The sequence below is a fragment of the Pieris brassicae genome, chromosome 3, assembly GCF_905147105.1.
Source record: "Pieris brassicae chromosome 3, ilPieBrab1.1, whole genome shotgun sequence".
NCBI classification, from domain to species: Eukaryota; Metazoa; Arthropoda; class Insecta; order Lepidoptera; family Pieridae; genus Pieris; species Pieris brassicae.
Window position 1 is genome coordinate 16531987 of NC_059667.1, and position 72089 is coordinate 16604075.

Sequence of the window (72089 nt, forward strand, 5' to 3'; positions counted from 1 at the left end):
CGCTTGTATAATTACAGTGGAGCCACAGCTTCAGTAGCTTGTAAAATTAAATTCACTCACGACTAAGATAATTAAGTCACGAGTTAATGCAATTAAGACAAGTAAATAGCTAATGCGAGCTGCATTGAGCTGTCGATTGCAGGAATACTTGATATCTTATTTAATTATATTGATAATATACGAACATTGGATTTATACCTTATATTGAATATAGTAGTTTTACATACTAATTACTTATGTTCCTCCGCCATTACTCTGAACTTCCGATAACGATTCTGAGATCGATTTTTGTTATGAATTCTCACCGTTAGCCTTATAGCTGATAGCTCGGACTAATTTGGCGTCGCTCTGCCGGAAATTTCCCTTCAACACAAGGGCGTCCTCCGAGACATGTACCTTGACTTGGGCCTTCGCGGGCTGCTTTTAATTTGTTATAAGCTATCAATATCCGGAGCGCTTTTTTCGCAACCTTGGATTCGGAACAAAAGCTCATTATCGGAATCGGGATCGCTGTCGGGAAGGCTATTGGAAGTTACTGAGTAAGGACACTGATCTGCATTGGCCTAGAAGTTAATTTATCGTGAAAACCTTGGTGTCTTAACACCAAATTTGCCACGTAGAAAACGACGTGAGTGTTACGAGACAAATGTACTTTCTATAGAAATATATATAATTTGTAGTAATTATTTATAAGTTTCAAAACTTAGGCGTCGCTGTAATATATAAATTTTAAGTATGTGGTATTCTGCGCAACGCTACACCTACTCTGTGATAACTTTTGACAGCTAGAGGCGGGAAATAGAAGACACCATGTAGAAGCAGAGAGCTCTAGTTGTACTCATATAGATTTGGGTTCAAAGATACCTTTTAAGAGAAATGTCAGTTTTATATACAAATAAGTATGTGTCGTAGAAGGTAATTTTCTTAATAATATATAATTTTCTTTTACAGACTTGACAGTCTCAATTAAACATAATTTTCTCACTATACGTATATATTACATTCTTAATAATAACAGAAGGTAATAATTAAATTTTAATAACTTGGACCACTTACGGAAGTACATAAGCCCAAGAATTTCCACTCAGTTCGATAAAAAATTCATTAAAATATAACATTCTCATAAATAATTTAAAATGTCGCTACCGAATTACGAGATGGAAAATGAATTTGAATAAATGAAAGGATACCGGGTTTTAATATTAAAGCCCTTTTTTAATTTTGACGAAAAAATAAATAGGTAAAATGACGAACTCGCTTTGATGAAAATTTTAAATGAAATGGCGAATATAATTTAGTTAAATTAATGTTTTTCACCATTTAATATTTCGTAACCATACAATGAGATATACTTTTTGTGTTTGCAAAAGCGAAATAACTGCAATGTTAATTTGTACGGATAACTGCTAATTAGCGCGATAGTCTTATTAAACACCTTTAATTTATAGGAGAACAAGAGAACTATATTTGGATTTGGTTCCCATGGAGAAGTGACTCTTGGGCCGTAGGGTTCAAGTGCACAGACGCTAATTAAAGATTTAAGTTGGCGCCTGGTATATAGTACCGGTGGCCCTAGAGGTTCTTTATACTCGAGGAATAAGTATAATCGAGCAATACGGAGAGGCAACGTTGCCAGCGTTGGAAGTGTATGCCACAGGGACCACAGTTTTTAAATTTTCTATTTATCTAGTATTTTTTAACTAGTATATTTACTATGTAGATTAAGAATAGTGTTAGTACTGTATACTTTATAAAATTGATTACAAAAATAGAATAAAATAAATAAGACACAAAAGGACACAAACTTTTTTTATAACATTTGAGAAATGTACTTTTAAACACCTTTAACATATTCAAAACCTATGAAGAATGATTTTATAATAACAATGCATTCTAAAACTATACGTTATCACCCTTATATCCTTAATTATTCGGCCCGTGCTTATTCTACAATTTAATAAATAAATCATTAAAGAATATAGATGATGTTAATCTTTTATCAAACTATTTATAACAAACAATATATACTAAAGATATAACCAAAGATGGTATGCATAATTAATACAAAAAGGTTCAAATATTTACGAAATATTAAATAAATTTAACTAAGTAATACCTAATTCGGTTGTCTTGTGTTATGGTGAAATTAATGGTATGTACGTGTAGGTGGGGTGTGCTCATGATGCAGGTGATTTAGTGCTATGGATATTCTTACGTACTTTTTAGCATATTCCGCGGTAGTTTAAACAAGTCGAGGCGTAGGGTTGATGTGAGGAACGTGAAACTATGAAAAAACTGTAATTATTATGATGGTGTTAGCAATGGTAAACTTTTGGTTACATTAAAGGATTATGGGACCCATAATCAGATCAACGTAACTAAAACAATATGCCTTCGAAACCCTTACAAGTGTTTCTTATGTAATTTAAGCTTATTGTACTATTTTGCTAAAGAGCCTTACAATGTATAAGTTATATACAATATTGTTACGAAGACGGGTCGACTGCAATGTTTCTAGATTTTTCCACTAGTTAGAGAACTTTTCAGCAGGCTGTAATATGATTTCTGACCGTTTCAGGAGAGGGTTAATCACATATTAGAAAATTGTAATTTCCATAATGTTACAATAGTTTTCAGGAAGCTGAAACCTTTTTTCAGTCGGTTTCAGAACATGTGTAGCAGAGTAGTGCAGTTTTCAGGAGACCTGTTTTCAGGAGTTTTTAGGCCTAGGTATACCCCTTTGATGAAGGAATATTCTAGACCAAACTTTCTAGGTGTGAGACAAGGACGAAATGATACGAGAGAGAGAGAGAAGATTAGAACTTTCTCGAAACTAGACTGAGCACTCTAGAACACCGTACGACAAGGACGGAGCAACGTGCGAAAGAGACAAAGATTGCGGACGTTCTAGAATTGCGCAATCGCTACTCAATAGCAAGCGCCTGGAGTGTTCTCGAATATTGTTTAGAATTATTCCCAGGGATGTATAAGCGAGCCGAAACGCGACTAGTCACCTTTAGTTTTGAATGCGATAACAAGAGCGAAACACCGAAGCGATAAAGTGCGAATAAAGTGAATACAAGTGATAAAGTACAGTGTGAAGTGTGCATAAGTGAAGTAATTAGTGACTGTTTTTGTGTGTGTAATTAGTGCATCTCTGCAATTAATTTGTGCCCATAAATTCTTCATTGATTTATCAAGAAATAAACCTTTGAAGAAATCTACGGTATTTTCTATCCGATCCCCTAGCTCGTAACAATATGTAAAAAAGTATTGGTTTTGAACGGTTTTGAACTTACGAAAATGTTGTTATTTCATAAATAAGAAAAATACGGAGGTAAGCAATGTAATTAGTATGAATAATGCATAATGGTTTTCCTTGCGCAAGGCATTCGGTGCAGACTTAAAATGCAATTTATGTAATGATATACCATTTATATACCTAACTACTTATTAGATAGCTATGGTGAAGTATTGCCAACATTAATAATAAATATGATATGGTTTTTTCACGTGTACGTGAATTTATCAGGGCTTTTTACACTTCAATTTGCCTGTTATGCTATTTGGAAATTCTTTTACTCCTCAATACAATATTTTATCGTTATTTTAAACATTAAGTTACATAGCTTAAAGCTTTTCAAAAATTACAACTTTCGTAATTAATTGCAGACGGAAGATTTGTTTTAAAGAAAAACAAATATGTATTAGATTAGCTTTACTTTTGCCGGAAAATAATTAATCATTTTACTATCAAATAAGCTTTATCTACAAATTTTTGGCCTTCTGAAATGAAGCGTGATAATGTTTCTCTTGTATTATTATTAAATTATACAATTTTGATGAACAGTATGTTTCGTGTGTGGTTAATTTGATGATGGTTCTAGATTCGCTCGTCCTCGTCCAAATAAACTTATTAATAAATCATGTTTCTATGAAATAAAAACCAATATGTTTATTATGGAATATAAGATAACACTTATTCTACGTCAATAAATTTGTATCTGAGAATGAGCCTATGAGATAATTTGCAAGCAAGCCTTCTCTGCCTACCAATTATTATTTCGCCGAGAATCGAAACCAAGAAGTCTGGGATACATGCTTGGAGCATTAACGTGGTTGTTCAAACCTTTTAAGCCATATAATAATGTGAAAATAAGCAATAATTTTCTAAAAAACACTTCTTTTTAGATAACATAACTTATTCAGAAACTCAAGCGCAATCAATTGAAAAGAAAACTAATTTGATCTGATAAAATGCAGATCCAATTGGAATCTACGTTAATGTTAAGGCGTCAATACCATAAATTTGTTTCTACTACAGGTAGGTCCCTCACCATATTAAAATGTAAATCACACGGTCGATTTAATTTCAAGCTTGGAGTAGCTTAATGTTAGGCACGCCGGAGGTGAGAGCGACATTTTGGGATATTTTTGATGATATTATAAATGTGAAATTCTTATGTTCATCGAACTGGACTATAAGTAGCGATTTTTTTCCGCTTGTATGTAATTTAAATTAGATGATGTGTATGCTTTTTTTACCTCTTAAGGAAACCGGCATGATCCAATAATCAAAGACGCTTGTCAGGTCCAGAAAAAGGAATGCAATAAAGTACATACAACATATTTCGAAAACGTATAGAACTTTATTTTTAATTATTTGTTCAATAATATAAAGGATTTTGCCTAAATCCGTCTTTAAGGCCATACAAGGAAAATAAATAACGCTAGATCCCGTATCTTAAACCTTTCACTGTGTCCTTGTTGACATCTAGCCTGCGGCACTGTGTTTCTGGACAAATTGAACTAAACTCACCTCTACATCGCATCTCATCTCATATACACTTACAAATATAATATAAAGAAAATGCCGCGAGCAAAGCCAAAATTTATACATAGAATTTTTATTTATTTAGAAAACCCAAACTTCGACAAACTTAATAGCTGTTTTAATAAACATAGGCATATATTTGTGTCCTTTAACTGTTATATATACTTCCACAAATTCCCTAAAGAACTTTCTTCCAAACCGAGTAGTGGCCGACTGGAATAGGCTTCCGGAAAGTGTAAATAGTGCACCCTCTTCGAACTCTTTTAAAAATAGGTTGGATAGTTTCTCCAAATCTCCAAATACGCCCGCATCCGCTTATTAAGCTGATAGTGTGTTTATGTACATTATAATAATACTTAATGAGAATGCAGAAAACAAAGGTGATTCAAATAAATAACGATATTTTGTACATATTTACTATTACTTATAATTGCTTAGATATCTGTTAAAATATTAGTAAATAGTTTTTATATATTTTCATTATTTATAAGCTAAGAATAAAACTGTCAGACCACTGGCCCTTTTTGTCCGTCGAAATTGGTCATTTCAACTTGAGAGGAATCCAATATTGAAACTTTCAGTTTGACATTCTGAACTTTTTGGATACTCTTATAAAAATACTTTCGAAGCTTTGTTCACTTCGGATACTTTCGTCGCTTTATTTACTTCCTAAGATTCTAAGATTAATGATTTAACTTCACTGATGCCCAAATAATTTCATTTGTGAATATATCATACAGGTCTAATGATAAAATAAACATGGTGAACCGTCCCTTATTATTTTTTATAAATCTTGAAATGTAATATGAGGAAAAACAGATTGCGCACCAAGGTCTTTTCAAAGAAATTATGAAAATTATTTTAGTATTCTTTCACACTTAAATAAATTGGACTTTCGAAACGGTAATATTTATCAATAAAATTATTTTTTAATAAGTTATTCTTTAACAAATTTCTTTTTTGATGTTGAGTCCTGGTCTATACGTTAATAACGGATAAGGAGAAAAATGGTACAACGTCGAAGTCACCTCGACGTCCAAGGCTCCACAACTGAGTGTTTTTAAGGCAGTTTTTACCGCGCACCACCGCTATGTATTTCCGAACCAATTCGACGTAGGGTCCTTCAAGAAAAGAGCGTACTAATTCCTGAAACGCACTTGCGAGTCTTCTAGCAATGTGACTTACCATGGGCGGCGTTATCACTTAACATCAGATGAGCCTCCAGACCGTTTTCTTCCTATTAGATTTTTTTTTTAAATTTGAACTCACGATTTAGGGTTGGGGGTTGCTCGCCTATTTTTAATGCGCGTTGCTGCTCAATTTTGTACACGTTCCGCGACAAAAACAGCAAAATTATAAAAGTATTAATATTTCATAGTAAAATCGAATATGGTTTGGATAACGATGATATGAAGTTTTAGAGTGGATTCCTTTATCCACTGTAAAATCCTTCAATATCTTAATGAACAGTAAATAGGTTTTGAACCAAAACTATTTATCTCCATAACATATCATCGTCCCATAGGAATTTCTATAAAGTAGAAATGTAATATTTTGAGACATCTGTTTGAAAGTTTAGCTCCCTCGGGCTATATACTTTCCATTTTACGGTAAAAGCAAGCGACATAGTTGACTCGTATACTTGTATAAATCAAATTTTGTTTTGTTCTTCTTATTTTGGAGCAGTATAGTAACGTCAGCATGCGACTTTCATCCATGAGGTCGTACGTTCAAACCCCGGCTGTGCACCAATAGAATTTATGTCTCTGTGAGCATTTATTTCGCTCGTACGTAAGGAAAACATCGTGAGGAAACCGGCAAGCCTTGCACTCACTCAAATCGTCGGCCTGCGTCAGTCACAGAAGGATCATCGATCCGCCTATTAGAGAAATGACAAAACAGATACACAAATCTGACGCCCAGACCTAAAAACTTGTATCACCACTGGTTATTTTTGCCTTAATTTTAACATTCTTAACATACTGATTCTGTATCTATCGATACGTGTTCAATATGACGGTTATGGGTCCTGTCATTTCACAAGGAGTAATAATAATAGTATATTGGTAACGATTGTTAAGTTACAATTCCTCTTATAGACTAAAGGACTGGCTCATGAACATAACCTACGCAGAGTTGGAGCTTCTTCTGAGGCGTAATATGTAGTACAGACTTTATTCATTCACTCACTGACTCACTCACTCACTCAGACACTCACTTATGCACTCAAGCGTGTTGATAACAGTTAAAAATCAATAACAAAAAAAAATTAATAGAAGATGTAACTAAATTATATATAAATTAAATATTTTAAGGAATGTATAACTAAGTTTGTTATGAAAGAGCTGGAAACCCTGACACAGGTATATTTTTTACTTAAAAGGGTTCCCAAATCTTACACATTGTAATGAAATTGAACTTAAAATGAATAAACATATTTTATTAATTAATATTATTATTAACTAAAATTATTTACATTTCTATATAGCAAATGCTATACATAAATAAAGTACAAAAATGATTTGTGAGAATAAGGAACTTTATAGGTAGTATTCGTAATAGGTAAAAAAATATTCTTTGAAGTTTTAAATTACTTAGGAAATTGAGTCTACTTTGCTTTTACTGGTTTTGTATTTTTGTTACCTTCTAAAAATTACAAAGAGTCTTGAAAAATTGAATGGAAACAATTGACACAGGCCCCCATAACTTGTGGTTGGAATTGAGAACACCTGCCGTCAAAGTTTCAGCTTTCGAATTTGAATCAGAATAGAGCTTGATTAGACTCAGCTGACTTCATTGAAACGTTCATGAAGTGAGCTTTATAACTGCTTATAAAGTTTTCTTAGTCTGGACTCTTGACTTAGCTGACGACACTGTACTAACAAAGTGAAAATGCGAAATTACGACCTATATATATAGGCCATATTAAGGGTGAGCATTTACAACTGCAATATTTTCTTTTTTATTTAAACTAGTCTGGCCATAAATACTGTTACATGAAACGTTTTCTTTTTTTAACTTTTAATTTATTTTGAATTTGGAACACGTAGGTATATTATTTTAAAAACTTTTTTTGATTTTGAGCCATTTCACATATTTTCTCGTGTTCTTAGCAAATAAGAATATGGAATGGGATGTTAATGAAAACAGGATTGCAGTGATCGCATTTCACAAAGTAGATATAGAGTCGTGGGTCATATTCCAGACACTTCAAAAGCTTGGTATCAGTATCGTATGTTTGTATATCGTACTATCAACATATACAACTAACTTCGTCTGTCGGAGACCAGATATGAGCGGGACGGCCGCGTGCTGTTAGAACTACAAAGGCTGTTAATGCTGGTAAAGCCACCCACGTAGTCCTGGAATGCGAGGCTGTGGCTAATCAACGTACAAAAATCCTCGGAACAGTGAGGTCGCTCCGCGAAGCCTGTGAAGTGCCCGGGAGACTTCTGTGCTTCTGAAAGGAGTTAGGCTGGCTAAATTAGCGAGGGCTTTTACGCACAACGGATCGACTACGCGTCTAAGTGCGGAAATTGAGTCCACCCTACCTTACCTTACCTTACCCTTGCTGTTAGAGCCAGAATTCGTCTAGGTACGGGAATCTTACTCTAATTCTGTCGCGCAGGTGAAAAGCACAGAAATATCCAGCACAGAGGAACTCTACAATAAACAAATGACAGATTAAAGGCCTGTGTAAAATCTAGATCTGCGATTGATTGATGATGTGATCTATGAGACTAATAAATATGTAGGTATACATTTTAAAAATATTACATTACTTCATTAGAAATGCATCATCATCATTTGTAACAGAACTTATGGCTGGACTAGGTATAAAGATTAATATTTATATAATACACCAAAAAGTAATAAAGTTTATAGTCTAGTATTACAAAATATTATTTGGAAGGAAACGAAATTAATAAACGAATAGATGTATCTATTAATCACACACATCACAGAAATGAGAGGTTCAAATATTTTTTTTTTTATTATCTGAACGGAAACATGAATGACCGATGATTCAGTTTTATACACTAGTAACTCACTTAGCGTTTTTGGTTTAGGTGTTTCAGTCATGGGACATTTCACGTGAAGTGGACAGCAAAAAACTGACTTTCTGGAATTTGTTCATGAATCGTCGTTATTGAATTCTTTTATTTTGAAAATAGATTTTAACGTAACTTTAATTTTATATTTAAGCCGCTTTAACGTTTTAAAATAAAGTTTTTTAATTCGAAATACGAATTTCAATAACGACGAACCTTTAGAAGGCAACCTTTACTAGACAAATAAACGTAGAAAAAAGTGTGATCACATTCATATCGACTAGAAGTACAATTAAGCGAAATATGAACAAGGTTCAGAACTTTTTTTTCCCTATCCACTTCCAATGTCCACTGATGTAATTGGACACAATCGTCTAACACCACAAAAAATTCGAGCGAAGTCACATATATTGTTGCGAATTCACTCGTAGTAAAACTATATTTATTAATCGTTTGCGACTGTATATTAAAATAGAATCCCTTGTTTTGTTTAATGAACAATAATGTGTAACTGTTTTCCAATTTTAACATTGACTCTTAATTTTAGCATTGATAGTTAAGTATCTCATAAGCGTTATTCACTTTAAATGCGTATTCCAATAACGTATTATATAATAGGGTTTGTTCACGCCTCACTTAACCTCTATAATTATGTCTTAATTCGGTGTTGAAAAATTCCAACTTATTAAGTTGTGCCGCAATCTGGCAATCTATAAAACGCCTCTGAAATCGTTGAAAAGAAAAATCCCTCCTTCAATTTGTGAGATTTTAAAAGCTTTACAATTGCGCGGGTGAAATTTTCTCACCATTAGTACCCCATTCAAGTTGAGTGACATTGGAATCCAACGGGCGGTTCAACGGGAATTTGAAAATTTAATAACTTACGTGTGTTTCATTTTCTGTGTATTACGCATTTTTAATACTTTGGTATATATTGTGTTATACTTTATCTTGTTTATGTTGTTAAAGAGTTTTCCAGGTATTAAAGTAGTTTATGTAACTGTTTGATAATTATTAATAATGGTTATTAAAACACGAGCATGACTCGATTGTACAAATAACTAATTAGTTTCTTACACTACTTATGATAAAGTAATAATAATATCTAATATTAAATAAGAACAGCGATACGATAAAATATGAATGGCGCCAAGCTAAAGCAGCCACAGATTAGCCAAGCATTGCAAAGTGTCATAGAGTATAGAAATAGCGCGAAAGCGAATAGGTACCTACGATAAAAGATTAAGTATGTTATTTTATTTTTGTTATATAATACTTTTAAAACATACAAACTATTCTGCAACAAGTTTAATAATATCTAATTAAAACAAAAGCTCAAAAAAGAAGTTTCACCTGATTGCAGAACTTACGTGCACTCCAGAAAATCAAATTACTTCAACTCAGCGATTCACTTGAAACTTTGTGACTTTTACTTACTGCTTGTTATCTCTTCTAAAAAGCACCTTCAACTATTCACCAAAAGAAAGACTAAAATTGTATAGAACTCATAAATGTCAATGACAGCTGAACCTGCACAGCATGAGATTAACAGACGGCGCCGGGGAACGTGAATGTAAGGATCTGTTATGTTTACAATAGTTTACTCTTGAATAAATACTTCAATCATAAAAAAATAAACACAATTTGTACAATGAATCTTAAATATATATGCACAATACAAAATATTGTGTTGACTCAGTTTCCGCTGTATACATAGTATTATAATAATAAAAATATACCTACCTTACAAATTATGACTGTTTTCTGGCCATGAACAAGTATACTTAGAGCATTCTTTGAAAATATTAAAAATTATTAAAACGTCCTATTCTAAGATAACTGCTCCTGAAAGCAGAAAAACAAGATGAAATTAATGTGCCGCCATCAAAACACTTCAGCGGCTCTTAATTAAGATCCCATTTAAAGCTTTGTTTGCTATGCCTCTCTGTGAAAACGTCTTTTACAGAAAGTGTGAATATTTCAGTGTAATTATAGTACCGATCATATAATAACGGTCTCACGTCTGCTTTTGTTTTTAATGTTTTAAGCGAGTTAAGTTCTATGGCGGTTGTTGGAGGTATGTTCAAATAAATGAAACTCTTTGTTTGAAGCTAAGTGTCAACTGTCATTAATCTAAAACAAGGGCTTGTAACATAAAACCAGAGATAGTAAGGTGGCGACGCTGGACTAACAAAAAATGTAACTGAAATTATTTATTCTTTTCTAAAACCAAATGACATATCTCGACGGTCCCTACGTGGACCGATCTAAGAAATAATGGACTCAGTGTTATACCACTGTAGAATCCTTATTAAATGCGCTAACTTTTAAAGCTACTTGCCAAACTGGAGTAATACATTTTTTTTTCAGGACGATCAGTTGAAGTAGTGCGAAAATTAATTTTGAAAACTTGGTACGGTATAACATGACATTTTCCTAAAAGTTGGAGTGATCAGCACAGAGTTTAGGATTATAGGTTACATAAAACACTATTCGGGATGACGTAAGAGAAAAAAAATTGGCAAAAAGTAAATATTTGTAACAACAGGAATGAAAAAACTGTCACATGGTGTGCATTTTCTGGAATAACAAAAAAATATCCATAACTTCAAAAAGACATGACTTATTTTTTTTTTTCATTTTTTTTGATAACTGGTGTGGCATTACCTATGAGAAAATTTCGACTTGACGTCGACTTTTGGGACACCCTGTATAAGTAACAAAAGTCATTTTTTTTAAATTTAATCTTTGGCTTTACCTTGTCTATATATATGTGTATGTAATTTTTTTTTTAATATTTTGTGCTTTACTAGATAAACTTATCGTATAACAGAACAAACTGTAGATTGTTTACAAAGAATTGATGTCGTACATACGAACAACTATACTATATACTATAAATATACCTTTGTACTACGATTTTAAAAGCGCGCCAATCGACGACTACGAGTAAAACGCATACATTTGAATATTATATACAGTTATGTGGTGTGTTTTGTAGTTATTTTGCATGAATTATATACACAATAATACTGTGAAACATGGGTAACAATAGATCAAAGTTATTAGATATTGCTAACTCTAAAAATACTACTTTACTTTACTTCGTTTCTGAATCGTTTCACATCGTACAAAACTAGCGTTATTTGTAAAATTACTCATGTTGTGTATATTTGAAGCCGATTCGTCAATATGATTACGTTGGCAAACAAAAGTATCTTGCGGTAAGATGAACGCATGAAGCGCTAACAATGCTCGATATTGTATAATAATGATGACGTTTAGAAACGTGAATGAATACCAAATGAATGTAAGCGAAAGTCAATTTTTTTTAAAACATACTTCACTGAATTTGATATTGTATATATGAAATTGTAGTTACAACAGATAGTTATAATTGCACCTTAATAAATCTTAAAAACCTATTCAAAAGCAGTAAATTCTAGGTTTCTAAGCCATATATATGTGTGTGTGTGTGTATATATATATAAAAAATAGTGTATATATATATACACTATTTTCACTCGTGATCTTCTGAATTTTGTCTTGTAACGTGAAAGGCAAGCGTGAAATGATTTGACAGTTCACTAGTAGTAGTATTTTTAAATGTTTTTATTAAATGATCTTTAATACTTTACTAAATTAATTATATACTTAACTAATCCAGGAATTTTGAGATATCTAATGATATGATGGCAGTACAGGAAAATTACCACATAGGTATTATAAATACAAACTTGTACTTCTTATAATATAAGATTACTTTTCGAGAGGAAGTCCGCCAAGCCGACCCCGACCTTTCAATGTGGTAAAATCAGTGGTGGAAACAATAATTGTGCAATTAGAAATGTGCTACTATACCAAAAATATTGTGTTTTACATGCGGCCATACCGTTATGACTCAGCCATGTCAAAATTGTGGCATGCTGAGTTTCTTTATTAAATTTTAAAACCCGCAGGTGAAACACATCCGTAAGTCGTAACCCGTAAGGCAAAACAACGACAAAATCATTCCAAAGAGTTTTTTTCGAAATCGACAAAATTTCTTACGTAGAGGTTGCCTGCAATTTGTGTGATAACTCCATGAGTCAATTGAAACAGACCTTTAAGATTTTAAAACCCGCAATATAAATACCCGACCAATTAATAACTGCTTTAAAATACCAAATTTCAAAAAGATTTCTTCGTTCAGAAAAACTATATGTCGAGGTATAATAAAAACTAAACTACTATTTTGAGTATGCAGATTTTGTAACTATTTAAATTAATGTCATGTAAATTTCAAAACTCGATCCATCGATAAACGGCGATTTTGGTTTTGTATGGTGGCCATAATATGTTTTTGTCCATTTTGAGCCTTTTTCATGCCAGCTTTTAATTGCCTAGGGTCTATGTCAAAACTTGGTCCAATACGGGGTCGAATACTTTCCCAAAGTAAGAACTAAACACAGTGGATTTAGACGTTAAATCAATTGTGTTTAATTCTTACGATAAATTTAGACGTTATTTTGAAATTATTTCGCAAGACAAACGAAAAGCCTCACCTCTGGAACAAATCTGTCTGTTCACTGGTCATTAGTTATGTCGTCGAAAATCTCAAAAATTAATATAACATGGAAAATAATGAGTTCACAACAAAATGTATTCACAATTGCAATCTGCTCTTCAACTAAATAAATCGTAAATCCTCTACAGTAAGGGTACTTAACATCAACTAAGGTACAATACCATAATAATACAATGTTTTTTTTGTAAAGATATATTATAGATATCGGGGGTAAATATTTTTTAGAGTTGGTTACACTTATATGTTTACAAGTTTTTTTTTTAAATATTATGGCAATAGTTTTAACTTGAAATGCCAGTTTCAAGTAAAAAGTTTGTTTACAATTCGTGTTCGAATAAGGCATATTTATTAATTTAATGCATATTGTATTGTGCTATTTGATAATTAAACTTATATATATATATATAAACTTTGAAAATTGATAACGTTGTAGTTATATAAAAAGAACAAAATTTTCAAACACTTAACTAAATATAAAACTAAGTTTATATCTCAAAATATGCCAAAACTGTACAAGAAAGATGCAAGCCCACCAGCTAGAACGGTTATGATTGTTTCCTATATATTGGGAGTTTCTTACGAACCTCAAGAATTGAATCCATTATTACGAGAACAAGACACTCCGGAAATGTTCAAGGTACTGTATTCTGTATTTATTGAATAGGTACTCTACCCACTAATTAAAACTTAATTCAAAGAGTAATAAAACAGTTTTAACTGGTTTCTCTCCTTTTCTTTCTGGTATCCCCAAGAACCACAACACATCAAACTTCAAATATATCAAGCAAGCCCTTAGTATCTGAAGCTTATCATAATATTTTATTATAATGCTTTTCAGAAAAACCCTATGAAGACTATACCTTTGTGGGAAGAAGATAATTTCTGCTTAGCTGATAGGTGAATTCTATTATTTTAATATTAACCTTGCTTGCTTTAGAATATAAAAGTATTTGATAATTTATCGAAAAAAAATATGGTTGTTCATCATTGTGTAAACTTCTAAATAATATATGAATGTTTTATATTTCCAGTCATGCTATAATTCTCTACCTGTTTGATAAATACGCTAAGCCAGAGCATGAATATTTATATCCTAGAGACAAAAGAATAAGAGCAACTATTAATCACAGGTTATTCTTTGATTGTGGCATTTTATTTCCAAGATTAAGATCTATAATGGTATGTACACATTTTCAACAAATGTAGGTAAAAAATATCTTCCATAAGAATACAAATTATTGTTTTCTTCAAGGCTAGCTGGGGAAACTGTTACCCAGTAACTCATTAATTGAATGTTATTGTAAAACTGACCTTTGAAGAAAAATAAATGTTAAAACTTGTAGCATTTGTAGGATTAAAAAAACATGTTTGAATGGTTTATAAATTGTAATGTAAATAAATGTATTTCATGGTTTGACAATATTATTAAAGGGGCCAACATATACTGGTAAATTGACAAAGTTATCAAAATCAATAATAAGGAATTTGGACAGTGCCTATGAAACTCTAGAGAAATACCTTGAAAACACCATATACTTAGCTGACAATGTTATGACACTGGCTGACATAAGCATATTTACAACTATGTCTACTCTTAATGGTTTACATCCTATCAATAATAATAGGTGGGTATTTTTTAGTGTTTTGTATAAGTCCAATCATTCCAAAGTAGGTATTACCTGTTAAGTCTAATCCCATCAATAATTAAAAATAACATGTACAATAATAAATTAAACTAAACACATTATATGGAAATTTTGACTGTCTCCATACAAACTTATAACTTTATGTATATTACAAATTTAAAATACATCTAGAAATGAGAACTAATATTATATTTCTTATAAATAACTTTTTTTGATTTGATTAAAAAGCTACAATATTGATAAATCATTTGAAAAATCATTTCAGATATCCAAAACTAAAAAGGTGGTTTAATGTCATGTGTGCTGAAAACTTTAATCAAGAAATTAATGAGCCAGGTGCCAAAGAACATGTAGAGGGACTTTTAGCTTTTATGAAAAACAATTTGAATAAATCAAAACTTTAGTATTAGTAAGTTTTAACTAATAATAATTGTTATCCACACATTGTGGTTATTGAACATCTATATATGAATGGTGCTTAATAATATGTAAAATATAAGGTTACAACTGAAGTTTTATTTTTGGGATCAGAACCACAGCCCTGGTGTAAGAAATATTTTCCCTTATTAATTAAAATTAAGACAGCCTGATTACAAAATTTCTCTTTCAAGTCTTTCTGTAAAATTGCGTTGCTAATATAAAAAGAGAAGAGTACTTTAGTGAAAATGGGAAAATTGGACTGATTTTTTTATTGAATGATTTACTATGGCGGTCAGTATAATGCAAGAACTAAATTCTATTGACTCTTAGGTTTAAAAATTAATGAATACATTTTTGTGCACTGTGAAAGAAATTTACTACCAATTCCATAAAAGGCTCCAAAATTAGTGCCATCGCTTTGCTAGCATTCAAATTTATGCAACCACAAATTTTATTAGTATAGTATATTTTTCATAAGTCCAAGCTTACTAGTACAAATTAATAACAGTTCTTCTTGTTACTATATTGAAAACTCAGTTACTATATAATATTATAATACATTGCAAGCTTGTGTTTGTTTCGTTTAATTTGCACTTTGAAGTTCTATCCACATCAATAATTTAAGTACAACACGCCTTTTTCTGATCGATCTCGTCGAAAAAAAAAGGAAAGCATGTAAACAGCATTTTCTCCAACAGGTATAAAAGGGAAATAAATTGTTCTTTCTGTGTACTAGTGCAATGTCAATAATAATTAATCTTGAGGCAGATTAATTAAAATAAAACAAAAGTACGAATCACAGTTTTTTTATTCCGTAACTAAAAAGAAATGCAAAGAACTTTTCAACTTTACACTCCGTTAACATCTAGAATCTACACGTATGGATAACTTTACGAGAGAAAATTAATGATTACAAAAAACGTTACACATTACATTTTCTATAAGTCTTATAAGTCTTTTGCACTCGATAGCACTTACACATAGATACGGGTTTCATTCAGTCAGTCATGCCCAACACAATACAAACTGCGCTCAAAACGTAATGGAATCGATTATTTCACTTCTCTCATTCAGTGCTAGTTTACACATTAGTCTTAGTTTAACGCGACGATTAGCCGTCCTCCTTGGGCGGTGTGAACCATCCTGTAAAGAAAACTTTTTAATACTAAAGAATCTAATATCAATGGAGACAAGTATGAACTCACATGTCAACATGCAATGATCACGTGATACCATTCCCAGACAGGTTGTTTTTTTTTTAAATGTAATATGAGGCAAACGGGCAGGAGGCTCACCTGGTGTTAGTAATACAGCCGCCCATGGACACTTACATTGCCAGAAGGCTCGCAAGTAGGTTGCCGTCCTTTCAATAAATAGTACGCTCTTTTCTTGAAGGACCCTAAGTCGATTTGGTTCAGATATACATCTGTGGGCAGCTGGTTCCACATAGTGGTTATGCGTGCCTAAAACTGCCTTAATAAACGCTCAATTGTTGTACGACGGACGTCGAGGTGATACGAATAGTATTTTGTGTTCTGCCTTGACGTCCGATAGTGAAACTTACTAAACTTAACGTAACTGCTAAGTAAATTGATGTTATAAAGATTTAAAAATTCACTATAGATCACATCTGAACCTATAGTTCTTAGACTGCCCTTAACTCTCAGCATTATATTAACTATTTATACAAAATTTTATTAACTATTTGAGGTAAAAAGATCAACAAAAGCAAGTCTAAGTAAGTCTTATAAGCAACATATTGTATGTGTAGAATAAATATTCATCTTATTATATATGTGCCAAAACCCTTGTAATATATGCTTACTCTTACATGCAGACAGCAATGAACAGTGTAGATTTAAATGAATAAATGAGCCCTAATGTTTTCGAATTTTTTCTTTATAATACAGAATTGAAAACTGTATAAAAATACAAACCATTCTTCTCGTGTATTTGCACGAGGCACTTGAAGCTCTGTTGCGCACGCGCAAGGCTATATTGCGACTGCGACACGACTTTTGTCGCGCCAAATTGTATCCGCGCTTTACCCTTGACTAGGGTTGCCGCGATTTGCATAATAACCGCTTCTACCGTGTAAGCGGATGACCAGCCTTGTTTCGTGAGTAGTTCCATACATATTGCACCACCCACTAGGACGTAGCCTCCTGGAAGCAGAAAATGAGAAATCTTATTATATATAAATGTAAGATATACCTGGAAAAGTTTAGTATGTGTCATGTTAAATTGAAGAATTATGGTAATACATTTTCCCATCAACAACAAATGCACTTTTACCTGTACTTTTGAAGATTCTATTCATAAATTAAAAAATATATATTTCTAATTTATGATTACGAGTACTGTAAAGCATGAAATGTTGAGTTATGTAAGTAATTAATGAAATAGAGTTTTAATGTTTAATGAGTTTAATTTAAAAACTTACCAGAAATTATAGGATAGACCACCCTAACAAAGGGCGGCTCAAATGGATATGTTTCTTTAAACATGATATTGAGGAGTATGGAGTCCTTGCCTTCTTTTTCTTTTAATACTAGCAGATCATTGTGTAGCGGACTGTCAGGATCAACAGACCGCAGTCTTATATTCCATTCATATAGGGAATCATTTACCAGTTCTGGAAGTAAACAAATTCAATATAAATACAATAGCTGGGAACACCATCACTCTAATGTCTATCATACAGAATGTTTCATAGAAATCAAGTTTAGACAAGAGGTAATTACTATTGTCACTTTTATTTTATTTTCTGTATGGCAATATGGCGAAATAATATTTTAAAGAAAAACTGTGCTTGTGTTGCTCTATTGATGTGTTTACACATGATTTTACCATAATCCTAAGCAAAACAACAAACCCCAATTTAATACAGATAGAAAGATAATTAACTATCAAACAAATTTTAAACTTTATCACTAGACAATTAAAGTAGTTATAAATATTGATGATTGATGTCAGTTGCTCTAACACAAATATTTACCAAAAAATTAGAAATGTTTAGAAAACGATATGGCTTCAAAAATCGTTCCCTAATGTGAAACAAGATTTATTGCATTATCCAAACAATGATGTAGGATATTGCATTTGGTCCTTACATACCTACACTAGTCAATATAAACTTTCATAAAATGGGAATACTATTATCATAATATTATATTACTTTTAGATCTTGAGTCAAAATAACAATAGTATTGGTAAATAAATTGATACATATTATTGGAATTTCGAGGAATACTTGACTGGATTAATTTATTTCAGTCTTATTAGCTATATTAAAAATACGTATATTAATACATTAGGGTAATAATAATAACGTATAAAGAAGCTTCACTAAACAAAAATATGTCGAAACTATAAAATTTTTGCGTATAAAGCGCTGGATGCATTTAGATACATTTTTAAGGGACCGAACCGTCGCCGCATTTAGTAGTCCGTCGTATTTATCATGTCATTCCCATAGAATAGAAACCACATGGAACAGATTACAGTGTTTGTAGTTCAATGTTTTATGTCAAAAAAGTTGCTTTGTTTGTAAAAGTGTGTTTCTTTACGAAAAATAAAGAAAATTTATCAATTGATTTAGACAAAGAAGTTAATGTTGAGTTTTTATTTATCGATTTTAAATAAAAATAACGCTTGCGTGTATGGGACACCATGTCCTCCTAACATTGTTACTCCGTAATCGGCAAAGTATTTTAATAGTTATGTGAAACATAAATATCGATTAAAAATCATAGTTTACTAAGCTTTCTTGTATGTAGCGCAGCTAAATAATCAATTTTCATACAAATGCAGTAACAGATAATATATTTTAATTAGTAAATTATTATATTGATTAACATTATTAATTAGCTCTATAGATCACATCCGCACGATAACGATAATTTGGTTGTTTGCTACATTAGTTTAATTAAGAATAAATCAATTTATTAAAAATAAATAAATAAATAATGTCAGTACAAAATAATATTTCAAACCACTGCATGCCTCGACTTACACTTGCCTTCCCTTTTCCCTTCAAACATTTTAACTATAAATTTCAGGACAGCACCATCTAGTAGTTAGTAGATGCTATTGCTTATGACTAAACACTACAAACGCTGATTTGTTTGAATAAGTATACGTATTTACAGAATTCATGATTCATTCGAAATGTAATTTTTACACAATATTGTTTATGTTAAATTAAATATGTAAAATAAGCTTTATCAAAGCTTTGCAATAAGGGGCCGTTCAAGTATTACGTAAGCACTATAGGGGGAGGGGAGTCTTTGATTGATTTGATGGGGTCTTAAATCTGCTTATGTAATAATTGAACTGTCCCTGATTGAACCTTGACCTTTCCGTAAATTAAATGATATCAAGGAATTGTTATCAGTGGCAGACTATAGCCAGCATTTTCAGAATATTTAATTTTTAGGAACATAGCTGGTCTATCACTTGTCTTTGGTATTAGCTATCCCATACTATTGTTAGTCTAACGCACCTATAGAATACATATTGCTCTTGAATGAGTGTGAGCGGTATATATCTCGTAGCTCTTTCATAAGTCTATCTGTAGCCTGCAGGCTGCCTGATACACTGCCTGACAGGTAATCTTGTCGTTGATTTTGTCTCAGCCGTTCTAGTGTTGCTAGGTGTTCTGTTTCCATATCATCCTAAAAAGTTTACGTATTAATGAATAAGCAATATCTTTCTTCTAATTTATCCTGATTAGATTTGTCAAGTAAAACTTAGAGCTAAAACAATATTAGAAATAATAAAAAGATAGCTAATTGTACAGACACTAGTCATCATTTAGTTAGCTTACATTTAACAAATATTATTAACCATTGTCATTTTACACAGACAACAATGCATAGTTCAAGCAAGTAAACATACCATGAGCATGAAAAGGAGATGTTCACAATTTAAAAAGTAACGCCGGGGTTTGTGTTATAATATAAATTTACCTTGTTGCTTCTAGCAGCATCCTCAACCATCTCTAGTGGCAAGTCATCCTCTCCTTCTGAATCATCTTCTTCAGCAGCCATATCTTCATCTTCCTCTGTTCCAGATTCAGCACCGTTAGACGTTACACTTGGTACTCTGAAATTGTTTTAATAACCATGTAGAACCAAAAACTTTTGTTTTTTGTAATTTTTACAAATTTCTTTTCTCATCTACATCTTTCATTTAAGAATGTAAGCAGTGAATGTGAATATAGAAGCATTCTAAAATTTACCTTATGTTATCAATATGAATATGTTATATTTATAATTCAAGCCAACACATTATTCTGATAAAATAGGGAATTAGGCAACAAATAATAAAATAAATAATAACAAAATTATTGTTGATAATTTAAAATGTACTAACCACATTAAAATTATTAGACAAAAAACTGTGAAATAATTACTTAGCTCTTATTAACTCTTAATGTATACAAACTACTTCATATGAAAACAATTAAGAACCATCTAGTGTTATCAAATGTTGACGAAATGTAATCTTTATTTACAAAATGGCTGTAGTTTAGCGTCATTCAAAACATACCATAAATTATTAAGAACTAATTAAATCTGTCTGTTGCCCTAGCTGTTAATTTTTCCCCTTTTTTCCTAAAGGATCTTCAGAATATGATACCAAACATAAAAATATGTTTCATTTTTTAACTTATTAACTAAAAATCATAATTTTTAAATGTTTTTTTGTTGGGCAATATTCTTTCACTTAAAAAAAGTAATCAATTCATTTCAAACCTATGTTGTGGTGCCGGATATATGGGCAGTGAGAGTGAATCCAAGTCTGGAGGCTCGGGGATACCATGTAACTTGCATAGTTCTCTCAACAATATACCAACCTAGAAACATATTATTTATTTTATACCAACAGCCATGGATACTGAGTTAAAATAAAAGAAGAAATAGCAAAATATTTTTAGATTTTTATATCAAATTTATATAAAATAATTAAGCACAGTTTGTTTGCTGTTTCTATTCACAATGGCTAAACAATTTATGGCTAATATTATCATTTAACCAACTTAATACTGGCAAAGCCTTTACTGACCATGTACAACCCATAAGATATCTTGTACAAGTTAAAAAGTATAGTACAAAAAATATGTAACATTATATAGAGTAGTCACAATTACTTCAATCTTTGAACACTGGTTTTTATTTTATGAGAAATTAAGCTAAATATGATATTTGTTAGTACCTGATTTATAACATGATTGTCTCTTCCTTGTGTGTTAGTTAAAATTTGAACCGCATTGGTCACTATGGGATCCTCACTTTCTGCAAACCAAACTGGTGGTGTGGTAGGGTATGTTTCCTTAAAAATAGCAAAGTAGAATAAGTTAAAAATTGTAAGTTAATGTAAAGATTCAATATCCATAGACAACAATACTGGTAGTATTACTTTATTGTACATTATATTGATGATTTAATAGATAAATGAAAAGGGTTTCAAACATACAGTTTCACTTTTAACTGTATAAACATTTAAACATTAAACAAAAAACAGATTTTTTCTTCTTAATTGTGTTTAAAAAATCATCTGTTATTAGAAGACTAATAAAAAAATTATAAATTAAATATAAATTCATGAGATTAGTTTATTATACCCCAAAAACATGACAATATAATGCTTACAGATATTGAATGATTTTACTTTAAACATTGATAGTTGTAGCAACATCAATTGTCTAATACAACAGACAAATAGTTTTAATCATAAAGCATATAACCAACCAAGATTCAATAGACTTATCATAAACTTAAATAAAAATCAGGTACAAAACATGACTAAGAGGCTTTGTCCTAAAATTCGCATTTTTACCGTTATTCAAACAAAACACTGCTTCCTGTATAAACGTAGCCGAAACTACTTAAAAACACTATGAAATGCGCACTGAAGTTTAACTGATCAATACAATGATTCGTCATGGACCCGAGAAACAGTTTCGGGTTAAGTATGAGTGTGGCGATCGAAAGTTGCGCGCATTGCACCAGTTTTGCATCATAAGTCTACTGTAAACATAAAGCCTACAAGATTTAATTAAATACCATCATATGAACAGATGGAATGGTACCTATGTCTAGAAAATAATCACTTCCGTAAATCTTTTGTTGACAGCCCTGCCCTCATAAACAACGACCCTTTGTCATAAAGATAATCAATAAACGCATTCATTAATAACAAAATATTACTGCCGTGTATCTTAGTTAATTTCAAAAATATGTATATTTTGTGTACTCACTGTGATATTTGCGTGTATTTCATATTTTTTTCCATTTTTGCCAACGAATCTGCAGGTCAGTTCGTCGACACTAGCTGACATTATCTGAAATCGCTCATGATTTTTGGGAAACACTTGTTCTAACGTTTTAATTTCTAACTTAAGTGTATTTAAGCAAGCCATTAGTGTGTAGAAACACTAAGTTTTTAATATAAATAACTAGTCACCACTTTTGAATACATGGGAGCTGTTTTACGTTCACTCCATCGAGCAAAATGGCGGCTGCAATGTCGGAGTAAAACTCAAAATCAAAATATCGACGTTAGAGGGCAGTAATGCTATGATCTGTTCAAAGTATAAACTTAGTCTGTTTTATGGCCATTTTTAAGTTACACTCTGTGAGGATATTTTTTTTGGCGCAGGCTATTTTATTTCGCCAAGTGACAGCAGGGAGTTGCGGTTCTGTATCATATGTGTTGATAATATTTTTGTATTAATTTATTCTTGATTATGGATACAACGTCTACTAGGTACGACGTTTACATACTTCCTTCCAAATTTGCCATATAATTTATTAATCCTAGAATTGCGTTTCTGTAGATAGAAAATAGTACGGATGTGACGTGGAGGGGACAAAATCGATTAATCGATTATTTCTTTCTTTAAAATAATCGAACCATCGCAAAAATCAACTAATTAAAAAATAAACAACTTATTTTAAATATTAAAATTGTCAACTAGTAACTGTCATTCCTTATTAACATTTAGTGGCCACGTGTTTTTTTTTATTTTTGCATAGATGCGCTGTTTGCAATATTCGAATAAAATGTGTCGTCAGGAGCCACCATTACTTTAATCCGACAGCGCATATTTTATCATTTTTTTTCTTAAAAAAAGAGTTAAACTAATATAAACGATTTATTAATAATTGATAATTTTTTTCTAGGATTATTTCTTCCCAGGAAAATCATAAGACTAAGAAAGTGAGGCACGCAGGACTACACATAATTTTATATCCATTTGTCGCATTTATTTCTTAATTTTTGGTTTTCACCTCACTAGTGATGACGATTCTACCCGAAAAATATCGATTTTAAATCGATTAAAATCGTAAGCTGATTAATCGATTTATAAATAATCGTGGTCTAAGGGGCTGTCCATTAATCACGTGATGGTTTAAAAAAAATTAACAAAACCCCCCCCCCCATCGTGATACGTGGTGAGGTTTAAGAAATCGCGTGTATTTTTAGTACCTACAAAGAATCTTAAAAGTTTTATAATATTTTTTTAGGTACCGTTATAAAGTATATTCTAATCCTATTCTAGAAAATTTGTGTTATCATGCGAAAAACATTCATTCTACTTCGTTCCTTCCCTGGCAACGGCGAGTCCTGGTTACACTACAAGCCGCGTTTCGGTTTAGAAATCACGTGTTTGACGAAAAAATAGTTACACGTGATATCTTACTTTACTTATTCCCTAGCGAGGAGAAAAGCGATATATGAATTTTGTCATAAGCCTTTTATCATAAATAAAGTTTTATGATATAAGGTTTATGACCCAATATCAATTAACAGAAAAACATACAAAAATTCATAGACAGTCATACAATCGTAACAAGTTTTTATTAAATGGAGGCAAAGAAATTAAGTAACCGGTAAGACTATAATACTACGGGTACATTCAACTAATTGTATAGTTTTTACCAAAACAAAAAGATCGAAAGCAATTTTCTAGGGTCATCATCGATTCATGGTAAAGATTCTGCACTACAAATCGATTTCAAAAATCGATCTATTGGTCTTGGAAAATCGATTATTTAATTAATCTATCTCAGATCGCCATACCCAACCGTCACCGCATCGCACCGCTGAAATAACAATAAGCACAGAAACCCTGTAAATTTTTAAAGCAAAATCGAAACATGTTGACAGAGTTGGTGTTAAGCTCGCGAAATTACTCGTTCGTTCTTAAGACTTCTGCTTCTGAGTTGACTCCGGTGCTTACACGGCTCTTTCGACTATCGTACTCCTCGGGCGCAGTTCCAAGCTCATGGAAGACTGCTCATGTTGACCACATTCCCAAAAAAAGGCGACCGCTCGGAACCATCCAGCTACAGACCTACCGCAATCACTTCCTTACTTTCCAAGCTAATGGGGTCTATCATCAATACCAACCAGCTAATTAGTGATGGTCAGTATGACTTTCGCCGAGGTCGCTCGGCTGGTGATCTTCTTGCCTATCTGACTCATAGGTGGGCCGCAGCTGTCGAAAGTAAGGGAGAGGCATTGGCCTCTAGCTTCGATATAGCTAAGGCCTTCGATAGGGTTTGGCATAGGGCGTCAAAACTACCGTCATACGGTTTGTCGCATAGTTTATGCCGATGCTTGGCAAATTTTCTTGTAGGATGTAGCATAAAAGTCCTAGTTGACGGAGCGTGCTCCAATCCTAGACCCATCAATGCAGATGTTCCGCAAGGCTGTGTCCTGTCGCTGACTCTGTTCGTCCTGATTATCAATGACCTGTTGAATATCGACAACATCCATTGCTATGCAGACGACATTACCATCGACAAATTATATTCCGGCCATCCGAACAACTTTCGATCTGAAGTCGATGAGAACCGTAACAAACTTGTTTTTCAAATGGAATCTATACTGGAGAAAATTTCTGTGTGGGGTAGTAGCAGCCTTGTTAAGTTTAACCCTTCAAAGACTCAGGTTCGTTTTCTGACAAGAAAGATCCTTTTGTCGTTTTTCCTCAATTTGAAGGCCGAAAAAAAAACTACTGCTTTCGTGTACATTAACGATAAATATTATTTTATATCTTGCGCATTCGGATGTTGGTAGAAAATAAAAGACCTTTGTTATCTATTTAAGAACAGTTTCTATGGAATGGTATCGTTTTTATTAAAAGATTTAGAGGCAAGCAAAATTACATACTTTTTATATATATACAATTTTAATCGGGTAATACATAGTAGTAGTTTTTATTCATCTGTGATTACAGATTAGGGAAACTATGACCTACGTAATGCTTAATGAATTAGTATATTAAATATCTGAGATATTATGTCGTTACTAGTATGATGCACTATGATGACTTAAAGGTCTATGTTACCAGGTCATAAAATTAAAAAAAAATGCACTATGCGGTGATCTGTGTAATGTTTACCAAATATTTTTTTTAAATATGTAAAAATAAAAAATTAACAAATTACTAGAAATACTTGATAATAAGATAATTAATTGCATTTTTTTTCAAGATTGTTTGTTGACTTACTTATAAATTTGTTTATCTAACTAGAAAATTAATAGTATTATAAAATATTCACAAAATCTATGTAAAAAAACAGACAATGAACTGCAAATTAGGTGACTCAAGATCTAAACGTAGAAGATCAGAATCATGTGAAAGGAAAGCCCTTGAATATAGTAAAAGAAGAAGGTCGCCTAGAAATAGTCCAACAAGAGTTTCTCTTAGTGACCCAGAATATTTTAGCTTTTTAAACTATAAACGAAACTTGAATAAAATAATTCTATACAATAATGATACAAACACAGTTGCAAATAGTATTGATGATTTTTGGGTGTTTGTCAAAAAATATGAAGCCACTCTAAGAAAAGGTAACAAACCAATTCTATCTTATGAATCTGAAGAAAAAAGAGTAAATAATTTGGGAATATCAGAAACTTTTTCAAAAGGTGATTGCATTAATTTTACATCAAAAATTAAATTTATGGAATCTGTTTATGATGAAGGAGCTAAGAACAGACTTAATGAGAAAAAGTTTAAAGTCTTTCTCAACATAATTTCAATTTACATTGATTTTAAAAATAAGGAGAAGTTTGAAAAACTAAAAAAGCTGAGGAAAGCTCAGAGGGACTTACCAGTTGCTAAGTTTAGGTATGATACAATAGCTAAATATTGTTATAAATATAGAAAATGCCTATATCAATATATAACACTTTTCCTTGCCTTAAAGTATATTTTAATTTCCTTTAATAAAATAAAATCTTTAATAAAGACTAGTAAAACTTAATATAATATTGTGTACCAAGTTTTGCCTAACACTATTATTTACATTACACAGCACATGTTTTAAGAACAAGTATTTTTATTACAGAAGTGATATAGTAAACGCGGTGCAGAATGAAAAAGTTGTTGTTGTTGCTGGAGACACTGGTTGTGGTAAATCAACCCAAGTTCCGCAATATCTACATGAAGCTGGTTTTCAAAATATTGGTATGTAAAATTTTAAAAATTCAATACTTTTTATATAATTTATTTAATTTTTATGTTACATAATTTTTTAAAAATTCTTTCAAATTTAAGAATCTATCTGACGTTCAATAGAATTTACTAAGCATACATTTATTAACATTCAAACTGGGAGTTTCACTAAATATATAAATATAAATTGGTAAAACATGATAAACTTGACAATATTTATAAGATGTCTTGTCTTATTTCAGCATGCACACAACCCAGAAGAATTGCATGTATCTCTTTATCAAAAAGAGTGGCGTATGAAATGCTTGCTCAATATGAAACAAAAGTTGGTTATCAAATTAGATTTGAAAAGAGCAAGACTGCTGATACTAGCGTTTGTTTTATCACTGAGGGACTTTTATTGCGACAGGTATATTTAAAAACCAGTGTTTAGAGGTAACAATGACTAGGAGCAAAGCTACCCTAATTTTATTAGAAAATTTAAAACTATTCTAGTATTACGATAATCCGATAGATGTCAATGTAATAATCCGATAAATTAGATTCTATAAACGAAATATTTAATGTTATGAAGTTCTTACTTTACCTAATAGATGGCGTTGTTTTCAATGTTAATGTTCACTATTTCTTCAGAAGGTGGAGTTTGTTGAGTTCCTCTAATTTTAAAACGCGCTATCGTTGTATTTCAGCGTTCGGATATAACCTTTAGGAAACGTAAAGAAATCATACTTACCTGGCGTAGGGGATACCGTGATCATTAAGGCGGTTCCCCCAGAGCGAGACTCATCCATTGCACTGCGGATGGGTTGACCTCTGCGATTATCCCTAATGTGGATAACTCGGACGCGTAATTTTTGGTAGTGGGGACTGCGTACGCGCCGTCCCCCTCAATTAATATTGTTGTCAGTCTAGTGTTTAATGTATCAGTAAGATTAAAGGGTGCATCTGAGTCTTGTAAAAGATAGGTGAATATAATGTACCAACTAACTGAAGTATCTAATGTGATCTCGAAGTTAAAAAGAAAATTATGTTTGAAAAAATGCAAGATAGTTAAAAATTAAGATGATATTTTGTATTTTAGCATGCATTGCTTTTTATGTCTGTACATTTATCGCGCATTTTATAATTTCTTTAAATATCAAGGAAATGATGTCAGTATTTAGTATTTTTCGGTTATCGCTTTTAGCTGATAAAATATTATTTCATGTGTTAAAAAATGTGAATAATAGGAGTATCATTCATCTAATAAAAAGATCACCCAAGTACATTCGGGGTTTAAAGTCTTTGAGGCCAAGGAAAGCATGCCAATTCCTTTTGTAGCTGCACACGTCCACATTGTGTTTTTGGGTACTGGAATCTAGACATAACATTAAACTGTTATTTTAAAATTAAGGACTACGCTTGAAGTTGTTGAACTCCTAAAATACTAAAAACGTTTTCGACTTTCTGCGATACAGTAGTGTATGTGGAAAGTTGAAAACAAAATTTCTATGAAAATTTGTCGACACGAACTGTAGTTTTCATTCACTCTGACAGTTCTTACTTTGGCCTGTAAATATGTATAGCATAACGCCTTTCTTTAATGTTGATTTTATAGATTTTACTTTATCTATACATTTTGTGTGATTCTATGTAACACCATTTCCCCTTCTCACCAATCTGGAAGTTTTGAGTTTTAATGAACAAAAATGAAAAAAAAAGAGTTTTGCTTTAATAATTTTGTCTATTGACAACAATAACAACCATACGTTTAATGACAACTATATACATTATCGCTTAAAAACATTTGATACAATTTAGTAAAAACAGCGTTGCTTATTTAGTCTGTAACGGTAGCAAAAATCAAGGCATATGAGCTACAAGCATACAAAAATGTCTTGTAAGTGAAAAAAAATCTATTCAATAGCTTCTAGCAATTATAAAACTGGTTGTAAGAGCAGTGTTGGTTTAGTGGCTTCAGCGTGCGACTTTCATCCCTGACGATTCCCGGCTGTGCGCCAATGGACTTTCTTTCTATGTGCGCATTGAACATTCGCTCGAACGGTGGGAAATCGGGTTGCCTTAGTCCTAAAAAGTCGACGACGCGTCAGGCACGCGTCATGAATCAAATACAGACATCTTAAGAGTAGACCCACTGATTTATTTGTAATTGATTATAGATGTCGTCGGAGAACTTGCCGAACTACGATGTCATAATCCTAGATGAAATACACGAACGACACTTAATGGGCGACTTTCTGTTGGGCGTGCTCAAATGCCTCATACATACTCGTACTGATATCAAACTTGTTCTTATGTCAGCTACAATCAATATAAAACTATTTGAAGAATATTTTAGTGCTGAATCTGCTGTTGTTATTCAAGTAAGTAATTTTTCAAATGTGTGTGATAAGCCCCTTAATTAGATCTGGGTGTGGTCTAAATAATACTACAGACTTTTGTCTATTGGCTAGTGTATCGGCGTTATTAAATTTTGCGTCACGCTTAAATCGAATAAATACGAAATACTTAATTCGAATCGTCAACGACTAGTCACTTTCCGAGCGGCTTGATCTCTTGGCGTAGCGAAAGGTGAGGTATCTCTGCGTCTCCTACCGCTTTTATCATGGAGTGTATTCAGAGGAGTTGTTCGGATTATCTGCAGGTAGCAGATGAGTTTCATCAGGCAGAATACGAAATTCCACCCGTATCACCTCGATGTCCGTCGTTCCCCAACTGAATTGTTTTAAAGGCAGTTTTTGCCGTTCCGCTACTCTGGAACTAGCTGCCCACAACTATTTCCGAACCAATTCGACTTAAGGTCCTGCAAGAAAAGAGTTATAAAAAAATCTTTACACAGCCACATACCACGGTACTCTGATGACGTATTCTGACTTTACATTACGTACATAGTAAAGTATTTGCAAATAAGTCGTATTGTATTGTCTTTGGTTAATATAGCTTTTACACATTAAATGAAAAAAAATGTTTTAACCGGATTAAAGCTATTTGTATTATTATAAACTTATAATTATTTTACATAATTTTAAATTTAAAATTTTCCGACGTTTCGCGTGCTTTACAGCGTGCGTGGTCACGGTGACCACGTAAAAATTATAATCATGTAAAATAATAATAATACAAATAGCTGAAAATTGTTTTCTTTCAAAAAGTCGTATTATAGAAATTAATATGTATTGTGTATTATAGGTGCCAGGCCGATTATTCCCAATTGAACTGCACTATAAGCCGATATTAATCGAAGATAAACCCACAAGAGATGACCGGCTTGATCCACAGCCGTACGTCCAGATTATGCATATGATAGACAACAAATTTCCAAGTACGTTATTTTTTTAATACCTTGTGAACTAACTATGGACAAACAATATAGGGATGATAAAGAAAGGAATGTTATTGGTCGCGTTAAACTTATCTAGGCCTGTTGGCCTAGTATCTTCGGCTTCTTTATAATTGAGGTTATAGGTTCGATCCCCGGCTGTGCACCAATGTACTGAAAATATCTCGAGAAAACCGTCTTGCCTAAGACCCAAAAAGTCGATGGCGTGTGTCAGGAGACTGATCACCTACTTGCCTATTAAATTGATAAATGATTATGAAACATACCTGAGGCCCAAACTTAATTTTTTTTGTAGCGCCACTGGTCGTTTCTTTTTTTATAGAACAGCGGGCAAACGGGCAGGAGGCTCACCTGATCTTAAGTGATACCACCGCCCATGGACACTATCAATGCCAGAGGGATCGCGAGTGCATTGTCTCATCATCATTCATCATTCTGTCCCTGTGGAATAAATTGTTTGTTTGTAAAACAATAGCATGTCGTGTGTGTATGTAATTTGCAACAGCATATAATTTAGATAAAATCGGTAAAAAAAATATATACAACATTAGTGTTGTTATATCGCCTAACAATATATTTAGTTAATACCATTTCAATTGTAATCTTATCTTCTGTGGACTTTCTCTATTATTATCTTAGTATACAAATTGATTTAATAAGAAGTTCCTAAATTTATATTTTCGCCACCGAACCGAACAGCTGCTATAACCGTTTAAGGTCGGGGCCTCAGATTTCTTTATCTGTTTCGTGTTCAATTGTTTTTTATTAGTCAGATAGGTGATCAGCCTGCTGTATCTGACACGCCGTTGACTTTTTCTAAAAGGATTTTCTCACTATGATTTGCTTCAGTGTTAAATGCGTACATAGAAAATCCATAGTTCCTCAGGAATGAGAGTAACTTTGTCATAAATTACTGAATCAGTTTTGGGAGAGTTCTATTACGTCACGCAATTTTTGGAGATTCTAGATCCCCCTCCCCCCATGAAACGCGACGTAACGTTTCTGTATTAAATAGTAAAACGTTTCGTGACCACCCCCAGTGACTCTTTATACCTAAAAATTAAGATTATGTGGTGTAAAGTACTGGAAAGTGGAAAGTAATATTAACAATAACGCGTAATTCAATCCCCGCCACGCATCGTAACGTTTTACAAGAGTACAAAAATTCGTTACGTAATACTTGAACGCTCCCATTGCCATAACACTACTATTTTTATAATCCCGATAAATGTTGCGTGATAGGTGATGAAAGAGGCGACCTTTTAATATTCATGTCCGGAGTGCAAGAAATTACATCTATTTATGACGCGGCACAACAGTATGCGGAAAAGAACAAAAATTGGATAGTTCTGCCTTTACATAGTGGACTGTCGTTGATTGAACAAGATAAGGTAATTAGTAGTATTTTTTAAAAATTCTTAATGTGAGATGGATATGTCGCAGTAAAGTAGTTAAATCAGATAGTTAATTGAACCTCTAGACAGTTAATTAACTATCTGTCTGACCGAAAGCCAGCATGTTGATTAACAATGTAAAACAAGACTTCGCCAAGATTATATCATTTGTTATTTCAGTGTGATCGTGAAGAATTTAGAGCTTGGAAATTCCGTGTTTTGTTTTATTGTAAATGTTTAGGTTAGGTTAGGCTAGTCTTGTTGCGTAGAAACGTTTAGGGAACTCATTAAACGTTTCGTTCACTCACTTCTCTGACGGAACTTTAGCGACTTGATTGAATATCGATCTTTAATTAACTGTCTAGGGATTCAATTTACTCTCTGATTTAATTACTTTACTGCGACAGATACAAGCCCATTGACCATTCTTTCGACCATACAGTGTTATTATACTAAATATGTAAGCGTGCCAAAAAAAACCAAAAACATTAAAATACGGGCAAGATAAAAATATTAAAGATTGCGCTCTAATCAGTTATTACTTTTTTACCATTTCCAAAAAAGGGTATGTATAATGGTTAACTCTTGTGAAACCTGTCATTGGTCTTTAACCGCTGACCATATTAACAGAGTGCATCAAAAAGGATACTTATTGAATTAGGTGAAATAAATAACTTTATATTATATAAAAAAAATAAACGAAGAAGAATAAGAACTAAAATTATTAAGTCATGATTCTCACAGCCTGAAATTCAATATTAATGTATTTTTCTTAGAATGTCAAAAGTGGTAACGTATACAATAAATTTAAAAATAAATTTCTTTAGTGTACTTCCTTAGTGGTGTAAAATATAGCACGTACTACCAATATCAAATGTACTTAAGATTATACAAACTAGATGGCGCTTCTCACCTTATAAATCGCGATATCGTTAGAACTCACTACATGTGGACAAGTTTCTGTCGAAGTTAATTAGCAATACCCCTCCTATATTCACCTTCTACAGGTGCTCCAGTCGCGATTCATGAGAATCGCGACCGGTGCGCCCTTCTATGTGAGAAACGTCGATCTCCACCACGACCTGGAGCTCCCTACCATAGCCCAATGGATGAAGTTGGCGTCCACACGCCACTTTGACAAGGCTAAACACCATCCCAATCCGCTGGTGCGTAATAGCATCAACTATTACCCCTTCCCGACAAAAAAGCCCGTAGGAGGCCCCGACACATACTAACGGATCCGGATGATCAAATTACTGTAGCAAACGATAAATTAAAAGCCGCCCGCCCGGCCAAAAATAATAAAAATAGCCAATCACAGATTAGGGTAAAAAACCGCCTTCACCGGGGAAGGCGAGCTTCGCTCACTCCAGTGAGCTTCCGTCCTGCCCTTCAGGCGATTGACCGCCCCGCGACGGCCCAAGCCGAGGTTCGAGTCTCACAGGAGACGCCCTTGCGCTAGCCGCGGGACAAAACGCCATTCTGGCCGAGCTACGCTCGCCAAAACAGCCCGAGCTGAGCTGTAAAGGCCCTTAAGGCCAACAGCGAGATTCCTTCTCAAAAAAAAAAAAAATTAAAAATAATTAGCAATATATTATTTTAAGCATACTTCTCCTTCTCCATATGATTCAATAACAGTAGCTAACGATAAAATAAAAGCCGCCGTTCTAGATAATATCGCTTTAGCCTTTTGCGCGGCAAACAAAGTAAACTAAGACTAGGGTAAAAATTAGAAAACTATCCTCACTGGCATAGGCGGGAGTCTTTTACCGCGTTCTTCGCTTACTCCAGTGAGGTTCCATTATGCCCTTCAGGCGATTGTCAACCCCGTGACGGCCCAAGCCGAGGTCCAAGTCTCGTTGGAGACGCACTTGCGCTAGTCGCGGAAAAAGGCCATTCCGACCACTCGCCAAAACAGCTCGAGCTGTCGAGGCCCTTTAAGTCGAGGACTCTAACCACTTCATAAAATAATGAGCTCACGTTCAATGCTATATGTATATGTGTACATGTAATATCCAACCTATTGAATTTTTATAGCATAGTTTATTGTCTAATGAAATTAACTAAAATTAATCTTCAATATTATTATTAAAGACGCTAACCAAACAGCTTAATATACTATAAATATATTATAGTGATTGATCTTTTAAGGAGGTTATAGTTTTCGTTTATCAAATTGTAGTTCGCTTTAAGCTTTTAATCTTTGAAGGTATTTGACTACCCACCAGAAGGAGTGCGGAAGTGCATAATATCTACGAACATAGCTGAAACATCAGTCACCATAGATGGTATACGTTTTGTTGTTGATTCTGGAAAGGTAAGTAAAAACTTTTTGATGTTTTTTTGTTCTAAAAGCGATATAGCTTTCATGTTGGTCATAAAATTCTGTTTGACCTTACTTAAAAATAAACACAAAATATTAGTCCGTGTTTTTTATGCAATTTAGGATTACGATTATTCACCACGAGAGTGATAAAGACAAAACATTATATAGCTCTTCAAGATTTATGGTAATTCTATTTCTCATTTATCTGTAACATTTTTCAGGTAAAAGAAATGAGTTATGATTCGTCAACTAAAATGCAGAGATTAAAAGAATTTTGGATCTCGCAAGCAAGTGCTGATCAGAGAAAAGGAAGGGCTGGAAGAACAGGTGATTTTTTGAAGTGAAACTTCTTTATCAGCGTTTAAAAAAATATACCGTCACTTTTTTCGTTTACGCGTTACATTTTTCCGTTACGCGTAACATTTTTCCGTTACGCGCCATCTTTTTCTTGTCGTTTGATTCGGAGAGATTCGAAGCCATTAATAACAAAAATATATAATAACAATAACACTGATAGTAATAATTATATATCTTCTCTAATCATTTAACGAATAATAAGGTCATAAAGATGTTTCACTTCTTACGTGTGTACACTAGTATACGCACACATTTTTTTTGAAGTTTTACATTCATTTTTTATAGTAGTGCCAAATAAACTAAAATGTTATTTTTCAACGCAATGTCCAAATGGTAAACAAGAATATTCGTAATTAACTTCATATTTTGCTTGATAAACAATTGTACTATAGACATTTTTTGTTGTGTCGTAAAGAGATTAATATGACACCACCATACAAATTCAATTAAAATACGTCACAGTGTCCAATTATAATTAAAATAATTTATTATATTTAGATGACACAGATCCATTTTAGAAGTGATATTAATTTATAGGACTGCCACACATGTACAATTTTTTTTAGGAGCGTCTCATATCGTCACGGAAATTTTGAATTCTTTTGCGTAGAACGTTCGGCGTTGCGTCTACGTTCGTTTTGGTTTTCGTCAGTCGTTTTATGGCTTTTCAAAATTCAAAATCATTTGTTCATAAAGGTAACACAATTTACTCTTATGAACGTCAAAAGAGAAATACATATTAAATGCTTCTAATTTTACATTTCTGCCAGTCTCGAATCAAGGGCGTAGAACGGAAGAGAAGTACTGGAACTCTCCGCCACTCTCTTTAATCGCCAAGTTTTTTGTTTTACACATTTTTGTAAGGAGCTGCAACCAAGTTGGTGTAAACCAAGTTCCACATGACCTCTTAAGTAATTAATAGTTAATTAATAATAAAATATAAATAAAAAACAAAGATTTGTCTTGGATTGTCAAAGATCCTCTATCAGCAGGAGGCATGGTGAAATAGGAGCAAGCACTTACATTCTTGTGGGAACAACATGTTTCATGTATAAATAAATATATTATATATACGTGCATCAAAAAAAAAATTAGGTCCCGGTGTCTGCTACCGTATATACGCCGAGCAGCAGTACACAGATATGGATGCCTTCAGTACTCCTGAAGTGTCCCGAGTTCCTCTGGCGTCGCTACTGCTTCTCATGAGCTCCTTGGGGGTTAACGATGTTAGGCGGTTTCCATTTATAGACACACCTCCAGAAGACGCTATCGAAAATGCTTTATTGGAGTTGAAGCAGCATGTAAGTGATATTTAAGTTATACGTGCTTTTTAACTTAATTAATAACTAAGCCAATTTGAATTGTTTTACTAAAAATAAATAAATTTGATTTTAGAGGAATTTTCAATATATTAGTTTGTTTTAAGCTGTAATAGTGAGGGTAGTCTCGTAAGTAATTTCTCGTATATATTAAGGCAATGCTCAGGTGGATACTTTTTAATACAAGGTAGAAATACATTTGCCTCCGAAGGTTGCAGGGTATGTGGTGCCCCATCATAATCTCTGCTATTCAAAAACTGGGTGAGCAGTACTCACTAAAACCACCTCGCGTAGTTCCTATAAGGCGTTAGAAGGATTCCGAGTCTCTGTCGCGTTCTACGAGCGCGAGGTCTCAACGGCACACTTATTACACTCAAAACCTACACAGCAGTCGCACTACATAGGTGATAGATGGTCATATAACCCCTCCTATTTACTCCGCGATTCTGTACCTAACCGAAACATTGCTTCGCTGAAAATGAAACCAATGACTGAGTTACATTTTTATGCGCTTATCAAATCCTTGGTTCAATCTATTGGCTAACTATATTTTTTTTAGGGGGCCCTAACGTCAAATGAAAAACTAACACCACTAGGCAAAGCTTTAGCGAACTTACCAGTGGAGGTGTCTTTGGCTAAAGCTTTAGTCATAGGAAGTGCCACCTTACCGCCCAATAAGTTGGACTCTGCGCTTGCGTTGACTGCTGCATTGGGTATACGCTCCATTTTTACGACGCGTGCGCATCGTGACTTTGAGTGCGAGGTTAGTTTTTTTTTTTATAAAACAGGGGGCAAACGGGCAGGAGGCTCACCTGATGTTAAGTGATACCGCCACCTATGGACACTCTCAATGCAGGAGGGCTCGCGTTGCGTTGCCGGCCTTTTAATGATGGTCCGTATGTATGAGTGTATGAATGATTTAATTATTTCAAATTACCGTAGAAATTAGTTTGATATAGACAACACAGTCCCAATAAAACAATGTTTTTTTTTTCTAGCACAATTTAAAATTGATTCAAGGTACTTGAGTATAAATTATTCGATAAATATTTTAAATCACATATTCGGAATAACATTATATATGTACTTGATATTATGTATTTAAATTTCCAAAGGTCTGAACCAGTTTTCCCATAAATGGTATATTTCTCACATTAAGAAAACACTTTTCAAACGGATTGAAGCTATATATTATTGTTATAAACTTATAATTATTTACATAATTTTAAATTTTCCGACGTTTCGCGTGCTTTATAGCGTGCGTGGTCACGTGTTTTTAAAAAGTGTTTTCTTAATGTGTAAAAGCTATGTTGGCAAAAGACAAGAAGAAAACACTTTCAAACGGATTGAAGCTACATATTATTATTATAAACTTATAATTATTTACATAATTTTAAATTTTCCGACGTTTCGCGTGTTTTACAGCGTGCGTGGTCACGTGTTTTCTTAATGTGTAAAAGCTATGTTAGCAAAAGACAAGAAGAAAACACTTTCAAACGGATTGAAGCTACATATTATTATTATAAACTTATAATTATTTACATAATTTTAAATTTTCCGACGCTTCGCGTGCTTTACAGCGTGCGTGGTCGTGGTTTTTTAAAAAAAAGTGTTTTCTTAATGTGTAAAAGCTATGTTAGTAAGAGACAATACTAGTATATTTTTCTTTATCATCAAATATTCATAAAAACACTATATAGAAATATAACAAAAATATAAGTGGAGGCAAACGGGCAGACACTCACATTGCTAAAGGGCTCGCAAGTTCCTTGCCGGCCTTTTATGAATTGGTACGCTCTTTTCTTGAAAGAATTAATTTGGTAGATTAAAAAAAAACCTTTTGAAATCTTCCCTTATTTAGCAAAACTATTTATGGGAAAAAAAAACAGAATTCCAGAAAACCAGACGAATCGGACCACGGTGATCCAATAACGCTAGTATCGTTATACTGTGCGTGGTTGAAGGAGAAATGTAAGGGTGGAGGGCGAGCCTGGTGCAGACGTCGGGGCATAGAGGAGCAAAGATTGTACGAGCTGACTAAACTAGCTGCTCAGCTTAAGGCGTTGTTACAGGTGCGTGTTTGCTCTGTTGGAACTGTCTGGAACTATTGATTTCACTTAAAATATTTAGTAGATATACTGATGCAATTACGCTGGTAAAATCTTGAGAGTATACCTAAGCAACGGTTTAAATTTTTCCAAAAACACATTCACTAAAATAAGGGAAACATTTTCAAACACAACAATAATACATTAGGTACCTCTTTTGGTCAAAAGATATAGTTTCTTATAGTCTTGTTGAATAACGTACCGCCTAAGACCCCCTATAGTCCGGAATTTTTTACAAGACTACCTTGTAATACGATATATTACAGATCCCATAATAAGATTCTATATGTTATATGTATGTTCTCTAAAGTAAAAATTATACTTCATTATAAATGTAATATTAAAAAAAATATTCTAGCATAAATAATAGACCGTGACGGATTACAGGGGTGCCGGATTACCAGTGGTCCACTGTATTACCATTTAATTTCACACTTTACGATAGACTATAAAGTTTGTAGAGACACGTGGCGCGCTTTACGATATTATGCAAACGTACGTAACGTTTAAGTGCTTTTTACTTCCTTTTCACACAAATATATTATTCCAATTGTTAAGAAATCATAAACTAGCTTAGTTTCGTAATTTCCACCCTTATCGCTAGATGGCACTGCATTAAATAGCGATGACGAACTACTTTGTTCAAATCTGTGAATTCGCTTGTTTTCATTCGTAAATAATAATTTAGGAAGGGTCATAAATGTTTATTAATTCAATTTGAAGTTAGTTTATTCTCTTTGGTATTACGGTGGCTACGAGAAATTCTAAATTAAAATAAAACTATTTTTAAATATAGATATAGGGGAAATGAAAGGACTTGCCATTGATATTGACTGAACATCTGGGCATATGTAATTTAATTTCAATACTGCAGTAAAAAAAATCGGTGTTTAAGGGTCCAATTAGCAATAGCGTATCCAATGGGATACGGACTCCGTCCAATAGTTGTAGTGTAGTTAGACTACTGACGAAAATTATGGCGAAATGAGGCGAATTGGTAATTTTAAACATAGGATTTAAAAGGAACGTAATATAAAAATGTATTATTTCCGTACAGTTGGTGTGTACCATCCAAAGTATTAGCGTAACCGATAATAATAATTAATTAAAATCATTTTATTTATGCTTCTAAATAAATCGCATTTAATTCAGGATAACAACCTAATGGAGGCCCCCGAAACAGAATCAATGACATCCACTGAAAGAGCGATGCGACACGGTCAGATGAAACAATTAAAAGATATGAGAAGGTAAAGTTTATCTACATTTACATAAAATAATAGTGATCGTCACCTGGTAAACGTGTTTACATAACTCTCTTATTAATGAAAGCTCTAAAAAGATGTATTAAGTAATAATTAGTTTTATTAAATTATCTTCTCTTATGACGAAAAGGCAATCCGATATTTTGTCCTTTAATAAGCAGTAAATTTTCAGCCATATTCGAAACCGTTAATGTAACAGTAATGTATAACTTGAAATGAGAGCTTTTAAATAGCTTCGATTTCAATTAAAAAACTGGAATTATTTTTCTAATTTGAATTAGGAACAAAACGATGCCAAGGAGTTTGCATTACTATTTTCTTATACAATTTCTATAGTCTATGACGATTGTTATAGATTAGAAATTGAAGTGATTGTACTAGTCTGTGGCCGCGGCCGCTTTGCTCGTTTGCCGATTTTTTATGTGACATATATTTAGATTTTTGTACAAGTTATTAAACCGATACAACCGTGATTTATTAAAATCGTACATCACAATGGTGTAGATTGCCAAATTTAGTTGACAGATAACTATTTGATATTTTTAGAGATTAATACAAACATTGTACCGATATAGCGGAATAATGCAAATACTCGCCAATAGATGGCGCTAATATGGATTACTGCTTTCAGTTCACTTTTGCAATATAATTGTAAAGTTCGAAGCGAGATTTGACATTTGACAGTAATTTATGATAAGTTGATGGAGTATTTTGATGTACACGGTATTTTATCAAAAGACAATTTTAGGTACACTCACACAGAAATATTGTTTTTTTTAATTCTTTTTTTTAATTTCCAGACAGTACAAGCAAAAAGCGGCTGACGACTCAAAGAAACGAAAGCGCTTGAAAGTTGACTCTTGGGAAATAGTTGACGATAAAGATGACAACAGTATGGATATAAGAGATATTGAGTTTCGATTAAGTAATGATGCAAATAGAATACAATCTTTGATTAACGGGTCCAGTACGTCCAGTGGAAGGGACCTGGCTATGTTGAAGGTATATAAATCATATTTATTTATATAAGTCCTAACATGTATGTATGTATTAGAATATAAGTAAGCTGGCAAGGGAGAAAATTAAATTAAAAAAACAACCACAATTAATAAAAAACTACATAAATCTCATTAAATTATAATTATATTTTAAAAATGCCGTAGAAGAATGGGCCCCACTGCTTTTTTCAGTGGTTCCAACGAATGCGACGATGTGTAGAGAGGAACTTATAGATACTTATAGAAAAATATATAATATAACAGTGATACTAATAAATCTATTCGTATTACGCTGTTTTTTTTTTACTTTAATTTTGTATTATATTTACTAACTACTACTAGCGTGAAAAATAGTTATTGTTTTTTTGAGAGTTTTTCACTCCAGCCCTACCATTACTTGCCTTAATAAAATATATATTTCAGATTGTACTATGTCGTGCCCTGTACCCACAAATAGCGGTCGCTGATGAGTTCAATCATTGCAAGGTATATTAATAATACAGTTATATATGTAATATGTAATATATATATAATAGGGTTCGACTGAAAAAATCTGATGGATGAGTTCCTGATGGTTCCAACGATCTTCATTTTTTTATATATGATAAATAAAAATAAATCAATAGCGTTAAAACTTTTTTAGGTTTCTGTATCTGTTTTATTATCATTTATTAATCTAATAGACAAGTAGATGATCAGCCTTCTGTGCCTAACACACGCCGTCGACTTTTGGTCTAAAGCAAGCCGGTTTCCTCACGATGTTTTCTTTCACCGTTCGAGCGAATGTTAAATGCACACATAGAAAGAAATCCATTGGTGCACAGCCGGGGATCGAACCTACGACCTCAGGGATGAGAGTCGCACGCTGAAGCCACTAGGCCAACACTGCTGCTATATAATAACGATCAAAATATATGATATGCATATATATTTATTACCTGAATTGGTGTTTAGTTAAAATATTTTTTGTGCTTGTATATCTTTGTGTTAATACCTATTAATATTTAGCTGGAATTCGAACGCACGACCACCGTTGTGAATTCTCATTTATATATATTTCAGTCTGTTGCCGAACAATTATATCACACATGGAGTAAACCGTTCGTATTTCTACACCCGACGTCATACTTTGGCAAGCAAGGCCGAGTGCTTCAACTAGTCGAGGCGGACATACAAACAGATATACTTGGGTTCAAAAGCAAGCTCCCCGTTTCATCTAGACATCAGATTCTATGCTATTTGTGAGTTATCAAAAATATAATTTTTTTTTATACAAATTTTATTGTGTGCAATTTTGCTATAGTTTTTTCAATATAAACCCTAGTATTGTCTTTTGTTAACATAACTTTTACACATTAAGAAAAACACTTTTTGAACGGACTGAAGCTATGTATTATTATTAAAAACTTATAATTATTTACATAATTTTAATTTTTCCGACGTTTCGCGTGCTTTTCAGCGTGCGTGGTCACGGTGACTGAAGATAAAAGTTGTTGAATGACAAAATTATGTAAATAATTGTAAGTTTTTAATAATAATACATAGCTTCACTCCGTTCAAAAAGTGTTTTTCTTAATATAAACCCTGATTCCATGTTGGGGTACAACTTAATGAAGACAGAATATTCGAATGGAAATTTCTAGAATACCGACGACCGTAAAGAAAATTTAAATTTAACATTTGAAACAGAAAATAACAATTAATATTTTAAATTACTGCTTAAACAAAATCAGAGTCTTCCCGGCTCTTCAAAAACTTCCTCACATCTTCTATGGTGAGGTGGAAAATATCAATATTCTCTTAGTTGGTGTCATAGTTAGATAAAACCCGAATCATTGGCGGATTATGTAGGTAATTCGATTTCGTACGATTTCTATGTTTTATATATAGTTTTTTAAGAAATTAATGTCTATGTTACAAAAGTAATTAAAATTGTCAACGCCATCTATTGATATTAGTTTAATACTATCAATATAATATATTGATAATAAATGCTATAGTATGGTAATGAATATTATTGTTTTTCAGATCCTTACTAGAAACGACTAAGCCATATATAGTGAATTCAATGCGTATGCCGGCTGCGCAGACGCTGTTATTACTCGCCCATAGTATTGATACTAATTTTGGATTTTCAAGGTAAGATTGTTCAATTGTCGTATTCGTGTAAAAATATAGCATTATATATAAATTTGTGGCATGTTACCATGGTTACGATGTTATATATAGTATAATCAGACTTACTTATAAAATATGTGAAGTTAACAATATAATACCGAGTATGAAATGGCCGCTGTTGAAAACAAAGTTGTTCCGGTGTGAGTCTGACCTTGAAAAAAAAAACAATTCTACAATAACACTTTGCACTCGAAATAAAGTTGTCATCAAAAGATAGTTATCAACAAGATTTATCTCCTGTATTTTTTATCTAAAGAAATTTTTTCTCAAGGTATTTTTTAAAGGAATTTTTCTCGAAGTATTTTATTCTTAAGGTATATTTTTTCAAGGTATTTTTTTCTCAAAGGATTTTTTATCTGAAGAATTTAATTGAATTTTTCTCGAAGTATTTTATTCTTAAGGTATATTTTTTCAAGGTATTTTTTTCTCAAAGGATTTTTTATCTGAAGAATTTAATTGCATTTTCAGAATAATATGCGATTCGTGGCTGTTATTGGAGTTTCCGTACCCTGACACTGGCTTGAAATTACTATACAAAGCAACAAAATTGAGACAAAGATGGGATGCGTTAATAAATAGGCGGTTATTAGGTGAGATAATAAAATAATTTGTACATAAACATATATATGCTCATCCGTAAGCTGTTTAAACAGTATTTTAATATTTACCGATAAACCCAACCGGAGCAGCGCTGGCCTAGTGGCTTCAGCGTGCGACTCTCATCCCTGGAGTCGTAGGTTCGATCCCCGCATGCACCAATGGAGTGGCATTTACCATTCGTTCGAAAGAGAACGTTTTCTTCAGGAAACATCGTGAGGAAACCGGCTTACCTTAAATCCAAAAAGTCTACGACGTGTGTCAGGCAGAGGTGGCTGATCATTGACAAATGTTAATTAAACAGATACAGAAATCTGAGGCCCAGACCTAAAAAGTTTGTAGCGCCACGGATATATTTATTTTAAAACCTAATTCAGTGGCTTAACCAAAATAAACTATATAATATAACTTTCACTGAAGTGTTTCCGAACCAATTCGACTTAGGGTTTTAACTAAAGAGCGTGACAATTCTTAAAAGGCCCGCAACATACTCGCGAGCCCCATTGAGTCCATGGGAAGCTTAACATTAGGTGAGCCTTCTAATGCCATACAGTCGCAATAATAACTTTAATGGCCGAAGTTTGAACAGGAAACCTCGTAACCTAATAAACTGTTTTCAGATGCAAATCCAAATAAATCAGTGGAGAGTGAATTAGAAAAGAATAAACCAAAGCTCTCGTATGACGAAATTCAGTACGAATTATCTAAAGATTTTAGTTCATATCTAAATAGCGACGTTTGTTATACGATAAAAAGGCTTTTGCCGGCGGATCTAAAGGCTCTATACAGTTGTGAGGAACAAGCCAATGTGGACCCTAATCCGTTTGATTTAGAGTTCAAATGTCGACCTCATGACAAGAAGGGTGGAGTTTATGTCACAGATAATGTCGTTTTTAATTGGTAAGTTTTTAACAGTATTAGTGTTTTACTTATTTATTTGATAAAAGTTTAAAACAATTGTTTGTAACGCAATTATTTACTATATTTTAATTGTTACGTTTTGTGACGTAAGCATGGTCATGCCGTATAGTTAGCATGGTCGTGCGTTGAGGGGGGCTGTTTATTTAACCCATAAGCATGCAAGCTTTTTATTCAGTTTAATAAAATGTGACAAATCGGGATTTTCTGTTATTATTTTTTAAAAAGCTTAGATTTGTGTATAACGAATAAATTAAAAAAAAACTTTTTTCACCATTAAAATGCTACATTATTCATATCACAACAAAATTGATTACCAAGATGTAAACAAAATTAATTAATGTGTTTTTTAGTATCATGGATTCAGACTGGAGCTACAACTCTTACCAAGAAACATATTCAGTACCGTGGAATTGCCCGAATTGCGGCATAACTGTATGTCTGTCTCCTTTAGAACGATTACAGCATACCGAATTCACATGTTCCGTGAAAGAAGAGAAAGAGATTAAACCAATTGTAAAAGAAATTAAACCCAACGGAAGAGAATATAAATGCGATAATTGTAAAGAGATATTGTATATGACACCCGTTGAAATATTGAGGCATAAAAAGAATTGTAGATAATCTTGTGTTTTATTAATACATCAAAGTCATTTATTCAGATAGGTAACACAATGTACGCTTATAAACGCCAAAAAAAATAAATTCATAATAAATGCTTCAAATTTTACATTTACTGCCAGTTATCAAGGGCGTAGAACTGAAGAGAAGAACTGGCAATAAACTCTCCGCTACTCTTTTTAATCGCCAATTTTTTTTGTATTATACAACGTTTGTAAGGAGCTGCAACCATCACACCGTGTTCTACATGACATCAGCAGGAGGCATGGTGAAATAGGAGCATGCATTCACATTCTCGTGGGAACAACACGCAAATACGTAGTCGAACTAACTAACATCACCGGATACACGAATTCAAGTACGACCAGTCACCACAAGTAGCACGTTCAGTATGATGCATGGCCAGCTATCGGCCCCATTGGTATATCGTTTTACCGGATTTAATCCCGTTTGTTTGACAGTTAATCGTCGAAATTAGTCTTTTCATTACAAGCAAAGAGGCAGTTACGTTATGCGAAAAAAATAGTGGCGATTTATTTTTTTCTGATTCTCAAGTAGGTGATCAGCCAGACACACGCTGCATGCCGGTTTCCTCGAACGAGCGAGGTTTGTAAGCCACAAAGAATGTTCATTGGTGGAAAGCCAGGATTGAACCAATGACCTCAGGATTCAGTGAAGCCACTAGGGCAATAGAGCTCGTTGACAGCAAAATGATTTCGTTAAGAAGTATTAAAATAAAATTGAAAGTGATTCTAAATTTACTTGGATGGAAATTAAATTTCCAAGTAAGAGCTAAGACAGTTGGTTCAGCTATAGTATTGTCTTTTGTTAACATAGCTTTTACACATTTAAAGAAAACACTTTTTTACCGGATTGAAGCTAATTTTTCCGACGTTTCGCTTGCTTTACAGCGTGCGTAGTCACGGTGACTGAAGACAAACAACAGCTTTGTTTACGATAGCTTTTGTATAGGTTTAAAGTGTTAGGCTAACTTTCTGAGTCCAGACATAGTATATACTTGACATTTTATATGTCAAGTTACAATCTCGTCTTGAGCGTTGTTAAAATTGTTTGAAGCTCTTGGAATTAGATTTAAGTTTGATAGACGTTCTAGAATACATATGAACAGCATACCAACGGTCACTTACAGACTCGACTTTTGAACTCACGTGAATTATACCCTTAAAAGTCACTGCTAATTATCTAACAAATTTATTAAACGGAAGATCCTTGCAAAAAAAAATTCGATACGATTAACTAAAAGAAACATTTAAAATGCGTAATTTATTTGAGATTTAATTAAAAACGCAATTAATTAAATAGATGGGCTTTTTCGTCCTAGAACCTAGTGTACTAATATACTATTATTACGTACATACGCTAATAACGCACATACGTAAGGATACACTCACACGTATAGATACACTAATACGATACGTGCGAATACGTGTATACGCGCACACAACGAACGCGTCGTGACCCGTCGCTGCGCAGTGCCCGATGCCTTACCGCGATGCCCTTTTTAATTCGCACAATAACGCACAGTGCGTCCGAGGGATTCCTATCACACTGGCGAATATTTTTTCACATAATTAGTTATGATATAACATTTTTGTCATCCCCCATTTTGCCTTTGGTGTTTTTTTCTGCCAAAGAAAGTGTATTGTTTTGCTTTGTTTGTTTTAGAACAAATTAAGGACGTTTAAAACGCATTGAACTAAGTGTTTAACGTCTAATCTAGCAGTTATTTATAATAACGCCCGAAACATTACAATAGTAATAAATTGCTTAACTGAAAACAGTAATATATACCTTTTAAATTATCAACAGCCTTCAGCAGTAACACAGTATTTGAAGTCCATATCATTTTATTATTAAAATAACATAAATATTGAAAGATTATTTGAAGAATGACCTCGTGTGTTCTCACCGGCCAGCAGTCCTCGTGAGCGGGCCACGCCCCTTTCAGCCTGACATTACCGAGTACTAGTCTTACTATTGATCTCATCACAGCTTTACTATGCAAAATATCCATAAATACCTTGCATTCTTGGATGAAGTTGTGTAATTATTACGGATTCTTAATTCTTGGAAATGCGTGTTCGAAAACGTTGGTGATCAGCCTGGATACTTTACCTAATTGTTATGCTGAGAATTAAATCCAGTAAGTAATAAACTGTTCTAATTGGAAAGCTACTTCTACTGGTTGGCTAACTTTATCCACTGGTTTCGAAGTTCTTCTGAAGCACGTATAAGAAGAACGAGTTTTATATATCGAATGGACAGTTTTAACGCATTATAAAGAGCTTTGTTATTCCTAAATAATGATTTAAGCATTCCCATAAAATTTATATTAAAGTGATTGTGATTAACGTAGTTTGGCTGTTATTCTGCAAAGCAAAGCATGTTTTGTCCTGTGTTAGAAGTAGCGACTCTGCACTTGTACACGTCCTAACGTTAACGTGATTTGTTCTACGAACTCGCCTTTTCCTTGAATCGTTAAGATTGGAGCTGAATGATGTGGTAAGAGGTCGAGGTCATGGCACAATAACTTACACAATAACACATGGCAAGGTAACTTTCTTTTGTTTAACACAACTTCCAGCGAATTGATTGATACAAGCGTTTTATACCACGATTGACTATTATTACCCCTACAGTATAGGTTAATTTAACTTAAACCACAAACTAAGCTGCGATTATGAATAGAACCCAGAGAAACATCAGAAAAAACAATCTGTAACCCATATGAATAAAATAAATAGCCTGTATTCGTGTATAAATAAGAATTACGATAAGTTATTTAAATGTATGAATGACAATTCACCATGACGTATATTAAAAACGTCTCATTTTAATTGAAATGACAGTGGCAACGTAAAATGGTCGTGATCTAAGTTCTGAGCACTCGTTAACTTTTGACCTTAAGGTTTTAGATTATAATTATAAATTAAGACTTTAAATACATAGTGTAAGGTGTGTTTTGGAACTATATTTTTTATATGGAGTTTTAGGACATACATCTCTTTTAAGATACGAAATACCATACCATACTAAGCAAAATTGAATTTACAAGATTTATGCTAGCACTTATTTTACTGTGGGACTATATACATAATTAATATATATGGGAGTAGGTGAAAGGTATACAAAGAGAAAAGGTCCCTTTTTTAGTTAATAAACGGTGTATTTTTGTGGACGAGTTCAACGGAATACTTTTGCAACCTTACGAATGGACGCGGGCAACAATGAGTAATAATGTGACATTTCAACTTCCGAATCCTTCATTTTAAACTAAGAGCCAAATTATTGTTTTGATATCACATTTGGAACGATGGCGGGGCTTTTTTATAGACTTCGTGTCTGTCTTTCGGCACTCCACAAATTAATCTAATTCATATTGTGCTATATATTGGAAGCTTTCTAATTCTTTCCTATCTCCTAATGACTACGTACTCCTATAGACTTCCGCAACACGACTTCAGCACTGTCACCTGTCAAGCCATCTAGGAAGCAGCGCCTGACGAGTAATTTAAATGTGATAATTTCGTTTATTACTGTAAAAGCGGATAACACGTGTTACTTATATTGTACTTTAATGTTTTGTTAGAACACTTTAGTCAAAGTAGAAAAATACAGAAAACAATGTTCAGACCACGTTAAGGCATGGTCATATTTTAAGATAACGAAACTTTTATGTAAGGCTACGACTACATTTTGAAGACAGCTCAGTTAAGCCGGCCTAGTTGTCGGTCTAGTACTGCTGCATCGGCAGTTTGGAGGAGGACCCTCTGCAGCTGAAAGCCATCAATTGGCGGGGCCATGACTCTTTTTGGGTAGCAGCCAGCGTAGTAAGTGAGCAAAATAAGATAGGACAATTATATTTATAAATTAGAATTGCTATTTATTCATTTTTTATAAGTCTTAAAACATGTTAATTATATAAAATATTACTTCACTAATTTTACACACATATACATCAACATTAGAACACAAAAAATTAAAACTAGCAAGGAAAAAATTAAACAGAAAAAAGACTAAATCTAAATAAATATCGAACATTTAACCAAAAGATATTGAACTCCGTTCCATATCTTTTGGTTCCAATCTAGTTTTCGTTTGAAGATTTATGAATAAAACTTTTTATTGCAGACAAACAGAATCGTGTTCAAATACGTGTCTCGGGAATATAAATCGCTGTATCTATAAGTTCTTAGTAAACAGTGTCCATTATCTCGCATTGGATCCCGACACGGTTGGTCACGAGGTTTTTCAATTTACGTTCGCGCGGACTGCGTTACTGTGAAAGACGATCTCGGTTATTTGAACAAAGGTATGGAGATGAGGTTTTGATAACTTTAAACAGTTTTTCTAAACGAGAACCTGACATGTCTTGCACCAGAAGTGTAAGTTTTCTTCGAAGATAACTAAAAGAGGTTTTTAAAAGTTACAACTGCGGTATTTCTCATACAGAACTTGACACACGTTTGAGCATAATCGCGCCTGTGAGTGAGATGTGAGAAGCCTATTTAATGGCCACTTAAATTAACCCAAATTAAACTGTCTAGGGAATATGGAAGGAGGCAAAAAGTTCCACTCTTTTGCTGTTTATTAGAAATGACGAAACAAATCGTGTAGTGCGGCACCTGTGGATGTTAACTTGTAAAACTCCAGTGCGCTTCGACTTGCGTAGTCAAAATATTTATTTATAAAGGGTGTCTCAGCGCCGATTTTAAGTAATGGCGTAGTTTTGCAATTAGTTTTCTTTTTTTTATTATTAATTAACTATTAATAACTTTTGTAAAATAAAAAACTTGGCGGTTAAAAAAAGTGGCGGAGAGTTTATTGCCAGTTCGTTACGTCCATTCCACGCCCTTGATTTGAGAACTGGCAGTAAATGTAAAAATAGAAGCATTTCTTATTTATTTATTTTTTGACGTTCATAAGTGTACATTGTGTTACCTAAATGAATTTGAATATGAATATTAGCCGTTACAATGAGCTGTTTTATCGATTATCTTAGCTTAGCTTAGCTTAGCAGCAAGTAAGCACATCCAACAATTTACTATATTGTACCTACTTATAAAATAAATTTGTACATATAATTCCCATATGCTATTAGCTCAACTCGTATAGGGTGCTACAGGGTACAATATGTTAGCCTAACAGATTCCCTTTTGCTCTCTTAATAGTTAATGTTTTATATGAGTTTAAACATCATTTACATATTTTAACTAGTTAGGATGTTGAGTTTGACAAATATTTTCCTGGTTCTTTAGTCAAACGCGTCTTTAACCTGATAATAACCGATGAATGGTTTTTTATTTCTGGTCTTGTTCATGCTCGAGTGGTTGCAGATCATATCACGAGGCTGGGATGGCTTGAAGGGCGCAGAGAACAGTTCAGTTTCAAATATTATAGTTGTATGACTCTAGTGCTTTCTTTGTTCGATTGGAGTCGCGCTAGGTCGCACGGCAGTTGCGATCTATTGGCCGAACCAGATAATTAATATCAGCGGGTCAGTCGTTGCAAGGCTTATTTTTAATCTAATTAAATGTATCATTAAACTTTAGTGTTATAATGCCTTCATTCGCCTACCTAATCAGGATTGTATTAAGTCATTGTCGTTATCCAGGCCTCCAAATTCTTCTATTTGTCTCTCGTCCTCGCTGGTGTTTTCCAATCCTTCCCCTTTTATTTCGTCTTCTCAGGTTTCTGATAGGCGTCCCTTTTCTTCCCACTGGGCCATTTCAAGTAAGGTTCTTTATGATCCATCTGTCAACACAAACGCGGGCAATGTGGCCAATTTTCATTTCTTTACTGTTAACGATTACGTACAGATAACGATTTCCGTAATATTACCCTTATTTATAGAAAGCATGCAAGATTGCACTCTTTTTTGTGTATTTTTTTAAAATTTAGTTATACATTTACTAAGCTTGCCTGGAAGAGATGCTTTTGTTACCGATAAGGCCGCCCGTTGTGTATTTATGTTATTTGTATAAGTACCAAATATCATAAAACATCGGAAAGTAACAGGTTCACAACGTGGGACACGTGTTGCCCCAAGACCACCTTCTTGGGGCAACATGGCTACGCAACGTTAGAGGATGGACGGGTTTTGCGACTGCGAAAGAACTGCATATGACGCAGGACAAGACATGGACTCCTTGTAAGAAGTACCAAATATGTAATGCAACTAAGTGTTGATAAATAACTACAAACTTCAATACTGTAGCTGAAACAGTGGAATTGTGTTCTTGATAAAGGTTTATCATCTCAAGGCTAGATTAAAGAAAAACTTAAGGAATTTATATTTTGATTGCACTTTTCACGTGTTTTCAACTGAGGTTATCAGTTCGACCAGTTCTTAGTGTGAAAAGAACGAATAATATTTGAATATGATTAAGGTTTACTAGGACGTGCTATATTTACTATTGGTCAATACGTTTTCCAAAAGTCAGATTGAGATGGTAATTTTGATTTAAGTATTTGTAGGAAGGCTATAGGAAAGTCAGGGGAGGTGTTGGGAGGACGCCATGAGAAGTAGCTGGGGTAGAATGATACAGAACAGCGTAGAACAGATCAACATCTTTATCGAGAGATTGGTAAAACAATGCCTTAGACTAAGTACGTGAATAAACAATATTAATTCAACTAGGTTTATTTTTTTTAAAGAACGGGGCAAACGCGCCCTCACCTGTGATTAATAATTCACAACAACACACTACCGGCCGGCTCGCAAGTGCGTTGCCGGCCTTTTAAATAAAGTATGCTCTAATTTTGAAGCAGAGAGCTAAATTAGTTTTTACTTTCAAATTATTTTATTATAATTACTTTTGCCGACAAACAAAATATAATATTCCAGCAAGGTAGACTGCGTGCTTTCGTGTATCTGTATCTATATGTAGGTGCGTTGCGTGTTAACGCTCTATAAACAGTGTTGCCAGTGTTATCTGGATGCTACGATGTTATCCGCTTGCAGGTAGATTGCACTTTTCCATAGTTCGCTATTTATATACTCAAAATGGCTTTTTGTTTTGTAAGTACTTCTACTTACTCTCTAAATCTCAAAATATTTATATCTAGACTATAGTCAATAAGGTATTTAATTTAAAAAAACTTTTTAATGGCCTTACTCTACAACTAACAATAGTGTCAGAAATATCACCCCATCCTCGACGTACGTCGTTCCATAACTGAGCGTTTTTAAGGCAGTTTTTGCCGCGTACCACCACTATGTGGAACCAGCTGCCCACTGAAGTATTTTCGAACCAATTCGACTTAGGGTCCTGCATGAAAAGAGCCTACCAAATCTTAAAAGGCCGGCATCGCACTCGCATTGAGAGTGACTATGGGCGGCGGTATCACTTAACATCAGATGAGCCTCTTCTCTTGCGCGTTTGACCCCTGTTCTACAAAAAAAACCCGACTTTTTGTATGCAATTTGTATGTAGTTATCTCAATATCCGTAGCGATAATATTTCATCCTTGGAATCAAGCAGTACAGAAATCGATCTCTGATCGAAGTTACAGAGTACGAGCACTGTTCTAAGATTTATATCTAAAAACTTAATTAAACCTATCAAAAAACAATGTATACGTCGGAGCAATCGCGTTACTGTCAGCTGTCATTGTCAATATGTCACAAAGTCAGAGTTTGACATTGACGTTGTTAAAATTATGAGCTCTGTGACAGCTGACAGTAACGCCGTTGCTCTGACTTATATGTAATGGGCTTGCAGTCTGTAATTGTAACAATGACGTAACCAGCTTGGTGTACATTTAGATCGTTACCTAGTAGTTGAAAATACCTTATACGAGTAGTATAAATAATAATTCCCGATCCATGGCTATTCTGTCCCTATTAAACTATACAAAATTACAGGAGCGTGAATAAACTGAGGCGTAAAATTGTTGTTTAAAAAACCTTAGCGCCAGATTCACTAGCTCACACAAATATCAACCTACTTTCATTTATAAAAAGGCCATTTTTGCCTAAAAGCCTTTTGGTCCCGGGAGGTCCAGTCGTCACTGCTTGTCATATTTCTATTGTAATAACAATCGCCATATTATTCATTGAATAGAAAATAATAATTGCATTACAATTGTCAATAATTGGATAAGTGATGCGTAATGATCTTTTTGTATTGTTATATATGTTTTGTAAAAAATATCGCGATTTGCGGTATTATGTTTGGCCATTATTGTAATTGGACATTGGATGTTCAATTATCTTTTGGGTAATCTAGGCATAGAGATAGCGATTAAAGTATGTTTACCTTTAGTTGTTGTTTGTAGTAAGTTGTAACTTTGGTTACATTTATACAAACTACAGTTGTTTTCTAATGTAAACTTAATGATTTATTATATTATTCTGTAAGATAAATAATTAAAAAAAAAGATAATTCCAACAACTAAGTACTGATATATTAAACTAATTCTGGTTCAAATTCCGTGTCTTTGTACTTAAACTTTAAAGATAGTCAGTGCACTTCGGTAAAGATCGTGTTGGCGAATGTTTTATTCCATTTTTTTGATATCTTCGATCGCTCACGACCATAAACACGACCAAATTAATTTTTTTCGTAATCATGCAGACTAACGTAACTTATGTTCTGAATATACTTTGAATCGGTTAGGTACAGATAATTACAGAAAATCTTATATTTTCATTTGGACCCGTTTGAAAAGCTTTCTATTACTAGTGCCTACTGGACGATCTGGTGTCTTGGTCACATTTGTACGGCGATATTATCAGCTGACCCTGCATACTGAAATATTTTGTGTAATCGAGTAGGCCGTAACATCGTATCAAACCCACGAGGGGATCCTTGCATTATAGAAGTCGCATAGGTGCGTATAAATAGATATATAGGTCACACCATTACATAGGTCTTTTAACAAATCAAACCAAACTTCTATATTGAAATATAATTGGATTTTAAACGAAATTGGACATTGTTGAAGACGATATTATATGGATTACTTTATACCCTATCACTCAGTGGTGAATCAGGCGCAATTCAAAAACATGGGTTGTTGACTTCAGTTCATTCTTTTTGGCAATTTAATAAGGTATTATTTAGGTCATTCCACGGTCATTCATTACTGAAAATGTGTTTGAGTGAACGAATTTTGACTCTAATTAGTATGAGTAGGTACGGTTAGCAAGGCAATATTTTATTGAGAATAAAAACAAAAGAAAAACACACACCCTCACTTTTACAAAATCATACAACACAGCAATAAGGTATTACCTAGTTATTTGTATTGAATAATTTACCACACTACTATATCTACTATCACACTACTAGTCTTACTAGATTTCATATTATTTTAAATAAGTTTGGACTCATGTATGAAAAACGAAAACAATTTTGATTGTAAATACAATAAAATAGATCTCAACACAACAAGCAACCTAATCACGAAATTTATTTAAAACACGAATTTATATCGTTAATTACATACATAACGTAGTGTTTCAGTTTACATCAGGTGTTGTAATAAAAAAAAACTGAATATATAAATATATTTCTGCATTTATAAACTGTCTCTACGCAATTAGCTGGTAAGTATCGGAACGCAGGTACGCAAATTGCCTACCGGCTATTTACAATAAACCTCCCCTTACTTAGTCTTGCACTTTCCCAGGCTCTAGTGTCAAAGTCTATAGTTTTAACCTTGGCTGGATTAATGGGGTACCATTTAAAAAAGTCCAAAGTCAAAAATCATTCATTCATATAGGTAACACAATGTACACTTATGAACATCAAAAAAAGAAATATACATTAAATGCAATTTTACTGCCAGTTCTCAAATCAAGCGTAGAGCGGAAGAGAAGAACTGGCAATAAACTCTCCGCCACTCTTTAATCGCAAAGTATTTTTGTTATACACAACGTTTGTGGTTGCAGCAACCATTACACCATGTTCCACATGACATCTTAATTAATAAATAATAATAAAATAAATTAAAAACAAAGATTTGTCTCAGGTTGTCAAAAAGCTCAAATGCATGGTGAAATAGGAGCACGCACTTACATCGCGGCAACAACACGCAAATACATAGTAAAAATAACTAACATCACCGCATACGCGAATTCAAGTACGACCAGTCACCACAAGTAGCACCCGTTCAAGGTATGACGCATGGTCAGTCATCGGCAAATTTGCCAAGGCCCCGTTGAAATATAAATTAAACAAACCATACATAATTACTAATAAGTTTTAAATCCAACAAATTAAGACATAAAGACATTCAATGCTTTTCCGATAACTATATCCTTGAAATGACATCTGCATAACTCAGGAGCGAATCCTTTAAGCTCTCTGCAGTGAGGATATGGAATTCATTTCCCGTCCATATCCGCTTAGCGCCTTCTCTAGCGTTCTTTAAATCTCTACCGAACAAGGATTACTTGCCCACATCGTATCCCTAACTTTCGTAACTGATCTGAAATTATCGCGATACATGTCTCCTTTTTTATTATTGTCCCTTTTACTGTGTACGTTTTGATTGCTTTACTTTGTTCAATTAGTTTTGTCTAAGTAATTTTATGCCTTATGTAGTTTTTTTTATAATAGGTCTTATATAGTTTTGCACATCTTATCCAATATTTTTTTATCCCAGTGGTTGCCTAGACGACGTCGTTTGAAAGTGTTGCCATCCTTTTTCAGTTCATTATTTAAATTGTACTGTATTACTGCAACGTTGTGTAAATAACGTTCTTATATACTTAAAGTTGCCAAAGTATTTGCCACCCTTTGCAAAATATTTTTTTTTCTACAATGTCATCGGAATAATATACGTTGGTTAAATCATCTTTGGAAGATTTTTCCTTGTGAGCTTTTATTATTGAAACACTGTCTGGATTGTGATTTCAAAGTAATCGCTTTCAGTCTCCGTCAAGTCACGCAACTGTCGGGACCTATTACATATTACGTATACTTACTGTTTATACAGAATGATATAGACTGAGCCTATACGTATCTTAATATTTATGGTCTCACGTACCATAATACTAATTATGAGCTTACCTCTTGTTATCAGACGACCTGTCTTTAAATTAATTTAAGAATCTTCTTTTTCTTGCCTTCTCATTTATATATTATTATTATTACTTTTTTTTAGATTTTAGTTCAGTTTTAGTTAGTATTTCTAGCGTTACATGTAATTTTGTTAATTTTTTAAATTAGTTTTGTCTTTTGTTAACATAGCTTTTACACATTAAGCAAACACTTTTTAAACGGATTGAAGCTATGTATTATTTTAAATTTAAATAATTATAAGTTTATAATATTATAATTATAATACATATCTTCAATCCGTTTAATAAGTGTTTTCTTAATTTTTTAAATTCTTACGTCTATACCCTCAGTTGGTGATCTTTTTTCCATACTAGGGTTGACTGGAAGGAAACGCTTGTTAGCTGTAAGGCCACCCGTTGCCTGATCACTTATTGCACCTTTTTATATGTACGTTTACCAGTAAATAAATAAATACTGGTTTATTTAGCGTTTCTATATATGTATATATAAGAGGCTATTAAAATATCTAATACGTATTTAAACATGACAATGTGGTTATATATAATATGATATATAGATGTAAAATACATTCACTTTAGTAGTATTTATTTGTTTATATTAAATTATGTTATGCAACCATTTTTGTAACATTCAAGATTCAGCCTCTTCAATCACGATTAATTGGTAATTTTTGACACGCTTTGAGAAGATCTCTACATTACTAACTCATGACTATTACGATTATTTAAAACACAAAATATACAGTATTTACAATATTCTTAACCTACATAGTAATGATAATAATTAAAAATGGATAAATAGAAAATTAAAAGAAATTTAAAAAGTTTGGTCCCTGTGGCAGTGTACCTTTAAGGCTGGTCTTTAACGCTCGCAGCATTTCCTCGCTGTATTGCGATACTTCGTAGAGCGAGGAAAGCATCAGTTTTATGGTCACCGGTACTATCTACCAGGCGTCAACTTAAATCTTGTATTGACCTATTGATCAATTAATATAATCAACTATAAAAAACAGTACTAAATTCATTTCATTTAAGTTGAAAACTCAATGTACACAAAGTGTGTATCGATAGTCAGTGGCTATGTAGATATGAAATAGGGTACGTAATTTCGTGTAAAGAGTTAAGCGGTGGCTATTTCGGGTGAGCATTGTCTTGTCTGGGAGATACCTAATTGGAACAGGTGGGGTAGGTACGTACGTACGGTTCGAACTGTACAATAGCTACATAGGTTGTTACCTAATATAATACAATTATTATTATTATTAAATTGACTGGAGACATTTTCCCGATAGGTAAATGTCGACCACTCCTTTTAATATAATTTAATTTAGTCTCTATCAGAAGTGGGCGTGGTGAAATAGAGCACGTTCAATATAGTGAGAATAATACTATTTTTTTTAAAACAGCATTCGACTACACTAGGACCTACGAATCGAATCTGAATGATAAACCGAAAAATTGACAATTGACATACTTCAATTTGAATTTAGATTGCCATCAAGGAGGCCAATTACAAAAGAGGTTTACTAAACTTGTACTCGGATAATGACCATTTTCATGTTCCCACGCTCCGCCGAGATTAAGTGCACACGCATGTCACAGTATTGCGATTACAATGCACTTTTTGTACGTTTTTGTCTCTTAACGTCACGCAGAAACTACTTTGACGCAGTAAAATATGATTCATATATTTCTTGTAAGTTGTAAGCTTTGAAATTCATGAACCTCACTGACATTGTGTACAGGCTACTGCAAAAATAAATCAAACATAATATTTCTGCATTTTATATTTTAGGCAAATAAAAAAGAACGCAGTATTCTTCATTGCATTGCATTGAAGGTCGTATCACTGTATGGTGCCTGCCTGGTCACTGCTGGTGATGTCTCCATATCTTTGGGTTGTAGCTACCTAGCGAATCGTGACTTGGTCGCATCGAAGGTGCTGCCCTGCGACCTTGCCGACGACAACCAGCTTGTTCAGGTTTTCTGATTCACGATGGGTGATTTGACCAAAGTAAGTTAATTATTAATAAGCCTGATAAAGCTGAAAGACTTAAATACAAATGTGGAGTGAATGTTGAACATTTACTCCTTGTCAAACTCACTGGCCGGTCAGAAGTGGCTAAGATCAAAAAGTTACATACATGCTTAGTGGTCATGACGGGCCGTAGATTGTAGGTATAAAACGCGAACTATAAGAGTACCGTGTTTGTTACTATGGTTACAGTTTTTACAGGTGTTACAACGAAAATTTGAGCGTGGTGATGCTTTCGATGCCGTTGTGGTAGATTGCACTGCTGCTTCCATCACTGACGATCTAGCTAGGAAACGCGTCAGAGACCGTATTGTCCAAGTTTTGTGATACCTAGTCCGTCCATCGTTTTGGGCTGCGTTCCCTCCATTTTCCCGGTTATTGTAAATTTTTCAAGATCCTCATTAGGTTACAGAGCAATGTGGCCGAAATATACACATTGGAGGCAAATGCATGAAAGCCTCCTGGTGACATGTATTTCGTTTAGAATTGAGACATTGGTCCTATGGGCTGTCCAGGTTAAACGCAGCATGTGTTAGTATTATTATAAAAGACTTGTATACAATATCAAACATACCAAGCATTCCTTTTTTACACGCTTTGTTTCGTAAAGTGTACCCTCTGGGCGGTTCATGTTGCATACTCGGTCCAGGCTCGCACTACCCGCGAAAATAAAACACAAAATAAGTCACTTGCCCCGCGGCAATTGTATGGAGCGAACGTCGCTTGTCGCTCGCTTGTGAGAATGGTTTAGGTTTAGGTTTAGGTAGGTGGACTCAGTTTCCGCACTTAGACACGTAGTCGGTCCGTTGTGCGTAGAAGCCCTGGCTAATTTAGCCAGCCCAACTCCTTCCAGAAGCACAGAAGTCTCCCGGGCACTTCACAGGCTTCGCGGAGCGACCTCACTGTTCCGAGGATTTTTGTACGTTGATTAGCCACAGCCTCGCATTCCAGGACTACGTGGGTGACTGATTCCTCTGCGCTGAAACAGCCTCTGCACAAGGGGCTGTCTGTTGCGCCTAGGACGAAAAGATGTTTGTTAAGGAGACAATGGCCCGTGATTGTCCCTATGATTGTTTTGAGATTGGTTCTGTTCAGGTTTAGAAGTCGCTTAGTAAGTTGCGGGTTCACAGCCGGCAGAGCTATTTTGGACTGTTTGCAATCTACACTTCGCGACCATCGTTGATTCTGGAGTACAGTGGATCTCTGGCGAATCCAGGTTCGAACTAGCGAGAAGGGCAAGGGGAGAAGCGGATGCGGGCCAGCAGGTATCATACCAGAGCCTCTTCTCGCAAGCTCGTCGGCTGCGTCGTTGCCGAGAGAGCCACTGTGTCCCTTAATCCACTGTAAGGTAACTCTATTTGTTAGAGCTATTGCCTCCAGTGCCTCGTGACACTCCAGTATTAGTTTGCTGTTTGTGTTTTCGTTACCGAGCGCCATCAGCACGGATGCACTGTCCGATATGAGCTTAATGTGAAAGTCGTTGACTCCCATCCGCTGTACGGCTCTGGCTGCTTCGGTTAGAGCGACACATTCACATTGGAAGATTGTGCTTTGTGTGCCCAGAGGTAGGTGTATGTTGATGTTGAGATCAAAGGAGAAAATACCAGCGCCTGAGCCACACCCTGTTTTTGAGCCATCAGTGTATATACGTAGCTCATTCAGGGGCGACTGATCTTGCTCCTCTTCTCTCAGTTGTATAAGATATTTCTTGTTGAATATTAATTGATTTGTGATTCTGTCACATGGCGCAGCTATAAGAGGTTGGTACTCTATTGCCCTGTTGAGAATCACTGTGTGTGAACTATAGTGGTTTTTTCCCCATAGGTCCAATACCATAAGCCTGATGGCCGCAAGTGCCGCCTCCTGCTGTATGTGTAGGTCTAGAGGTAAGATTTGCAGGGCTATCTCCATTGCTGCGGTCGGAGTTGTTCTCATACAACCGCTAGCAGCGGACAAGGCAAGCCTTTGGAAGCGTCCCAGTTTCGTGATCGCCATTTGAAGTTCAGATCTTGGCCACCAAACCAGGGCTCCATAGGCCAGCATTGGCCTGATTATGGCAGTGTATAGCCATAATGTTATTTTAGGCGATAAGCCCCATTTCACGCCTAGCATCTTTTTGCATTGATAGAAGGCGATCGTTGCTTTGCTCAGTTTGTGTTCTAGGTGTTTGTTCCAGAGCAGTTTACTGTCCAGAATCACACCCAGGTACTTTATTTCATTTTTGAGTTTGAGTTGTGTGTTGAAGAGTTTTGGAAGCCTGTGTGGTCCCAGAACCCTCCGGTTTGTAAAGAGTATTAGCTCTGTTTTTGATGGGTTGACAGATAGCTCGTGCTTGATGCACCATCTCTCAATTACTTTGAAAGCCCTTCCCATGAGATCGCATAGGGTACTTTCAAAGCTTCCCGATATCAAGATAGCTATGTCGTCCGCATAACCCACTGTGTAGAGGTTGCCAGCGTTGAGTTCTGTGATGAGCTCGTTAACTACAAGGTTCCACAGTAGCGGCGATAAGACACCACCTTGCGGGCAGCCTCTGCTGACAATGCCCCGTGTCGTGGAATTAACAGTGAACTGTATAGCTCGTTGTTTTAGCATGTTGTTTATCCACTCTATCAGGGTTGATGATACTCCACATGTAACGAGTGCTCTGGTAATGCTCGTGAAGTTTGTTTTGTCAAAAGCGCCTTCGATGTCAATAAATGCACCAAGGGTTGACTGTTTTAACTTCAGGGAGTCGCCAATGCGAGACACAACGTTGTGGAGTGATGAATCCGTTGACTTGCCTGGGCTGTAGGCATGCTGATTTGGGTGCAGGAATTTGGATAGCGATACCTGGCTACGTATTTCCAGATCTCCAAGCCTCTCCATTGTTTTTAACAGGAAAGATGTGAGGCTTATGGGTCTGAAGGATTTTGCCTGGGTATAGTCCTCTCTGCCTGGTTTTGGGATGAATATTATTTTCACTTCCCTCCATTTCAAGGGTATGTAGCGGTGGGCTATACATGCTCGGAAGATTGAGACAAGATAGTCCACCAAAAGGTTTCTACTCCATCTTAGTAGGCCTGGGAAGATGCCATCCAGGCCAGCCGCTTTGAATGGTAGGAAGGAGTTGATTGCCCATGTTACTTTTTCATTTGTGATTATTTTGTGAGCTACATTCCAGTCTGAGTCGGTGGTGGCACTTTCTGAGTAGGGTTGCCATGCTTGGTCGTTGGCAATTATGCAGCCTGGAAAGTGTGTTTCCATCAGTAGTTCACATGTTTCTGCATCGGTTTTTGTAAATGATTTATCAGGTTTTTTAAGACAACCAATTGAGTGATAAGGCTCACTAGAGAGGCATGATTTCACTCTGGTTGCCTGGTTGTTGCTTTCAATGCTGGTGCAGAAGTGTCTCCAGCACTCTTGCTTCCTAGAGCGTAAAAGTTTTTTGAATCGTCTTCTCGCGATTGTGTACTTGTCCCAGTCGGCAGGTAAACGGGTATTTCCTGCTCTATTGAACAGCTTCCTGACCTTCTTTCGGTGTCTCTCCAGTTCGGGGCACCACCAGTTATGTCTACTCCCCCACCTAGGCATGGTAAGGGGACACGACCGTTCAAAGCTGGTCTGGAGTAGGGACGTTAGGTTATTTACATGTTTGTCTATGTCTTGTACATCAATGGTGGTTGGTATTGTTAGTTTGCTTACCTCTGAGTCGATTATATTGTAAAATTTTACTGAATCAGTTCTCCGAGGTATGCGTCGTGGTTGTGGTTTAGGTAGCTCCCCTTTGATTGTAAAGCGGATCCACCTGTGATCTGAGCATGATAGCTCTCTGGAGACATGCCAATCCTGTATGTGATCTGACAGACCAGAGGTCACCATTGTTAGATCGATTATGGTTTGCGAGCGTGCGTTGATAAAGGTTGGTTCAGAGCCGCTGTTTGCTAAGATAAGATTATTGCTAAGAATGAAGTTAAGCATATTCTCACCTCGAGCGTTGGTATTTGCATTACCCCATAGCGTGTGGTGCGCGTTGGAGTCTGCTGCGATTATAAGCTCCAGTTTCTCCCTCTCACAGTAGTCAGCCAGAAGGCCGAGTTCTGGAGTGGGCACGTCCTCGTCACCCGGTAGGTAGGCGGACGCCAGGACGATGTCTGGATGTGCGTCCCTAGGTAACCTAATGGTTGTAAGGTCCCTTGAACACAGTTCGTTAATTAGGTATGCTGGTACATGTTTAGGTATGATAATGCAGGTTCTTGGGTTACTTACTGAGGTATCCAGCAAAAGTTTACCACCGGTGTTACCCAGGCCGCATACCTTGCCATTCCTGATCCACGGCTCCTGGATCGCGGCAATGGTCTTCGGGTTGGTCTCCAGCAGTCTGCGTAGTGAAGCCGACGCTGTTTGGCTGTGCTGGAGGTTGGTCTGGATAAGGTCAGTCCGGTTAGGGGGAGGAGCGCAAACAGCTGTCGCTGAATTCACTCCCCCCTGTCTCCTGAAAGAACTCGTCATCCGAGGTTAGTTGCACCGGTGAGGGTGGTTGTTGAGCTGTCTCCATGGGGACGTTTACCTCGGCAACCGCGGCTATCTCCGTCGTTGACGAGGGCGGCTTTGGCCCCGAGGATCCCGTCCCCGATGTACTGGCAGTAGTTACTGTGGCGGCAGCTACCACTGAGGGTTCATCCTTTTCCAGAATTCGGATATAGATGTTCCCCATCAGATAGTAGATGCGACGTTCGTGAGCCTTGATCTTTGAGATCTCATATTCCGGAACACGAAGGAACAAAGATACGCCTGTCGGGTCCTGTGTTCTACGTTCGTGAGTCAGGGTCCAAGATCTGATGTTTAGGTGGCGGTTTTGCCTGGTGATCAGTTTCCGTAAAGTTTCCGTGCTACCAGTGAACCCTGGAACATGCAGTAAGCACGGCACCTTCTTCGGAATGTCTGACTGAGGCCGTACCACCAGTTTGGTGTCCGGTATCGGATTATTGATGACATCACATGCTCCGGTAAGCCATCCCAGCGTGTAGGTATCCTCGCACCAAGTTTTGAGGACACCATCTGAGAAGTGGGCTCTTCCCCGGAATCTGATGTCGTTGGGTTCAGTTGCTAGGGTAGCTTCAAGATCCGCCATGAGCTCATCTTGGATTTTACCCTCGATTTGTAGGCGGATGTTATCTGCCTGTTCTTGTGTCATGTCTATAAAGGGCTCAGTCATCACGGCAACACAAAGCTCGTTGGCTTTGTAGGATGCTGCCGCTTCCGCGTAACTGGCCGAGGTCCCTGACTCCAGCCGGAGTTTGTTAGGTTTAACCCTTTTACTCTCCCCAGTCGGTGTCACGGTTTCCTCTGGCCGATCGCGTTTCTGGCCCTTTGTTTGTTGTTTGGTTTGGTTTGGGTTTTTGGTTTGGTACCCCCCTCTAGGTCCTTTACCGCACCTAGAGCCAATAGGCTTGAGCGCGGCAGAGGACCCAGTCGGCTTCGGTGCCCTTTTCCCGCGTCCTGCAGTTGTGGTAACCGCGGGGGCAGTTCCAGGGTTCTCAGGTATCCTCTGAGAGCCGGTAATCAGCTGTTGCTGTTCCGTCGCTCTTTTGGCCTTCCTGAGCCGTCGCCTTTTTGAGGAGCTTAGGACCATCCTGGGAGTCGATGAGAGGCTTGTGAGAATGTTTATTGCGATCATTTATTAAGGCGCAAGATTTGTGATTATACTTTAAATTCGTTCGTTAAATATACTATATCATAATCTGAGAATTGATTATACTTGTACACTTTATATATATATGTATATATATATATATAACTCTCACTTGATATATAATTATATATATGAGAAGAAAGCAGGTATAGGAATTTATTTTTCTGGGATATTATTTTAAGTACTTAAACCTCTTTTGTTTGTTGGCAAAGCAGAAGCTCCGCAGAATTTTATCACTTATATGTCAATTTCAATTACGCAAGTCTCGACTACGTCCTTATATATTTTACGTCAGCCTATTTATAAAAAAGGTTTCGAACTTACCTAATAGAACAATACCGGCCTAATATAACATAGTACCTGTGTGGCAAATTAATTCATAATAATAATTAAATTGTATGGCAGCGCCCTTGGCATTCATTTCTGATAATTCCAAAGAAAAAATACTATAGCCGCGAGGAATATCAATCATTACGTCAACATATAATTGTATGTTTGTTGTCAAAGTATATGTTTGAAGCTTTTACTAAATCACAGAACAGATTAGAAAATGTTTGCATTTTTTTAAATGTTGTTGTTTGTCAACTAGTTATTATGATCTTTTGTAATTCTAGTAACTTTTATATGAAAATCTAGATTTTTTTAATTTCCAATGAATATAAAGTAGTAAAAGAAAACACTACCTTGAAGTACAGTACAGACGAACTAAATTCAAAAATATAATTGATAAAGTATATAAATTTAACACCTTAAATCCGAATTAAATACGTATGTAGATCATGTCACGCACAAAAATCATTATTCATCGCATCCGGCACTTAAACGACGCTTAGTTTTGTATAATTGCTTTAATTATTGGCTATTTGCTTCTTGGGAATGTATTAGGCAACTCTTTGTCTGAACAAGGGCATACAAATTTCTATAATAACTACATACACGTTCTATTTTTGAATGACTTTGACTTAGCCAATACGAAATTTCTGTATCTTAAATAAAAGGTATAAGAACAACTAAGTTCCTTCAACGTACCAATTCTTAAAAAGCTGGCGACGCAATTGCGACCTTTCTCGCAATGTGAGTGTCCTAACGATGAGCCTCCTGCCCGTTTGCCTCCAGTTATATAAAAGAGAAGAACGAAAAAGTCTTTAGTACGTCAAATGTTTTGGATATTTACAGGTATAATCATTTGTTCTAGGATGCGTCTGAATTTAAGGCTCGGAGCCAGAGGTACATGACGTTTGCGATGTTCTTCGTCACTGTATAATTAAGTGTTGGAAGCAGAAAGGAAGATTATTTGGTACAGTGATTAGTATTCACAACCTTTACTTTAACTTAACTTAGTTAAAGCATTAAAAATAAACAAATCAGGCGCCAACGCTTAAGGTTTGGGCCTCAGATTTCTGAATCTGTTTCATGATCATTTGATAATCTAATAGGCAAGTAGGTGATCAGCTTCCTGTGACTGACGCACGCCACCGACTTTTTGGATCTAAGGCACGCCGGTTTCCTCACGATGTTTTCCTTCACCGTTCGAGCGAATGTTAATTGCGCACATAGAAAGAAAATCCATTGGTGCCGGAGATGCGAGTCGCACGCTGAAGCCACAAGGCCAACACTGCTGTTAAGACAATACCAAATATTTAATTTTGAATATGAATTGCATTCTAGTAATTTCAGAATGTATTTGTTAGTCAGATAAAATAAACGGTTCGAATGTTTTGGCCTTCCTTAGAATTTAGGGAAACATAATTTAACATCTCCTGCGAATTCATACTTATGTAATAAAAATGCATAGGCTCATCTTCAGTAGTACCTGGTTCCAAAGAATTTCGTGTTCCCGTTCATTTATTACTTAACTTTACGACACTGCTAACGTTAAAATCAAAGACAAAACAATGAACAATGAAAAAACAACTTATTACCTCAGTCCACCAAAGGTCATCAAATCGTAACAAAACCAATACGTCGTCATACCATTGCTAATGAATTTTAATTGCAATGGCTACGTCCAAAATACAAAGAACCATAGAGTTTTATATGATGTTTGAATATGGAGGTTTCATAATTTGGTCTGGTATGTGACGTTGAGTTACTGTGGCCCGAATATGGCGTTTTCCCGCTAATAGCACTCATTGCGCGCCAATCAGTTTTATTTTGCTATCTGTAGTGTACTCTGATTATATATGATGATATTCTGCAATTTTTATATTGAAAAAAATAATAATAATAAAATATTGCACCGCCTCCTAAACCTAGTAGTTAACATGGCGTAGGTATAACTCTGACTAACAACTGTTGGAGATTATGGCTCAAAATGGATATTCCTAACTCTTTCGACAATCGACGCTCTTCGGCTAAACACCTTGACGAAAGTCTATAAAATAACTCTTATACTGTATGGTTCAGTGTATGGTGTATGGTAAGTGCTAATCGTCAATAATTGATCTCAAGCGAGCGGCCACCCGCGTCGTATGTATATTTAACAACGATGACCACGTCCGTTAGTTTGTTCATAAACTGTACATAGAGTCAGGGATGTCGACTTTAAAAGTATGTACCAAGAGTTAAAAAGTAAACAAACATATATTTTTAGAAATATATACGTTTAACTTGTTCTTAAAGCCATTTATAACGTAAGTAAAAAAATATTAATGGATAGGTATTCATCAGGCAACAAAGTGTTATCCCTATAGGACGTTCTGCGCTTCTACTTAAAATCTAACAAGAAACATAGATGATTAATTTTCTTTTCGAATTTCGAACGCGTCAATAAGTCAGCAATATTCAACTTTGACAGATAATAACTCATTGCCAGTGCCACCTCCCTCGTTAGTGTTCCAAGTTCAAATTTTAAATTCATTCGAGTCATTTGCTGTCGTGGTTCGCGATCGCTCTGCTCGGGACACATGACGTCATTAGTCAAGTGTTAACGCGTGCTCGTGTGATTTTGATACTATACAATAAGGTTTAAATAAAATTATTTTTAATATCCTTTCCAGTATAACAAATAACATAATACATATAACATAATAACAGCTTATTGTACCTTAGTTTCGTAAATACGCCGTTTCAGGACAAATTTTACGCAGCACAGCTCGGTCTGACTTTCACAATGGTTTAAATGCGTGTTCTGCGTTCGCGTCTAGAAAGGATCACAATAACGTGTGTTACATTCTCATTGTTTTGTGTTGAAATATAGTCGTTAAAACAAGTATCAATATCTTGATCAACAAAATGAATAAAGTAGCAAAGTCGCATAGACGCAGTATAAGCAGTTTTGGCGGCGGAGTGTCGCGGCGACATGACGAATGGCGGTCGTGTTCGAGCGTTCCAAATTTAAAATTTGCCGCGTAACGCTAAGCTAATGGCATTGTTTATGGAAGCGTTCTGTAGCTGCCAGTGACTTAAGATTTGCACGCATGGATTGAAATCAATGTTTTGTATCGGTAAATGCAGCTTAAAATTACGAAATTATAGTATAATGTTGGGTATTAATGTTTCGTAAACCTGAAATATATTTAACAGATAAGTTTTTATTTTTATGTGTTTTTTTGATTATAAGACATTCAGTACTCAACTGCCTTTGTCGATTTTTGGTTCTAACATATGCTTTTGAAACGGTCGCACAGGTGTCAAACGCTGGTTGGGTTGAAAATCGCATGTTTACTAGCCTAACTTTAAAGTTAGTCACTCTAATGAAATTGGAACTTAGCAAGACAGTTCAATTTATTCGCAGACATCTAGACGTCGATAAAATTTTACAAACACTAGACTACAGTTACAGCAGCACGATTTGTCTTAAGAAAATTTTAAGTTTTCACACTTTATTTGTACATTTGATTATAATAAAAAAAATGTTAACCGACTTCAATACTGGGAACAAATGATTAACGCATATTACTTACATTAAGAATTGCATTGAACCGATTTTGATGAGACTTGACTATTCTCTATGTTTATAGCTAATTTAAATGTCTGGTCGAAAACACTAAGGTCGCCCATTTTAGTTCATTGTTTATTATTATTTAATTGTGTACAAAAAATATAAATAAATAAAAACATTAACACTGCTTTATTCGTCTCTGTCAAATTGTATTTACTAATTGTTTTGTCTCTTGTTTTGTTTTGTTTTGTACCTAGTATATATTGCTGTGTAATATACGTGCCTATAGTTACTATTTTTTATTTTAGTCAATATGTTTATAAAAATAAAACACTCTAATCTGTGTAACAATTTCTGGGCACTAAAATTATGTGACGTTATGTTTAATAATAAATACCAATTATTACTAATTATATTTAAAAAATACGAAATTTGTAATGTATTCGTCACAATTATAGATTTTTTACAATTATGTCCTTAATTGAAATTATTCGACTCAACTAATTTGCAAAGACACATTATTATTATTATTTAAGTTACATAAGTAGACAAATGAAGTAGGGAAACTTCTGAAAGAAGACATATACACAAGAGTATTACATTATTAAAATTTAAAATTATGTAAAATAATTATAAGTTTATAATACATAGTGAAGCTATCAATGTGTAAAAGCTATATTAACAAATGATAATAAAGGGAGACTTACCTATAGGGAATTTACCTATAAATATAATTTACGTAAAATACATAAGGAAAGCCCATTCTACAACTATAGCACTTCAGTTTATTCAACCTCAACATTTCGCTGGCTCAAGTACTGCAATAAACCCAAAAAACAACCCCAAAGTTAACCCTCACAATAAAAATAAAGGGACAATAAAGGCCGGTGAAGTACCGGTGAGCAAATGAAATGGAATGCAAATGTGAGTGATATGGAAAGGTTAAGGGTTAGTGTACTTGAGATTTAAGGGAGTGGGAAAGCGGATAATTTATGTCACGTTTTAGTTTTAAAAGACCGTTTGAATGACATTGAGTGTCCATCAGGTGAGTTCCTCCTGTTCCTACCTGTTCTATGTATCTAATATCTTAGCTTTCTTGTTAATGTATTGATTACGAGGTAGAATACGAAATTCCACCCCTATCACTTCGACTTTCCATGACTGAGCGTTTTTAAGGAAGTTATCTCCGCACAGCACCACTATGTGGAACCAGCTGCCCACTGAAGTATTTTTATTTATTTATTATTTATTAACACTTCGTTACACTACAGAAAATTTAACATAATTAAATTAAAAGGAGGGCAACTGGCGGCCTTATCGCTTTCGAGCGATCTCTTTCAGGCAACCATTGTGAGTAAAGGAAAAAATAAATAAAAATGTATTTACATAATATAGGCATGTAGTGCATAAATACATGTTATACACAGTTATTAAGATAAAAACTAAACAGGAACAAAAAAAACTAATCTAAAAAGATGATACATTAAAAGTAGAAAGTAAAACGACACATAAATCACGATAATTTAAGATAAATCTCACGTCATTTAGTAGTTGGAAAGAAAGTTAGGGATACGATGTGGACAGGTAATGTTTATACAGAAGAAATTTAAAGGAAGATAGAGAAGGAGCTAAGTGAATAGGGACGGGAAGTGAATTCCATAGCCTAACTGCAAAGACCTTAAAGGATTCGCCAAGAAAGGAGGAGTTATGCGATAGAATTACAAGAGTATAGTTGTTTTCGAACCAAATTGTAGTTAACACGTCAATCCTGACTCAACTATACGGAATAGCCTGTCTATCATATGCAGGCAATTGAATCTTATTTCGGACATATAATGCGCAGATGAGAACTTGGAGAAACTGATCGTGGTTGGTAACACAGAAGGCAAAAGATCACGAGGCCATTCACCAACCAGAAGACTCATACAACTCAGACAACTGTACACTGTCATGAGATTGTTAGTCCGCTCCAGGTTCCTTGAAGAGGTTAAGAAAATTCACAAAATGTAATACTGTACTACATTTAAATTAATCTTCGTCGACGAATAATAATAATATTAATAAAAAAACCCATTTTAAGGGCTTTTCAAATGTTGTTAGTATTCTTCCTTATTATTATTAAGACTTTATTGCTGACACCCATTGTAATATATATAAACACTAGCTGATCCGGCAAACGTCGTTTTGCCATGTATCTTATTTCCAGGTTTTTTTTTTAGTTTAATAAAAATAAGCAATCTACTATAATAAAAATTGGGGTTGGTTGTGGATGGGTGACAATTCAGCATTGTATATATTTTTTGTATGCTGTATCATAAAAAAATAAAAACAAAAATCAATAAAAAATAATTTTGGGCTGTATACCCCTTTTCACTTAGGGGCTTGAAAGATAGTAGCCGATGCTCTGACTTACTGAATATGCATAAAAAAGTACATAAGCATCGGTCGAGCCGTTTCAGAGGAGTATGGGAACACGTGACACGATATTATAAATATAGAGATTTGTTTAATTTACATAACCTAACTTAATCTTAATCAGATGTGCAGGTTTTGGTGATCAGTGTATCCTGTGACACTGGCTCTTCCAGCTGCTTCCATACATTTCTATGTTAACTCATCTCGTCCAAGTTGTGTCTCCTATTTATACCGTCTGCCCAACTCTTGCTTTGACTTCCTCTTTTCCTTTTTCCAGAGTTCTCAATGATATACAATTCAGAGTGGCGATATAAAGTATCATATTTTTTGTTAAGGTTTTTGAAATTTTTGTCATCTGGTTTCAGAGCTGAAAGGCAGTGGTTGGTCATCCCTTCGGGGACGCATCAGCTTGGGAGGTGTCTTTGATCGGAAATTTGTTAGTATTTACTTACAGATATTAGTAGTAATATTTTATTCGTCTGTGGACTTGCACTCCTCTTGGGTGAAACAATACTTTCCCGATGTCTATATCTTTGACAGTAGCGTTCCATATTTATCCTGCTTCCCAGTCATCAGCCTACCTTTCTTTTAAGCCTGCTGACTCTTCTTCTCTCGGTTGGTCCCTTTCATTGTCTTGTCTCTAATGTCCATCTGTTGTCTAGGTATTATGTTACATAATATCGAATTAATTACTTTAAAAAAAACATGGATCGTGCTACAACCTTTTTAGGTCTGGGCACCAGATTTATGTATCTGTTTCATGATCATTTGTTAATCTAGGTAAGTAGGTGATCAGCCTCCTGTGCCTGACGCACGTCATCAAGCCGGTTTCCTTACGATGTTTTCCTTCACCGTTCGAGCGAATGTTAAATGCGCTCATAAAAAGAAAGCCTATTAAAGATCAAACCTCAGGGATGAGTGTCACACGCTGAAGCCACTAAGCCAACACTGCTCTAGAAATTTAAAAAGAGAATTTAAAGTTGTTTGTGTATACACCAAATCTCTTTTTGTCGAGTCCCTAACCACTAGAATCAGACCACTGTAGCCACTCTATCAAAAAGTTTATCGAGTGGTTGAAAAGCACTAGTGATTCGTACCTGCACCACTCGGAAAACTTCGTTCATTCGATTTTCCAACTTTTCCGCTAATGGCCCAATGTTTTTTCCACGTTTCCTTGTTTGCTTAATTGGAGTTTTCGAGTTACAATTGGGAATTATGAGGGGTTTTACGGGAAGTTAAAACTATGTGGAAAAACAGAAAAAATAATGTAATCAATGGATTTTTGTAGGAATAATGTTTTAGTAGAATTTTGGCTTGGAATGGAAATTTTAATTTCTATATATAACTGGGACATTGGGCAGGCACTCTCTATCTGATTAAGGATTCCATGTGTTAGTATTTCTCTAGTATATAGGATTAGGGATATCTACATTATATACAAAGCTTGGTAACTTTATTTAAATTTTTGTTTCAAAAAACGATTGTCATATATTTTACACAAAGAGCTTGTAACTTAAACCATAGATATTATTTTGTATGATGTGGTAATTTCAATAAATACATAAATAAATATATAAAGCTTCGAAGTAATTTAATAAACCAGGTAAAGGAGAAAATGTTGACTGCTTCAGAGATATCTTCTTTGTGATGATTAACACTGGAAATTACACACAGACAAAAAGATGAAATCGAAAATATAGTTAGGCGTAACAAAAACAACATAACATTTTTACAAAACCTAAATATTCATATTAAACCAACCCGATAGACGTCATACAAACACCGAACACCAAAACCACAAAAAAAATCATCAAAATAGGCCTAGCCGTTCAGGAATTTAAGCACGTTACGCATAATTTTCAGCACGCGCAGAAGCTTTAAAGTTATAAAAGCCAAAGTTCTTTGTTTATCAAAGTTAATGAGGGTTGAAAGGTTCCCGACATCACGTTAACTTTCATTGCCACTCCCTTTTACAAGTTCAAGGAGTATTTGGACAACCTAGGTTTGTTATAGTACAGGAGACAAGCAGCAGGACGCTCACCTGATGGTAAGTGACACCACGTGGTCATTCTCAATGCCAGATGGCTCGCGAGAGCGCCTTTTAAGCATTGGTATTCTAGAAGGCTCTAAGTCGAATTGGTTCGGACATACTTCAGTGGACAGCTGGTTCTACATAGTGACGTCAAGGTGGCACAGGTGGAATTACATATTCTGCCTCGATATCCGATGCTTGACTTTTACCTTAGCCTTGAGAGCAGAACTTATGTGATACACAAAGTTCTATTTGTGTTGAAGCTCTTAGAAAATATTAATCAAAGCCACAATTTAACACAAATATACAGTATTTATAATATTCTTAACTGATTAATAATAATTTATATTATTAACACGGTCACGGCATCACGCGTGAACAGCTGGACCGATTTCGCTAATTCTTTCTTTGTTGTTTGTTATTGGTTTTTATAAAAGAAAAATTGAGAATATAGCGCGGAAAATAAGCAAATTTAAGGATACTTAACCACCATATTAAGTAATCATGACTTTTATGATAGTAAATTGTTTTTCCAGTGTATTGCGCTTTTACAGTTCAAACTTTTTTCATATAACCTTATG

General features: G+C 34.5%; 4 protein-coding genes and 1 non-coding gene across 6 annotated transcripts; 3 read left to right on the forward strand and 2 right to left on the reverse strand.

Moving 5' to 3' along the window:
- The first annotated feature begins 13752 nt into the window (after positions 1 to 13752).
- LOC123707091 (glutathione S-transferase 1-like) lies at positions 13753 to 15611 on the forward strand. Its single transcript, XM_045656876.1, has 5 exons — positions 13753 to 14090; positions 14292 to 14350; positions 14485 to 14632; positions 14885 to 15078; positions 15365 to 15611. Exons 1-5 carry the CDS (start codon positions 13953 to 13955, stop codon positions 15501 to 15503), a joined length of 678 nt encoding a protein of 225 aa, XP_045512832.1. The 5' UTR covers positions 13753 to 13952; the 3' UTR covers positions 15504 to 15611.
- Positions 15612 to 16309: 698 nt separating this feature from the next.
- On the reverse strand, positions 16310 to 23039 carry LOC123707090 (ubiquitin-conjugating enzyme E2 Q2). Its single transcript, XM_045656875.1, has 8 exons — positions 22784 to 23039; positions 21739 to 21855; positions 21279 to 21379; positions 20490 to 20625; positions 20024 to 20195; positions 17963 to 18154; positions 17457 to 17684; positions 16310 to 16662 (listed from the first exon to the last, which is right to left on the reverse strand). Exons 1-8 carry the CDS (start codon positions 22943 to 22945, stop codon positions 16631 to 16633), a joined length of 1140 nt encoding a protein of 379 aa, XP_045512831.1. The 5' UTR covers positions 22946 to 23039; the 3' UTR covers positions 16310 to 16630.
- A 2969-nt stretch (positions 23040 to 26008) lies between these two features.
- LOC123707376 (probable ATP-dependent RNA helicase DHX34) lies at positions 26009 to 44419 on the forward strand. 2 transcript variants are annotated; one of them, XM_045657384.1, is made up of 19 exons: positions 26009 to 26668; positions 26889 to 27007; positions 27238 to 27404; positions 29155 to 29358; positions 30185 to 30317; positions 31578 to 31726; positions 33939 to 34046; positions 34277 to 34382; positions 35508 to 35713; positions 36291 to 36494; positions 37621 to 37803; positions 38992 to 39089; positions 39905 to 40106; positions 40526 to 40588; positions 41165 to 41343; positions 42131 to 42241; positions 42749 to 42870; positions 43498 to 43777; positions 44149 to 44419. In XM_045657384.1, exons 1-19 carry the CDS (start codon positions 26121 to 26123, stop codon positions 44417 to 44419), a joined length of 3453 nt encoding a protein of 1150 aa, XP_045513340.1. In that variant the 5' UTR covers positions 26009 to 26120. The 2 variants fall into 2 exon arrangements, with proteins under 2 accessions (XP_045513340.1, XP_045513341.1); XM_045657385.1 differs by having other exon boundaries at positions 26347 to 26466.
- LOC123707886 lies at positions 27721 to 27882 on the forward strand. The gene has a single exon (XR_006753558.1). It is a non-coding gene; the product is annotated as a U1 spliceosomal RNA (small nuclear RNA).
- Positions 44420 to 59619: 15200 nt separating the features above from the next.
- On the reverse strand, positions 59620 to 63118 carry LOC123707423. The gene is made up of 3 exons (XM_045657454.1): positions 62054 to 63118; positions 61753 to 61978; positions 59620 to 61678 (listed from the first exon to the last, which is right to left on the reverse strand). Exons 1-2 carry the CDS (start codon positions 63116 to 63118, stop codon positions 61928 to 61930), a joined length of 1116 nt encoding a protein of 371 aa, XP_045513410.1. The 3' UTR covers positions 59620 to 61678; positions 61753 to 61927.
- Positions 63119 to 72089: the final 8971 nt, after the last annotated feature.

Coding starts and splice junctions, on each gene's coding strand:
- LOC123707091 (XM_045656876.1), top strand. CDS start 13,953: ATGCCAAAACTGTACAAGAAAGATGCAAGCCCACCAGCTAGAACGGTT. Junction 14,351..14,484: donor AATTTCTGCTTAGCTGATAG/GTGAATTCTATT, acceptor TTATATTTCCAG/TCATGCTATAATTCTCTACC. Junction 14,633..14,884: donor CAAGATTAAGATCTATAATG/GTATGTACACAT, acceptor ATATTATTAAAG/GGGCCAACATATACTGGTAA.
- LOC123707090 (XM_045656875.1), bottom strand. CDS start 22,945: ATGGCTTGCTTAAATACACTTAAGTTAGAAATTAAAACGTTAGAACAA. Junction 21,380..21,738: donor ACAATCATGTTATAAATCAG/GTACTAACAAAT, acceptor ATATGTTTCTAG/GTTGGTATATTGTTGAGAGA. Junction 18,155..20,023: donor GAGCAATATGTATTCTATAG/GTGCGTTAGACT, acceptor GTTTACTTCCAG/AACTGGTAAATGATTCCCTA.
- LOC123707376 (XM_045657384.1), top strand. CDS start 26,121: ATGAACTGCAAATTAGGTGACTCAAGATCTAAACGTAGAAGATCAGAA. Junction 30,318..31,577: donor GATAGACAACAAATTTCCAA/GTACGTTATTTT, acceptor GTTGCGTGATAG/GTGATGAAAGAGGCGACCTT. Junction 34,383..35,507: donor AGGAAGGGCTGGAAGAACAG/GTGATTTTTTGA, acceptor AAAAAAAATTAG/GTCCCGGTGTCTGCTACCGT.
- LOC123707423 (XM_045657454.1), bottom strand. CDS start 63,118: ATGGTCCTAAGCTCCTCAAAAAGGCGACGGCTCAGGAAGGCCAAAAGA. Junction 61,979..62,053: donor AGATAGCCGCGGTTGCCGAG/GTAAACGTCCCC, acceptor GAGTTCTTTCAG/GAGACAGGGGGGAGTGAATT.